The sequence below is a fragment of the Musca autumnalis genome, unplaced genomic scaffold, assembly GCF_047663935.1.
Source record: "Musca autumnalis isolate F117 unplaced genomic scaffold, ASM4766393v1 scaffold_5, whole genome shotgun sequence".
Lineage (NCBI taxonomy): Eukaryota > Metazoa > Arthropoda > Insecta > Diptera > Muscidae > Musca > Musca autumnalis.
Window position 1 is genome coordinate 58627316 of NW_027412088.1, and position 72089 is coordinate 58699404.

General features: G+C 34.7%; 3 protein-coding genes across 4 annotated transcripts in view; 2 read left to right on the plus strand and 1 right to left on the minus strand.

The window, feature by feature from the left end:
* The window catches only part of LOC141406388 (sterol O-acyltransferase 1-like), a 10019-nt gene extending 1379 nt beyond the window's left edge, over positions 1 to 8640 (plus strand). The window contains exons 2-4 of the mRNA XM_073991726.1: positions 4633 to 4900; positions 6538 to 6686; positions 6754 to 8640. Coding sequence (XP_073847827.1) covers positions 4633 to 4900; positions 6538 to 6686; positions 6754 to 7775 — 1439 coding nt within the window. The 3' untranslated portion in view covers positions 7776 to 8640. The remainder of the gene's footprint in view (positions 1 to 4632; positions 4901 to 6537; positions 6687 to 6753) is intronic.
* A 7158-nt stretch (positions 8641 to 15798) lies between these two features.
* Positions 15799 to 36756, minus strand: LOC141406389 (sterol O-acyltransferase 1-like). Of its 2 annotated transcripts, none has more exons than XM_073991729.1 (5): positions 36668 to 36756; positions 36453 to 36522; positions 17382 to 17631; positions 16933 to 17081; positions 15799 to 16865 (listed from the first exon to the last, which is right to left on the minus strand). In XM_073991729.1, exons 2-5 carry the CDS (start codon positions 36511 to 36513, stop codon positions 15883 to 15885), a joined length of 1443 nt encoding a protein of 480 aa, XP_073847830.1. In that variant the 5' UTR covers positions 36514 to 36522; positions 36668 to 36756; the 3' UTR covers positions 15799 to 15882. The 2 variants fall into 2 exon arrangements, with proteins under 2 accessions (XP_073847830.1, XP_073847828.1); XM_073991727.1 differs by having other exon boundaries at positions 36583 to 36751.
* An 11165-nt stretch (positions 36757 to 47921) lies between these two features.
* Positions 47922 to 55200, plus strand: SdhB (Succinate dehydrogenase, subunit B (iron-sulfur)). Its single transcript, XM_073988471.1, has 4 exons — positions 47922 to 48232; positions 48630 to 48931; positions 54035 to 54169; positions 54241 to 55200. The coding sequence occupies exons 1-4, from the start codon at positions 48170 to 48172 to the stop codon at positions 54632 to 54634; spliced, it is 894 nt and encodes a 297-aa protein (XP_073844572.1). The 5' UTR covers positions 47922 to 48169; the 3' UTR covers positions 54635 to 55200.
* Positions 55201 to 72089: the final 16889 nt, after the last annotated feature.

Sequence of the window (72089 nt, forward strand, 5' to 3'; positions counted from 1 at the left end):
ATGGTGGTGGTTTTTTATTAGAAATACCAAACACAAAAGCAACAACAGACACATAGGTACATAAAAAATTCCAAATACAAGAAATAGTTGCTCTGTTCCAGAACTGCAAGAATCTACTAATTTGTTCCATTTTCCTCGATATCATAAAAAAATTGTTATCGTAGTAGACACTTGTAGATTCTTGAAGGTTCTGGAACAAACATTGTGTTACACTTTTGGAAAGAAAAAGAAATAAAATCTTTTAATTATCAAATATGGAAACATCGTTGAACGCTTCTCGTTAGTTGTAAAATAAAACACATTCTCCTCAAAATTGAAATCATCAACGGGAAATCGGCATCTGGAATTAAATGATTATATAATGTAATAAATAGGTACATCCATATTTCAAATATGTATGTATATGCATGTATATGAAAATTGTATTAATGTTATTACCAATATAAAATGCCATTTCTTTTTTGTGCAATAAAATATTTCCATTTACCTTTTTGATTCAATTTAAAGCTGTGTTCCAGAACTAAAAAGTTTTTACAATTTTTACGACTTTTACACATTTTACTCCAAATACCGTTCCCGTACACAAAAAAGTTGTAAAATGTTCACTTCTCTTTAAACAAAAATGGCGCTGAATGACGCTCTCTTTAAAAACTTTTTACACGACAAATTTGGGCGAGTAAAAAAATAGTAACATGGTTGCCGGCGTCTGATTGGCTGATATACCGACTTTGACATTTGTTCCAGTTTTTTTGACGTATTTTCCATTTTTCCGTTCCCGAACTATTTCAAAAAACTTGTGTGTGACAACAAATTTTTTGCAGTTTTCTCTTTTACGAGTTTTACTATTAAAAAGTACGGGAACGAAGCTTAAATGGTTTGTAACTTTGCTATTGTCTTGCCAATACTGTCTGTGTAAACGCCTAGTCAACGATTGTATTTAGAAAACTAAAGAAAAAATAACAAGTAATTCATACCATTTTTTCTTTTCCTCTTCACTTGCTACGTTGGTTAACTATGAGATACAGAAAAAAATAACTGCTTGTGGAGAAAAAATCGCTACAACAGCAAAGCACCAAAAACACGCGTTTGGCCGCAACCGCATACACACCACCAAAGCAAAATTTGTTTGCAACCAGTCCCAAATATAAATTTGTTTGGATCCAAACATATTCCTAACATATATTTTTCTGCGTGTACGTAGGCCTATAGAGCTAGAAGAGAAAGCCAAGCCGTTCTCTGCCTTCACGGTACAAGGTAGAGGCTTGATGGACAAGGTGATACCAGGGAGACTTAAGTCCAATGTATTTATGTACCTTGATGACCTGTCGATAATTGCAGATGTTTTCGAACATTCAATTAATGCTTGTAAAAGGAGAACTTGATCTTAAAAATGTATTGTTTTGCTTCAGAGTGCTAAGCTATCTTGATTTTATCATTGGAGTTGGATGTCGAGAAACTGACCCAGAAAAGGTCAGTGCAATTCAAGGAATCCCTGTACCGAAAACGCCCAGAGAAGTCCAAAATTTCCTTGGAACCGCTGCACAGTGGTCCCACTAGTATGGGAAAGTGTGACAAACATTTTTATAATCGTCGGATCAATCTGATTTTTTCAGTATATGCTAAAAATAAGTAAAACATACTTTATCCAAAAAATCTTCAATATGGGTCCAATTTTTCCTATAGCCCCCATGTAGCGGTACCACCCGATTTCAGTTATTCTGAAGCTTTTATCTACATTTTCGGCCCTAATTGGCTGTAGTTTGTTATTTGGGGTTCCCAATAGTCCAAAACCTTCTCCGCCAAAAATTGTGGTCTTAGGTACAGGTTTCGGTGTAGCCCTCATATTACGGTACCTCCCGATTTCAGGTATTTTGAAGATTGTATCTACATTTTCGGTTCGAATTGGTTGTAATTTGCTATTTGGAGCTCTTAGTGGTCAAAAGACGTCTCAGACTGGTATCGTGGACAGGAATGGAAACAAATTATTCCATTTGAGGTCAGAATATTTCATATAAAGTTTGGTGCGACCGAACTTAATATTTTTACTTGTTTTTTCATATTATATGAAGCATCATACTTATATCAAAAATATACAAATGTAAAAAATACACTCATAAGTAGATCCCAAAACAAAAATATCTAAATCTTTAAAGAAAAACACCAAAACAATCAATTAAAACACAAAACAAAGAAGAAACTGAGAATACAGTAATACGGCATATTGACTGAAACGACCAGAGGCATCGTCAGTATTTTTAATGTCACACACGGAAATGCAAATATATGCAGCTGGAACCAAATTTTTTGTAAATTTGACACTACTTCGAACATTCTTCAAAAAATTTTGAGAGTGGCGAAGGATGGCGAAGTTAGTAAAACTCAACTTCAATTTTTAGGACTTGGAAAAAAACATCCACAAAAAAAGTATTCTAAAAAATTTGATTTCCAGCACATTTTATGCGAATAATGTGTACAAATTTTTGTGTAAAAGTAATTAAAAAACCTTGTACTAAAACTTCCATACCAAAAAAAATAATTTTATCCTTTCAATTTTGAGTTACTTGTAAGTAGTCACAACCTTACTGATGTTTTTTAAGTATTTAATGCTTGGTTTACATTTACGAAATCCACTCGATTTCAACTGTCAAATCCATAGGTTAAACGTCAAATGAAATCCAGATGAGATTTCATTTGACGTTTGAGCTATGAAATTGACAGTTGAAATCGAGTGGATTTCGTAAATGTAAACTTAGCATAAGAGATCATACTTAAATGTCAACTTCTTCTGTTTTGTTTTGTTAAATACCGTTATAAATTACAAAAACAGTGCTGGAATATTAAAATATGATATGTTTAGAGACAATTTGATGAATTGTCGCAGAGATTGCTGATATCGATTTTTCGATTTTTGTCGCAGGTTGGGACCAGTGTGCGCTGTGTGTTTTTGCCTTGATATCAGCCACTCTCACTGACAAATTGAAGAAGAGTCAAAAATTCTCTATCACAACGGAAGCATGGGATCATTCAACACCGTCAAACAAGCCCTGACATCTGCACCTGTTCTCCGGCACCCCGACTTCCATCGAGAGTTCTTTATACAATGTGAGGCCTCGGACAATGGAGACGGTACAGTATTGTTTCAAAAAAATGGCGATGGTGTGGAGAATGCCATCGCATTTTACTCACAAAAGTTAAATGCTTCCCAAACGAGAAGGAATGTTATCGACTGTGCTTGAAGTAAAGCGTTTCAATTTAAAATTATTACCCGAGCATGGAACCCTCATGTGGCTGAAGTCACTAAAATACTTCTGGGGTAGACTGGTCACGGCAACTTCAAACATATAACTTAAAAAACAACATATAACTTCCCTATCGATCACAGAAAAAGGTCATAGAACATGGTGGTAGACACATTCACTCTAGAATGCACATTGATTCTAATGTCACCGTAGTAAAGGGGTGTTTACACTAGCAATCAATGTCATATGACCTGAAATTTCCCATCGTTATACAGTCGCTAACGTGTGCAATATTGGGGATTTTCCTTACGTCATTTACTTTTTGAGTCCACACCAGCAAAAATACAGTGAAATTACTGGCCTGTTCTCGTACTTTATAAAGTGGTAAAAGTCGTAAAAGTTATAAAAGTCGTAAACGATTTTCATATAAATTTTGTGTACGGGAACGCAAAATGTGTAAAAGCTGGTTTACATTACGAAATCGAGTCGATTTCAAACATAGATGGACTTTCTTGCATGCCAGCGTTACTATGTTTTGTTTCTCTTTTTCGTTGTTACAACATAAAAAAACATTTACGAGTAAGTTTGCAAATTTGTTTTTAATATAATCGTTTTTTGGTCTTGTTAAAATACCGTCTGTGTTTAAAAAATATTAAAAAGGCAAAGAAATTTTAACAAAAACCCCGTTCTAATTTCCCATAAATTCTATTTAAGAGAAATTTTGCCCATCTATGATTTCAAACTGTCAATTCCTTTGCGTATACGTCAAATGAAAACTCAAATGAAATCAATTCGATTTCATTTGACGTTTGAGCAAAGGAATTGACAGTTTGAAATCGACTCGATTTCGTAATGTAAACCAGCTATAAAAGTGGTAAAAATTGCAAAAACTTTTTAGTTCTGGAACAGAGCTTACGTCTTCACATTGCCTTTGTGGGCAGATATGGAATGTTTTTATTTCGGGTCATATGGCAATGATGGCTAGTGTAAACACCCCTTAACTGATGAAAGTGATCTACTGAATTTTGGAACAATTTCCTTTGAAAGTGAAGAGTATGTCGAATTTGTTTTACGAATCCACCCTAGTGTAGCCCTCGACATAAAGATCACTGTTGATATAAGCTCTGTTCCTTTACGTGCAAGAATCTTCAAGTTTTGCCACTTTTTACTCGAAAAGCGTTCCTTTACTTCTGACACCATACAATTCATATGTGAGCAGTTTACAACTTTTGCTACTTTTGCCGGTTTTACCATTTTCAAAAGTAAAGGAACAGACCAATAAAGGGACTAACTTAGTAACGATTAATATAATCCATTGGAGTATAGTCTGGCAGTATCTTTGCAAATCTGTTTAGATCCTAACACTGTTTTTGCATTTTGTTTTTAATTCCAGATACAGTTATAAAAGTAAAGGTCTCCGATGGCGCAGTATTACCACAACATCACAGTGAATCTCCAACTACCAACAATGAAACAAACACATATGAAAGAAATAGCATAAGTAATAGCAAATTAAGTAAAAAAGAATTTCGAAGTCAAGATTCAACGTTTACCGTACTAATGAAAATTAGGCATGTCCAAACTGTATACAACCTATTTATTGCGGCGTTTCTATTATTTCTGAGCTATAATATTATGGATGATTACTTTGTGAAGGGAAGGTAAGTCACTGTTCATTTATCATCTTTTATTGGGCTGGCAACAGGGCACCATACTAGAAAAGAGCAAACTGTTTTACCAGACCACAAGCCGAGGTTGGAACTGGATGGTATTGGTCGGGACAACGTTGACTTTCAACAACGTATTTTCTTTCGCATTGCCAACCGAGATTTTGTGATTTTAACACCTTGCGGCTTCTTAAGCCCTAACCACATCCAACGTTTGTGTGAAGTTTTGTGCAATTTCAGGTACAAGAATAAAGAAAAATTTAAACTTGGCAGCACTTTCTCTTTTATTCATCCACCAGAAATGACCCAAAACTTTACTCAAACGTTTTATGTGTTTAAAGCATAAACAAATCCAACGTTTGAATAAAGCTTTGTGTCATTCCTAGTAAATGAATAAAGACAAATTGTAACATGGCAGCACTTTGTCTTTTATTCATCTACCAGAAATGACACGAAACTTTACTCGAACGTTGGATGTGTTTCGGGCATTACTTTGGGACCACGTGGAAGGTCTGTCAGCGTTAAAACGTGATTTTGTTGTACTGGCAATCCAACCTCGAACATTTAGTGTTAAAGTCGGGCGATTCAGTTATGTACAGGGTGGCCCAAAAAGGACTGAAGGATTAAAAATAACTGTAATTTTTTTGTTTTTATTTTTTATTGATTTTTTTTTATGTTTTTATGTTAAGTGGAAATGAGCTTCAGCGCTCATTATATGATTGTTTAAAAAGTTATAATTTTCTCTGGCTATTTGATTAAAACGAATAGCATATTGCAGGCGTGCCTGATGGTCTTGGGGGAGCAGTTGCTGTACCATTTGAATTTTATACGGAAACATTTTAAGATCCCGCTTCAAAATTCTTTGCAGGGATGTTCTGGAGATTCCCAATTGAGTACAACGACGAAGAGTAGAGACAGATGGATCTTCGTTTACACTCTGCCGTACAGCCTCCACAACTGCTTCATTGCGCACAGATCGACCTCTTCCTGGGAGATCTGACACTCTTCCATGTTCCTCAAAACGGGAGACTAAGTTCCTAATCATGTTGTGACTGGGTGCTGTTCGGACATTAAAATGACGACGATAATTTCGTTGAGTTGTAATAATTGACCTTCCAGAAGAATAAAAATATTCAATGATTTTGACGCGTTTCTGCACATCATATGTAGCCATGATTTATCTCCAAAAACCAGTAAATAATCTGCAAAAGACAAAATTATTAAAAACAAAAAAGATGTAACCATTTTTAATCCTTTTTTAGGCCACCCTGTAAAACTCCATGAAAACTAGATGGTGCTGTGTTTTCATTTAGCTGATATTAGCTCTGTTCCTTTACTCGAAAAGCGTTCCTTTACTTTAGACACAATACAATTCATATGGGAGCAGATTACAACTTTTACTACTTTTGCCGGTTCTACCATTTTTAAAAGTAAAGGAATAGCCCAATTATACTACATAGAATTTAACTCAAAGAATACAGTTATCTTTGACCATTAAAATAACACCTCTTATTGGAAAATCTTTTAGAAAAATCTACAGAACATAGATAAAAAATAATAATAAAATCAACTAAAATCAAAATCAACTAAACTTTTCTGCTATATGCTTTTTCTCTTCCCCCACTCTTTAGAATCACACTGGCTTCTGAAACTTTTCGCAAGGGATTTAAAAATATTCATTACGGTATCGTTATGTGGCTGATTTTACAATTGTATACCATCAGTATATATTATCCTCTCAAATTATGGGCAAATGTTAGAAATACACTTCAAAATCAAGGTTTGTATAACTGAATGAAAAACTGATAATCTTTCTCTATAAATGACAACTTTTTATTTCATTTCAGAATTTATACAGTTAGTGTGGTCTGTATTATGGCTGCTTGCCTACATAATTAGCATCGGATTATTTCTTTATGTTCCAGCAAAGGTGTGTCTGGTGCATGATATAGGTTATGCATCCAGTTTTGGTCTCCTCTTTGATGGCTCCAGATTGTTAATGAAACAATATGCCTTTGTCAGAGTAAGCTGTGGTCGAGTATTAAGCAAACCGAATGGAAACCCAACATTAGAAAATAATGTGAATTGCCTGTCCTTAGCGCCATTTAGAAAATATCTTTACTATTTATTTGTACCCACCCTATTGTATCGAGATAATTATCCACGCACCATGCAAATTCGTTGGAAATTTGTTGCACTCCGCTCTATGGAATGTTTTGCCTGCGTGTTTCTATTTGCCTTCCTTTATGAAAATCATCTTAGACCGATTTTACTCGATTTCGGTAAAGTGAAAATAACTGCCGAACTTATTGTGCGCACTTATTTCGCCATTCTACCACCAGTTGTATTAATGTTGTTAACATTCATGTTCTTACAACTGCATTCATGGAATAACCTCATTGCTGAATTATTAAAATTTGCAGATCGTAGATTTCATGGAGATTGGTGGACATCCACTAATTTTTTTCAATTTTTTCGCCGATGGAATACATGGGCCGGTGATTGGTTTTATGAATACATCTTTAGAGATTTTTATATGCACATATATGCATCAAAATCAGCATCTGCTTTTGCCCTTTATGTCGTATCGGCCATTGTTCATGAATATGTCGTTTCAATTTCTTTGAGACTGATCTTTCCACTTATGTCTTTTTTGTATATATTTGGTGGTATGATCGCGGGTCATTTCACCAGCCTCGTTCCGAAAAGTATTGGAAACCTTAATTTCTGTTTATGCATCCTAATTGGGTTTACCATAAGTTTTGGCAGTTATGCCATGGAATATTATGCAAAAGAAAATTGTCCAAAAGAATCGTATAGAAGTTGGTCAGATCTATTGATTCCACATATATGGACATGTAGAAATTAGAGTAATTTAATTTAAGCATAGTACACACGGTCCCACAAAACTGACAGTCAACGTACTTTTACGACAATTTTCTGGCAAATAAAAACTTTTTGTTAGCTAAAAATTATTGAAATACATCATTTAAGGTATAATTTAGTGATTAGGAAAGTAATTATTCAGCTAGACTTTGATATTTACGAAATAGACCTCGATGACTGTCAGTTTTGTTGGACCGTGTGTACTGTGCTTTAAGGAGTTTGGCTAAGGTAACATTTAAGACATTATGTTAACATAGTTTAAGGACATTTACAAAATATATGTTAATTTTAAGCGGCTAAAATAAAATATAGGAAAGTTTGTAAATAAACTGCTTTAAACGGCGTTTGCACTAGAGCTTTTTGCCAAAATTTGAGAATGTATGTGTGAGTTTTTGAAGACTGATGAAAATCAAAATAGTTTTGATTTCAAAATGAACCCCCATCAGTCTGGGTGAATGGTGTTTATTTTCAAAATGTCAATAAACAATTTTGAAAAACAGATAATAATGTTGGTGCCGGAACACAAAAACGCAGAATTCATTCATTTTTGGAGGAGAAACTCAAGACTTTTAGACTTGACTGATGGTTCGTGCTACACACTTGTAAGTCACACATACAGAAAGGGTTCGTCTGACTGACGGCACAGATTGATAAATGAGTGGGGGCCTTTATGATGTCTCAAAGATAAAATAATTTTTTTAGTTTTTTATTTGTTAGTAATTTTCAAAATGAAGCGGTAAAGTTCTATATTGTCGTATATATTTGATGACTAATCAATTCCCAACAACTTTTTTTGATAACACTGGTCAACACGACTTTTGTTTCAACCGAAGTTGTTGTTGTTTCTAAATGAAATCGTCGAGCTATTTTCAAATCTGGTCACGGTTTTTCTCCATCAGCTCTTGTTCTTGAGATATAGCTAAAAATCGGTTTTTACGAGTTTTACCCAGAATTTCGTTATTTTCGGATACAAACAAATATTTTTTGCGGGTTTTTTGACACTAATATATTAAGACGATGTTATACGCTCGATACAAAACATTTTTTGGAATAATTATGGCGAATATATATCAAAAAATATAGAAAACATACGATGAGTCTTGTAAAAATTGCATATTTTGAGTACTTTAAGCTGTAATTACGTCACAGGGGGAAGTCATTGGAGCTTCATATGGCATTCCGGATATGCTCAGGGGTCTACTATAAAGTCCTGTATTCAAATATACAATATAAAGTTCATAGCGCCCACGATTCGCCAATAACATAAAAATCATCATGAAGACTGCTAAAGGGAAATCATTTACCTGTGATATCATTACCAAATATGCCTTTTACTCTTCAATGGCAGTCTTCGTGACGAGTTTTAGGTTATGGGCGAATCGTGGGCGCTATGAACTTTATATTGTATATTTGAATACAGGACTTTATAGTAGACACCCTGAGCATATCCGGAATGCCATATGAAGCTCCTATGACTTCCCCCTATGACGTAATTACAGCTTAAAGTACTCAAAAAATGCAATTTTTACAAGACTCATCGTATGTTTTCTATATTTTTTGATATATATTCGACATAGAACATTGGTGGCGTTTATTTAATTGGGATAGCTGTTACAATTTTGATTTTTCAAAATAGTCTGGCTTAATCCCTTTTGTTGTTTTAATATTTAAAACAACAAGTTTATTAGTGTCAAAAATATATTCGACATAATTATTTCAAAAAACGTTTTGTATCGAGCGTATAACATCTTCTTAATATATTAGTGTCGAAAAACCCGCAAAAAAATATTTGTTTGTATCCGAAAATAACGAAATTCTGGGTAAAACTCGTAAAAATCGATTTTGAGCTATATCTCAAGAACAAGAGCTGATGGAGAAAAACCGTGACCAGATTTCAAAATAGCTCGCCGATTTCATTTAGAAACATCAACAACTTCGGTTGAAACATTCAACTTCTTCAATTTTGTTGAGCAGTGTAATTCATGTTCGATCAGCTGTGCATATGCATCTACTTTAATTATTGTGATATGTTTGAAATCAAGAAAAAAATAAGTGTAAACACCGGGGTGTATTTCAGGATTTCGTCATATCCAGTGGATTTTGGAGCGTAAGTGTAAACTTGGCACAACAGCGAATTTGATTGTCTTCTTCTAGGCGACTTCACTGAGGAGAGCAACTAAAGTGAATGTAACTTTTCGTTTTGTGTTTGGTATTTGACGTTTGGTATGATTTGATGTAACACCTTTTTATTCTACCATGGATTCACCATACAAATACTCTGTTCGTGTTCATGTCTGATCTAGTGCAGGAGGAGGCATTGTGACTCACAAGAGAGCCCATGTGCTCTAAGTGAGCGTAAATTTGTTATCGCTCACAGCCTGTGTAGATGCTAACACGTTGTGAACAACAACAAATTTGCGCTCATTGAGAGCACAAGAGAGACCCAAAATTTTTCTCTGCCTCACTCTGATCTAGTGCAATGGTGCACAGGAAGAGAATATTATTTTGGATGGTTGTATGGGAAAGAGAAACCTATTTTTCTAAGAGTAATTTAAAAAATTTATGTTATGATTTTTATTAGTTTTTTTCATTGTTAAATCAATAGGGAAAGCCCAGAAAGGTAATTTTAATAAATAACAATGTGTCAAAAGTTATAATTTTAATTAAAAACAACAATTTTTATAAATATCAAAGCAAATAATGTGTACACCCGTGCGCATGTTAATCCGTTGCCTTCTCAACAACGACTAAACAACTGAAGGCCTCTGAACATAGATGAGCTTTCTTGCACGCCAGCGTTGCTATGTTTTGTTTCTCTTTTTCGTTGTTACAACATAAATAAACATTTACGGGTAATTTTGCACATTTTTTTTAATATAACAGTTTTTTGGACTTGTTAAGATACCGTCTGTGTTTAAAAAATATTAAAAAAGCAAACAAATTTTAACAAAAACCCCGTTCTAATTTTCCCTAAAAGTCTATTTAAGAGACATTTTGCCCATCTATGCCTCTGAACATACAACCACATGAAAACATCAAGAACAAACTTGGCATCACTTACACATTTTTCATGTGGTTGTTGTTTACAACGCGCAATGCGTCGCACAACGGACCGTATCCCAGCAAAAAGTTTGCATCCGCGGATGCAGTTGAATCACTACAAGTGTACGGTACATTTGCCGTTGGAGTACATATTTTCCTATGAATTCAGTTATGAATTTTACAAGAGAGCGCGCAGCTAGGATGCACTCCATTTTGCTTCCACAGCACACAGCTGGGATGCACTTCATTTTCGATCCAAATCGCAGCTTTTGATTTAGTGTTTTAGATTGAATTTAAAGGCACTCTTCGGATTGCGTTTTTAATCAGTCTAAAGATGCAATAAAAATACAAGCCATTGCGAAATATCCCAAAATAAATAAAGCGTATTTATTATTTGTGTAAAACAAGAACACAAAGAACTTTATTATATAAACACAAATTAAAAAAAAGTTTCCATTAAATTCAATCACATTTGAGCTTACTTCCTCCGTTCTCGATCCAAGCGCATCCGATTTTCTTTCATCATCCTAAAGTTGTTATATGTTGCCTTCCCATCACTAGTTCAGCTTTTGACATGGACTCCAACTCCACTCCATTGAAAATTTCCGTCTAGTGAATTACCGCAAAAATGTTCGCAACTTAAGTTGTTATTTCTTTATTTTATAACAAATTCTTCGAAATGTATACACTCTTGTTTATCTTTTGAAGAAATGTGTAGGGATCAACCAACTGTTTTTTTCTGTAGGAATCTCTACAGCAACTGCTTATAAAATGTATCGAACGGACTACATCGAAGGATGTTGTGAAATCATAACTTCAATTGCACAACTTCCAAAATCTTTTGCTGGGATGTATTTGGCCCATGAGCGTAAAGTACAGTACACATTGTCAGTTTTGAATGACGATTTTTTGCAATTATCAATAACTGTCCAGCAACCACAAAATATTTTGTGGTTGCCTGATGACTGACAAAAATGAACGGCCACACTGGCAAGCAACCGATTATTTGAGCAAAACTGATCGTGTGTACCCCACTTAAGTGTTCGTGTGTGTTGTAGTTAACTTTTTCGTAAAGACGCGTGCATGACTGGACTGTTATCGAAAATTGCAAAAAATCGTCATTCAAAACTGACAATGTGTACTGTACTTTACATTGCATTTCAAAAGAGCCATTATCACATGGTCAGAATTGGTCCTCATGTTTGAAACGACCTTTTAAGGCTCCGGCACATAAGGTCCGTTGAGCGTCGCGTTACAAAAACCACATGAAAACATTAAGAAAAAACTTGGCACTTCTTACACATTTTTCATGTGGTTGTTGTTGTTTTCAACGCGCAACACGTCGCAAAACGGACCGTATGTATTTGGCCCTTTAAAGGCCGCGGCACAAAGGTCAGTTGTGAGTCGCGTCACGCGTTAAAGACAACAACCACATGACAAATGTGTAAGTGTTGCAAATTTTGTTCTTGAAGTTTTTATGTGGTTGTTGTAACGCGACACTCAACGGACTCTATGTTCCGTGGCCTTAAGCGTTCGGCACAAAATGTTATCGAAGTAAAAAGTAGTAACTTCTTGCAGGTTCTGGAACAGAGCAATGGTTTTCTTTTTGTGGGAAGTTCTTCGTTTTTAAACCACCTCATTTTGCTTAAGGCCGCAACACATACGGTCCGTTGAGCGGACCACACCAACTATCAACCTCACTCCCGACAAAATTTCCTTGTCAGTAATCAAGATAAGTGCTTCGCATGGCACAATCATACAGGTACTCGCGTCAGCCCAGCTGATGTACTGTGAGCTGTCAAAAAAGTTGTTGTAATTGAAAACACAAAATTAAACAAGTAAAAAAGCGTTAAGTTCGGCCGGGCCGAACTTTTCATACCCTCCACCATAAAATATTCTGAACTAAAATGGAATAATTAGTTTTCATTCCTGTCCCCAACTTTAAGTGGGTACGTTAAAATGTCAGATAATGTACATAAAATGCTTCATTCGGGAGACCCCTTTTTTATGGTGCCTATATCTAACTATGTATGTTGACAATTTTTGGTGGGCGAGAAATTGGGGGTACCGTATATAGGGGTTATAATAAAACATGGACCTATGTTGACAGTTTTTGATGGGAGCCTTTAATGTCTAATAACTCCTAATTCGGTTAAAAATTGTAGCTAGAATACTCAAAATACCGAAAATCGGTACATAACGTGGGAACTTCAAATGTCATTAACAGCTAGTTCGGAGGTATGTGGGCTATACGAAAATATGAAATTAAATGAACAATTTTTGTTGCAGAATTTTTGTGGGCTTTTAAATTTCAAATTAAAGAAAGTTCGTCCAAAAAATAAAGCTAAGGTACGGAATATCGAGAGGTTTGTTTTGGGGCTATACTAAAACATGGACCTACGTGGTTAAACATTTTAAGTAAAATCCTCAAAGTACCGAAAATCGGGAAGTTTCGTTATATTGGGGCTATGTTGAAAATTGTTGATACAGATGTGTGGTGACCACTACAACCTTCAAATTGTCAAATTACAGTTAGTTCGGTTAAAAATTGTTGCTAAAATTGCCAATTACTGAAAATTGGGAGGTACCGTTATATGGGAGCTATATCCGAACATGGACCTATGTTGACAATTTTTTATGGAGAGATGTTGTGACCACTAAGAACTTCAAATGTCAAATTACTGCTAGTTCGGTTTAATATTGTAGCTAAAATCATCAAATTACTGAAAATCGGGAGGTACTTTTATATGGGAGCTTTATCAATACATCGACCTTTCTTGACAATTTTTGGTGGAGAGGTGTGGTGACCACTAAGAATTTCAAATGTCAAATGTTCAAATTACAGATAATTCGGTTAGAACTTGTAGGTAAAATTCTCAAAATACCGAAAATCCGTTATATGGGGATACCGTAATCCGTTATACCGAGGTACCGTTATATGGGGCTATACCAAAACAAGGACCTACGTTCATAATTATATCGAATATAAGTTTTTTGGTCACTAAAAACACTAAATATCAAATTATAGCTAATTCGGTCTAGAAATGCGACTTAAATCGTCAAAATACCTGAAATCGGGCGGTAACGTTATATGGGGTCTATTCCAAAACATTGATCTACGTCCACTAGTTTTGTTATATAAGTTTATTGACACTTAAGAACCCTAAATGTCAAATTATAGCTAAATCGGTCTGAAAATGTAGCTAAAAACGTCAAAATACCGTAAATCGGGGGGTATCGTTATATGGGGGCTATACCAAAACGTGGACCTATGTCCACAACTTTTGTTATATAAGTTTATTGACACTTAAGAACCCTAAATGTCAAATTATAGCTAAATCGGTCTGAAAATGTAGCTAAAAACGGCAAAATACCGTAAATCGGGGGGTACCGTTATATGGGGGCTATACCAAAACGTGGACCTATGTCCACGACTTTTGTTATATAAGTTTATTGACACTTAAGAACCCTAAATGTCAAATTATAGCTAAATCGGTATGAAAATGTAGCTAAAAACGTCAAAATACCGTAAATCGGGGGGTATCGTTATATGGGGGCTATACCAAAACGTGGACATGTGTCCACAACTTTTGTTATATAAGTTTATTGACACTTAAGAACCCTAAATGTCAAATTATAGCTAAATCGGTCTGAAAATGTAGCTAAAAACGTCAAAATACCGTAAATCGGGGGGTACCGTTATATGGGGGCTATACCAAAACGTGGACCTATGTCCACGACTTTTGTTATATAAGTTTACTGACGCTTAAGAACCCTAAATGTCAAATTATAGCTAAATCGGTCTGAAAATGTAGCTAAAAACGGCAAAATACCGTAAATCGGGGGGTACCGTTATATGGGGGCTATACCAAAACGTGGACCTATGTCCACGACTTTTGTTATATAAGTTTATTGACGCTTAAGAACCCTAAATGTCAAATTATAGCTAAATCGGTCTGAAAATGTAGCTAAAAACGTCAAAATACCGTAAATCGGGGGGTACCGTTATATGGGGGCTATACCAAAACGTGGACCGATATAGCCCATCATCGAACTTGACCTGCCTGCAAACAAAAGACGCATTTTCCCAAAATTTCAGCGTTCTATCTCAATTTTTGTGGATGCTAGAGTGATTACCACAGACGGACGGACGGACGGACGGACGGACGTGCACAGATCGACTCAGAATTTTACCCTGATCAAGAATATATATACTTTATAGGGTCGCAAATGAGTATTTCAATGCGTTACAAACGGAAAAACAAACTTAATATACCCTCCATACTATGGTGGAGGGTATAAAAACAAAAATTTAAAAGAAAAACTATGAATTTTTGACGGATTTTTGTTATAATGAGTTTATTAATAACTGCCTAACAAAATTTTGTTGAAAAAATGTGCGAGTCGCTTTATTTTTGGAAAACATTTTTGACATTTCACAGTACTGAACTCGTTTTTGTTGTAGTTGTTTGCTGATGCATCTACCTGGTAATTGTGGCATGGTGCCTCGAAAGCAACTCTTCTGTTTTTATTTTTTTGTTGATTTATGTTTGTGAATTAAAAACAATTTTATTGTGGAAATAGCATGCCTAATTGTATTGCTTTTTGGAGAACAAAGTTGCAAAGTGGGGAAAATCCTTCTTTGGGTCATTTTCTTTTTTATTTTTAATAAAATACAACATTTTTGCTTCCTTCATTGCCGGACAAATTGTTCTGTTTTGGCAGATATTGCTGGGAAGGTGTCTGTTTACTTTTTACAATTTTCTTGCAAAAGAGAATAAAAACTGCTTACTCTCTGAGAAAGTTCTTGATGGACAATTCTTGCTGGGAAAGTAAATGTTGCTGAAACATTTTTTCAGCTACTTTTCCTTTATACACCTGTCAAAATCTGCAACATTAGTAATTATTATTAATAATTATCACATACAAAGACACAGCTATTATCGAGTACACGGACAGGCATATTTTTTGTTAATAAAAATCTCGTTTTATTATTTATTTAAAAAAATATAGCATTCCAATATCTTAATCTAATTAAAAGCTAATTCTTACGATTTGCTACATGTCCACAAATGAGGAATCCATAGATCTGACAATGTATTATAGGATACCTTCGGGCAATTCTTTTTCGTATAATACTCCGCAGTATATAGACCAAAATTCAGGGTATTACCTATAAAAAATGTTAACCAGAAGAAAATATTTCCAAACTTACGGGGAACCCAACGGCTGATATGAACCAATGCAATTCCACCGAAAAGATAGAGAAATGTTAAAAATGGAAAATACAAACGCAATGGAATTGAAACAAAGTATTCGTGAGCCACTGTGGATATTAAATAAACTGTTATGGCACAGCAGCGTATGGAATCCTTAAATACGTGTGTATGGAAATCTCTGAAAATATATTCATACAGCCAATCTCCGACCAATGTATTCCAATTACGAAAAAATTCAAAATAGTCATGTGATAGCCACCAATCTCTGTGAAACATGCGATCGGCAAAAAATAACAATTCCGCGGTAAGATTATGCCATGAATGTAGTAAAAAGTAAAAGAAACTCAATAACATCAGCATGGATGTTAGGTGTATATGGAAAAAGGTACGTATCCATAGGCCGGTAGTTAATTCGACTTTACCAAAATCAGACATAATTGGTTGTAAATGATTCTCAAATAGAAAGGCAAACAAACAAACATAGGCCACACATTCCATAAACCATGTGGCAACATAATTCCAACGTATACTCATAGTTCGTGGATAATCATCCCGGTACAATAGGGTGGGTGCAAATAAATAATAAAGATATTTTCTAAATGGTGGCATTACAGCATTTTCTCGACCACAAATGACTCTCACAAAGGCATGCTGTTTCATTGACAATCTCATTGTTTCGAATAGAAGAGCAAAACAAGAGGCATTTCTTATGTCATACAATAGACACACTTTGGCTGGCACATATATAAATAATCCCTGACTTGTAATATAGGCCAAAAGCCATGTTGTGGACCACAATAATCGAAGGACTTCTGTAACGAAGAAAATAAATAGTTATATTTGAATGGGATATATGATTTCTTATTTAGAAATACAAACCCCGTTGTTGGAGTTTTCCCCTGACAATTGACCAGCATTCGAGGGCAAAATATATTCCACAGGTATATAATTTCAAAAATAGCCACATCATAAGAGCATAATGAACATTTATAAATCCCGTGCGAAATGTATCAGACGCCAAAGTAATTCTTAAAGAGAAACGAGATATACATGTTGTTTATTAATGGAAAATATGCTGGATACAATACGCAACAGAATACTTTCGATAGCACAATTACCAAGGTAGATGACGAAACAAAAACGATCAAAACCTCTTGTTATACACTTAAAACGTCAAAATTTGTTATGTTTCTCTATGACAATTCAATTCGCAACAACATATTTTGACAGTTCAAGTTCGAACAACTGGGTTGATGAATCTACCTTGCTAATTGTGCCATGCAACGAACGAATCTTGATATGTTTATATGTATCTGTACAATACGTACCTTCCATTTATGAAATAATCAATGAATATATTATACGCCAAATAGAATATGAATAACACAATAAATATGTTGTAAATCGTATGGATATGACTGATTTTCATAAGTTCGCTGTAGTATGATTCTCGACTTTTAAAAACTTTCTCATGAAATTTTTTCTTAATCTTATTGTGCGATTTTGTTGAATTATTTTCTTCCAAAATTACATTAATTTCCAAATGAGACTGTACTACCTCGCTAGCTTTTACATTATCTGCAATAAAATTCAGAAATTAGTAAAAGTATTGTTAAATATTTTTCCACTGCATAAAATGTTGGATACCGGATATATGGGGTAACAACAAATCCAACCGCTGCCTTTAAGGCCTCGGCACATATTGTCCGTTGTGAGTCGCGTCACGCGTTGTAAACAACAACCAAATGAAAAATATATAAGTGATGCCAAATTTGTTCTTGAAGTTTTCATGTTGTTGTTGAAACGCGGCGCTCAACGGACCGTATGTGCCGCGGGCTATAGGGCCTCAGCGCGTTCAGCGTCATTTATCATGTGGTTGTTATTACTGACGCGTGACGCCACTCAAAACAAACCGATTGTGCCGAGGCCTTTAGACTTTTATAGTTAATTTCCTTGACTCACCACTCACAGTGGATATATTTGATGTTTCCATTGCACGTTAGTTTTTTCTCCGCTTTAAAGTAATCTTTTCAATTTACTATCCAATTCGTAACTGATTTTTTTTATTCTATTTTATTACTAGAATATACAATTTCAAACAACCGTTTGTTGACCTCATATTTTTTGAGCTTAACGTAGTTAGATCAACTAGAGCACATAAATGAAATAAATATGCAGATAAACAAACATTCATTAATAAAACGTATTCTTATAAAGTTGTATTTAACACGTTCGCGGGCGCAAAAGAATTCAGACAGGTGCATAAAATGACAACCAATTATTTTCGAAATTAGTTATGTTGTATTTATTTATAAATTATGTATTAATATTATTTATTATATCATGAATATTTTTGAAATTAGTCGTATTATGTCTGGTTAAATTAGAAAGGTTGGGTAATGTTTTGTGTCAATTTAATTTTTTTTCTTTCAAATGTTCCACGGTGGAATTAGAAGGTGTTACGTCAGTTGCTAAAAATTAGAGTAAACGTCAAAATTTGTTCACAATAACAAGTTATATGCCATTTAGATATGACTTCATTAGCCGGATTTAGCACATTATCAGGTTTTATTTGCTAAATCCAGCCCAAAATCTACCAGATTTGCCATACAAAAATAAATCCTCGTATTGAGTGGATTTGTTTTAAATCTGGCATAAATCCTCGTATACAACTCTGTTTTTTGGAACATGTTGCTAGAAAATACAAAAAGTTGCAAGCTGGCACAAGAAACAAGGTAGATGCATCGGCGTATTGCTACACTAAAAATAATTTATAATGTAAAAATTTGTTAACAAGGCGGAAAAATTAAATGTGTTTTGATGTACAAAGTTGATTTTAACAAAGACATAAATACAACAAGATAAGACATTTCTTTTGCTATCATTCTTCAGTGAATGGCTTTTGAATTTAACATAATGTTATGTTACGATATGGTGATATAACATTTTTTTCTTTTATACATTTTTACGTATTTAACCGAATTTACCGATCCAATTGACATGGAATTATTCTTGAATAGATCCTTGAATATATAAATTTCGTTTCTGATACCATTACATGAAATGTTCCTCCTTGGTTGCGATTTTGAATTAACTGCAACCTGTTAAGGGTAATGTTTCTATACATAGTTTCGTAAAAATTTTTTTGTTGCATGCATTTTGTCAGGTCTTTATTACTTTATGTCTTTGAAACAAGGTAGATGCATCCGTGAATTGCTACAACAAAAATAATTTATCAATCAAATATCAAATTTATAATATAATATCAAAATTTATAAACAAGGCGAAAAAATTAAATTTGTTTTGATATACAAAGTTTATTTTAATCAACCAAACAATAAATTTGTTATTTGCCGTATGTTTTTTGAGACGAATTCGATTTACAACAACTTCTTTTGACGTTTCAAATACGGTCAGATGGGCTGATGCATCTACCTTGGTAATTGTGCTATGAACAAAAATCAGCTGGCTGCCATTTAAATCCTCCAAAGGTATATCTAAATGCAATGAGATGTGTACTGGATTTATTAAATCCAGTTGAGGGTTTATGGCTAGTCAGCTATTATACCTCATTTAGACTAGCCATAAATCCTCGACTGGATTTAATAAATCCAGTACACATCTCATTGCATTTAGATATACCTTTGGAGGATTTAAATGGCAGCCAGCTGATTTTTGTTCATAGCACAATTACCAAGGTAGATGCTTCAGCCCATCTGATCGAATTTGAAACGTCAAAAGGATTTGTTGTAAATTGAATTCGTCTCAAAAAAACATACGTCAAATTACAAATTTATTGTTTAATACTGAAAATGTTAGCTACTAATGCTAACTAAAGAGCAAATAAATAATTATTTTATCGCAGTTTGACCATCTAAAATAAATAAACTAATTATTTTATAGTTTAGACATCGTAAATATTAGTCTTGGTTGATTAAAATCAACTTTGTACATCAAAACAAATTTAATTTTTCCGCCTTGTTTTCAAACTTTTACATTTTAAATTATTTTTAGTGCAGGTATTCACCGATACATCTACCTTGTTTCTTGTGGCAGCTTGCAAACTTTTTGTATTTTCTAGCAACATGTTGCAAAAAACAGAGTTGTATAAGAGGATTTATGCCAGATTTAAAACAAATCCCCCCAATACGAGGATTTATTTTTGTATGGGAAATCTGGTAGATTTTGGCTGGATTTAGCAAATAAAACCTGATAATGTGCTAAATCCGGCTAATGAAGTCATATCTAAATGGGCTATTAGTTTTGTATAATTAATTTCCTAAACTCACCCTTCAAAGTGGATGTTTTTGATGTTGCCATTGTATGTAGGTGTGGTTTTCCTCCCGTTTAGTGTTTTCAATTTACTATTCAATTCCGAACTGATTTCGAAATTGTTTTTAGTACTAAAATATGAATTTCCAAACGTTAACATGAAAGCAAAAACAAAACATGTTGAGCAATTAGTTTTTATTGAGCATAACATTTGCGTATGTATGAAGTCAAATCTAGTAGAGCACATAAAAACTGAACTGAACAGGAAAACATCCCAGCAAAATAAATTGGAAGTAGTGCAATGTAGACTAGTTCTTTCACGGCATGTTTTTATGCAGTTCAAACGGAGTCGTGAAAAAGGCACTCCATTCCTCACATTTTAACCGCATTTGGATGCAATCCAAAGAATCACATCCATTCGTCACATTTTAACAACATCCGGAGGCAGTTCAACGGAGTCGTGAAAAAGGCACTCCAATTCCTCACAATTTAACAGCATCCGGATGCAGTGCAAACGGAGTCGTGAAAAAGGCACTCCGTTCACTACATTTTATTAGCAGTTGTTAGAGATCCCTACATGTACATAAATCAGTTTATACATCTCTACAGGCAGCGGAATAAAAGAGATAATCGCGTTAACATTTCCAAACATTTGTTAATACAAACTAAATAATATTTAATTTGTGAACATTTTTCCGGTAACTCACGAGAAGAAAATTTCCCAATGTGGTGCTGTTGGAGTACATGTCGAAATCTTAACTAGTGATGGGAAGACTATATCAAACCCATTTAGCAGAAGAAGCAAAAGCACCTAAGCTTGGATTAAATAAAGAGCGAAGGAACACACATGTTTGTTATTGAATTCAATAGAGAATTTTCATAATGTTAATTTAATAAATTTATTAATATTTTTGTTTTACACAAATAATTAATGCATTTTATTTTGTTATTCAAAACACGTGCTCTGGACTGCCTCCTATTCTACCCCAAAGGGTCAGTTAAAATGCAGTGCCAAAGGTTCAGTTAAAATGCAATGCCAAAGGGTCAGTAAAAATGCGGTGCAATGGAGTGCCTCTTTCCGGGGTCACTCCCTTGTAAAAATCATGAGTGAAAATGCATAATTTGATGCACTTCCAAATCACTTGTACATATCATTTAACTGCCTCTTTGGAGGCAAACTTTTCGCTGGGATAGTAAACAATAAAACGCATTATAAAGTTGTATTTATTACGAGTATAATTGGAATTTTCCTCTAAGACAATTTAAAATAGAAATATTCCACAGTTCTTGACAGTTAGTAAAACTGTTATCATGCCGTTTGAATGCTAAAGTCCAAGGCATATTGAATAAGGTAGTGACATCGGATTATGTTAGGTCCAAATTTGTTAAGAGTGTGAATAAAAATGTATTCATTTTACTTATTTATTACAAGCAAAATCTATCAGTCAGACGGAGATGTATGCTCATAGGCTATTTAGATATGACCTCATTAGCCGAATTAAGCACATTATCAGGATTTATTTGCTAAATCCGGCGATAATCTACCAGATTTCCCATACAAAAATAAATCCTCGTGTTGAGTGGATTTGTTTTAAATCCGGCATAAATCCTCGTATACAACTCTGTTTTCTGCAACATGTTGCTAGAAAATACAAAAGGTTGCACGCTGGCACAAGAACCAAGGTAGATGCATCGGTGAACTGCAACAACAAATATAATTTAAAATGTCAAAAAAAAAAATATTTATTACTTTTATTTAATTCATAAAAAATTCATTACAGTTTATTATGTTGCCCCAGCGTCTTTAAGAATTTATAGGGGCTAATTGGTTTACAAAAGCTTATACGAACGGTATTATTTTAAAATTTCAAAAAATATTAAAAATCAAGAAAGAAAACATATTCAAATTACATCAGAAACACTTGATAAAAAAGATTTTAATTCTTTTTTAAATGTTGAAATCCTTGAAATAGCCATAATTCGATTGGGAACATGGTTAAATTCCAAACAACCATTGTGTTCTATCGTGGACGGAATCGAATTATTTTCATTTTGTTAGAGTTGATAACAAGTCGATTTAGACTGCAGTATTCCATAATAACATCAGCATTATGTTCCATTTGACATTTCAATGCCATTTCATGATTATATGGATAAAGTAGTGCTATATTGTCGGCTTACATAATAAGTTTCCCATATAGTTTCAAACTGGATATATCATCCAAGAAAATTATTAACAATAACGGGCCCAATACACTTCCCTGTGGTACACCGTGTTCAACAAATCCAACATTTCCTTTAACGCCATTAATTTCCAAAAATTGTTTGCTGTTTCTTAAATAGCTTTCCAGTAATTTCAATTCTCTTAAATTCCATAAAATTGTAATTTTTCTATGAGTATAAAATGATCAATCAGGTCAAACGTCTTTGATAGGTCGTAAAACGCTGCTCCCACTCCTCCAAAGTTTGAATCCAAACTTTTACAAATTTCATTAATGAAGTACATAATCGCTTCTTGTGTGCCACTTCGTTTTCTAAATCCGAATTGGTTAGGACACATTTACCTTGTCGTTTCTAAAAAAGTTGATAATTGGTGACATAACATCTTTTTGTACACTTTATCAATTAAAGGCAACAAGGCTATTGTTCGGAAATCGCTAACACTACGACTTGGGAATTGGTACAATTTTAGCAGTTTTTAATACTTCCGGGTAAATTGAGGTTTGTATCATTTTGTTGAATACAAACGCTAAATGACCACTTAAATAATCGTTCGAAGTTTTTGCTTCCACTTAAATAATCGTGCCGGTAATTCCGTCATAACCTGGACTTTTGTTAACATCAATATTTGCTATTAATTCCGCAACTTCATCTTTGTTTACATCAACGATAGTAAATCGAAACGATGTTGGCTTTAGACTATTAACCCCCAGTTTATGTATTTCGAAACGAAAATGTGTGCGCATGAAACACACCCAAACCTTAGTTTTTGAAATATTATTTCCTTTGCTTTTGCTTCAAAACAAAAAACAAATTTGAAAAGCACACTTAAATTTGGTAGTTTTTCTTGCGTATTCATTTTCTTATCGACATACATAAACAGGCCCTAAAATGATTGAAAGTGTCTGCATTTGTATGTGTCACTTTACTTTTTAAACCTCTAGGAACATTTAAAAAGTAATCATTGAAGGTATTGCATTTGACCGTATCATTGATAATTTCATCCCTGCCATTTCACAAATGTATTTGGTGTCCTTCATTTCTTCCCAGACATTTGTTTAAAAATTGCCAACATTTTCGAGGATTTTGGCTACATGTTTCAAGATTCAAGCTCATGTATAAATTCATACTCGTCTGACTAACAATCTTTATTATACGACTAAACAAGGCGACAAAATTAAATTTGCCTTGATATACAAAGTTAATTTTAATCAACCAAGACAAATATTTACGATGTCTAAACGACACAATAATTCATTATTTGCTCATTAGTTAGCATTAGTAGCATAATGTGCTAATATTTTCAATATTAAACAATAAATTTGTAATTTGTAGTATGTTTTTTTAAGACGAATTCAATTTACAACAACTTCTTTCGACGTTTCAAATTCGATCAGATAAGCTGATGCATCTACCTTTGTAATTGTGCTATGAAAAAAAATCATCTGACTGTCATTTAAATCCCCCAAAGGTATATCTAAATGCAATGCGATTTGTACTGGATTTATTAAATCCAGTTGAGGATTTATGGCTAGTCTAAATGAGCTATCACCCTGCAATAACATTAGTCACGTTCCACACTAGAGTGAATTTCATTAAAAAATTTCATGAAATTATATCGAATTCCCCACTACAGCACTTTCATGCTATAACTTTACTATGGAACTCGATCTAGAGGCTCATAATTTAATTTAATTCAAGTTTTGAACGAATATTCGACCAGATTTTCACAGCATAATATATACTGCAGGTACATATAAAGCTTTAAAATAAGCCATATTCCAAACGTATGATGAATATTTTGAAAACCAGTACCAAATATCTTATTTGGTTCTTCGCCTTCGTTGCGGGTATACATTTTTCCCGCAGAAATTTGTCGGTATAGGTTCACGCTTTCATACGAGTATAGACCCCATAGAACGGTATCCTTCGGTTTTCGGTATTTTGAAGGTTTTAAAATCATTATCACATCGAAATGGCGGAAATTTGGTTCCTAGCCTTCGCTGCAGGTATAAAACTTTCCCCCAGAAATTTTTCGGTATAGGTCCACGCCTTTATATAGCCCCCATAGAACGGTACCTCCCTATTTCCGGTATTTTGACGTTTGTGGCCTCAATAGTCCACCGAAATTGCTGAAATTTGGTATTTGGTCTTCATTTGGGGTATTAACCGTTCCATATGAAATACGTCGGTATGGGCGTAATTTCTGATAAAAGAATAAAAATAAATTCGATTTATGTTGCCCTTGCTCTTTTAATCTTTTATCAAAAATGACGCCAAACTTTACTGAAACGTTGCATGTGTTTTCGGCTTTACAGAGAGAAATAAATACGAATTGCGCAATGATTTTGTACGGAAACCGGTAACGCCGCCATCAGACCATCTGCTTTTTCACATGTATTACATCAGCTGTTCTGTATATTAGTATACCCAAAGGGACAACATACACGTGAGAAAGCAGATGGTCTGATGGCCGCCTAAATGATATGATAGTTGTAATAGCTAACGGCATTAGAAAGTCCTGTAGTGGGATTCTGTAACGCATTTTCACTGTTATCGATAATTGTCGGTAAAATTAAAATGCTTATAATTTCGATAATTAACGAAAATTTTCGGTATGTTAACGATGAATAAAAAGTAGTCGCTAGCCTCTACCGATACAAGCAGTGATGCCAACTATTCTTTATGTTTTAAGTCATAATTTTGCCATTTAATTTTATCGATTTTTGTCGGTAACAGCAAAAATGAGTTACAGAATCCCACTACTGGACTTCAAGGTCCTGATATCGGTGTTACATGAAGCAAGTTATTCTGTGGTAGCTATAGTCTGCAATATGGCTTCACACAGTGGTAAGTTGTGAAAAAAGCATGGCATAACACCAGGCAAAGATATCCAAAGCAGACACATGCCATATGTTATAAGGTTTTATATTAGGTCCGTACGATAAGTAAAAAGTACTTGCAAGTACTCAGCAAGTTCTCAGTAAATTCTATCCACTAATTTTATTCTCTCGAAGCTAAAAATTTGCAGAATGTTATCGAACAACAATTTGCAAGAAGTCAGCTGATTTGACGGAGAAGTTTGGCGGAAAATATTCAATTTAACAATTGAAGGTTGTTAAGGAAAATTATTTGATTATCTATAGGTCTGTACGATAACTTCGCAAGTGAAAAGTACTTGCAAGTACTCAGCAAGTTCTCAGTAACGTCTCTCCACCAATTTTACTCTCTCGAAACTACAAATTTGCAGATTGTTATCGAACAGCAATTTGCAAAAACTTGCAAGAAGTCAGGTGATTTGAAGAAGAAGAAGTTGGCGGAAAAGATTAAATAAATAAATAATAAAATAAAAACTACAAAATAAGTTATTTTATTTACATTATCGTTTCCCATAATGTATTCAATAATTTTTCCCTTTTTATTTCTATTTATTTTAATAACCAAACGTTTGTTTATGTGTTTGCCAAGAAGTCCGCCACAAAACATTCGAATTTAAATCAGCTGATCAAACTGGCAAGTTCTTACAAGAAAAATTTTCCTTGCAAAAACTTGTGAACAAAACTCTCCAAAGCTCTCCAAAATTCTCTCACTATTGTCTCCAAATTCGCTCTCTTTTACTTTACAAGTTTGTTATCGAACAGCATTTTGTAAAAGTTTGTGCAAATTTGTACAAACTTTTGGGTTATCGTACAGACCTTATACTACAAAAATAATTCTCTTTCCATATCATAAATTAACGGCTAGCCGTTCACATAGTGTTCCTCCTACTCCATGAATGCACCGATTTTTGCTGGGATTTTATACCATAGAAATAAAACAATCACCACAAACTACAAAATAAGTTATTTTATCGTTTTCCATAATTTATTTAGTTATCACTTCTCTTGTTTACCTTGCAATTATTTTAATGACCAAATGTTTGTTTATGTTTTTGCTAAGAATTTCAAAGTCTGCCACAAACATTCGAATTTAAATCAGCTGATCAAAATTGCAAATTTTTTCAAAGAAAATTTTTCTTGCAAAAACTTGTAAGTTCTTAGTCACAAAACACTCCAAAATTCTCTCGCAATTCTCTCCAAATTCGCTCTCTTTTACTTTACAAGTTTGTTATGTCGAAGGTCACACTAGAGTGGTTTCATTGGAACTTTTAGGTATTTATAGATCGAGTTCCCCACTACAGAACTTTATGATATCACTCTACTGTGAAACTCGACCTAGGAACCCTTGTTTTTCATGAAATGGTTTCAATGAAATACTCTACTGTGTGACCTTCGACTATCGAACAGCATTTTGTAAAAGTTTCTACAAACTTTTGGGTTATCGCACAGACCAATTCTGAATCATCTATTTGTCGTGGAAAATGGGCAACTCTATAACGTACATTCGGAAAATAAAACCGCCTCTATAAGCGTTGTTTCAGTGTGCGGCACGTCGCACGTTGGGGCAAGATTGAAAAAAACGGGTCTTAATTGAAAAATTGAAATACAAATTTTTGATAATCTGTCTTTACAGGGTTAACGAGTGCAAAATTCTACCTCACTAGCCAAAATAGCAAAGTCGTATGTTGTTTACTTTTCGTGTAGCACAGTGTTAAAGATGTACATATGTAATTGTACTGAAAAAGTCTTGTAGAAATGTGTTTAAAAAATTCCTCAAAATGTGTCCAGATTTTGCATAATTTTGAAATGTATTGGAGTATAACAAAAAAGAGTGTCGAGAAGGTCGTGAGAATTTTTTTTGTATTTTTCTCTTGATTGTTTTCTTTGATATTGCGCAAACAAAACTTGCTCTCTGCTTGCTCATTTTGAGTTATGTCAAAAATGTTGGAAATAGCTGTGGGTCAAATGTTTGCATTTTGGGGTTTTTGTCTTAATTTTCCCTGTTACTGTTGTACAGTATGTCGTGTTTTGGTTTAATGTCTGTGGTCACCCTACATAACACAACTTGTGCAGGTCTACCATTATGTTATAGTTACTATATATAATGATTTATATAAAATTATGGCGATGCACAAGGGGTGAATTAATTAAAATAAATTAAATTCAGTTTTTGGTATAACTGTCGTTACATGGTAATATGGTACAAAATTGTAAGTCTTTAACCAAAATGTCAAGATCATATATTGTTTACTTGTACAGTTACACTGTCATAAAGCTAAAGAATTTTTAATAATTTAAAGAGCACCATAAAAAATTAAATTAAATTTTAGTATATAAAGAGTAATATTTTTTACGCATCAAAAGTGCCCCTTTTAGAATGGAATCGTCAACTTCAGTTAGGAATCTATGTCTTAGAAAAACATATTTATGGCAAAAGAAGTTTAGAAGCATATTAAAAATTAATTTAAAATGTAGCCATTTTCCCTATTTTTGAAAAGTATTTAGAGTTAAAAAAGTAGCGGAATATTTTATATGGAGCTTATTCCAAAATGAGAATATATGTATAGAGATGATGTTTGATAGAAATATTTTCAATCCCTTCAAAATGTACAATTCACAATTTGAACCAGTTTAGTTGCAATATATGCATATAACATTCGAAAACTCCCATATTTGACTGCACCTCTATATGGGGCCTATACCAAAACATTGACCTATATTGACAAATTTTCACACTATGAATTCTTAGGCATTCAGAACTCCTAATTTACAGATAAATGTACTAAAAAATGTGGTCAAGGCCCTCGAAATACATAAAATCGGGAGATACCGTTGTATGGGAGCTACACTAAAATATTGACCTAACTTAATAATTTTTTGTCAAATATTAGCTTAACCAATAATTTATCATATTAGAAGATTTTGGATTCATCAAATAAGAAATGATGGCAAAACCGTAAAAACACTTCATAGTTTTTATGGTACCCATTTATGAATCCCTCAATTTGCACCAAAACTGTGTTCCGTTATATTGATTGAAGTGTAAACATTCGAAAAATATTAACATTAGTTCTCTCAAATGCTTCCCTGGATTAATCTCCGTTTTTTTGGATCTTGCCCCAATGTGCGTCGTTCGGATTTGGAGGAGGTTACATGTCATTAGGTCTGTACGATAACAAACAAATTTGTACAAACTTTTAGAAAATGCTGTTCGATAACAAATTTGTTCAGTAAAAGAGAACTGACAGAACTTGCAAGTAGTTGCAAGAACTTGCAAATACTTTTTACTTGCGAAGTTATCGAACAGGCCTATTGATATGAAGAAGTCTTTATGGGAAATATTTATTTTAATGAGTATATTTTTTCTTCAAAAAATATATATCCATATTATATGCATCGAACATAGAAATCATGGCACAATTACCAAGGTCGTAGCATCACACCAGCTCACTGTGGTTCCGCCCGTGGACAAAAATCGAAAAATGTATGGCGTCAAATTTGATTGCAATTGAAATAAATATTCTCTAAACACATTAAATTGTTAATATCCAGTATTATTTTTCCCAATTTACGGCGGTAATATGCCAAGTTAGGTCGAAGAAGTTGAGATTTGTATGTGGTGCCTTAAAAACGTAAAATATATCTGCAAAGCATCCGAAGCTTGCTTATAAGTGAAATTATAAAAAATTGGAGAGGTAAATGTGCAATTTTCAAAATCACACTTATATTTGATGGCATTGACAATATTCTTACGAAGAAACAAAATCATAGTTCGTTTTCTAACTACTTTAAAAATAAATTCTTTGTAAATCACTTTTTGTGCTATTTTTAATATCATTACTATATATTTATGTTGAGTTTTACTAATGAAGGCCCCGTAAGGGCAAGCCCTTATTTTTTTTTTTAAATACAGGGGAAAGTCTCTAGTTAACGATAAAAAGAAATCCAGCTGCCCCTACCTGCCACCCTGTAAGTTATTCCCATTATAACACGCACGCCCCGCCTGTAAAAGCACGCACCTCTATATGTAAAAATGGAATGTACGAGTACGAACATTCTTCTCAGCAAACAACAAAATTCGAAATTAACGGATTTAGTTTATTTCACATCATATGTTTATTTTTTATATATCTGAAAATAAAAGTTTGCCATCTCGGTAAGAGACATTTTTTGATATATATATTTTTCTTTAATCGACAAAACGACTAAAACTTGGATGTATACAAAGTGTGGATCTATATCGAAAATTTTTTGCAAGGAGGTATTTTGTTTACTAAGAAGTGAAATTACAGAATTACAGCCAAATCGGTTCGAAAATTTGGCTTAAATAGTTCCAAATACCGAAAATCGGACGGTATCTTTATATGGGGTCTATAGCTAAACGTGGATCTATATTGAACATTTTTTGCACGGAGGTAGTTGGTCCACTGGGAAGTCAACATGGAAAATTATTTTAGCTTAAATCGGTAAAACTAATCAGTGGTCTATGAAAATATCGCATACTAAATTTAAAGGCTGTTCAATAAAAATTTAGAGTTATAGCAAAATCGGGGAAAGATATATATGGCGGCTATATCCAAATCTGAACCGATTTTTGTTAGAATCGGTAAAACTAATTAGTGGTCTAAGAAAATATCGCATATTAAATTTGAAGGCCATTCAATAAAAATTGACCGAGTTAAAGCAAAATCGGAAAAAGGCCAGCTAATTAGGGACATTAGTAGTAAAATCAACTTTTATATTAACTGCTGCACATTTTATTACAACAATTGCTTGTATTAGTTAGTTTATAGAGTATTCAACTGATTTCATGCTTTACACCCACCACAAGTCCTTTAAGGGGCCGGTATTATTATAATCCCTAATAATTCGCTTTATTTTCCGTTAATTCAGGAAAAAAATCATATTTATTTGGCTCTTAATACAACATTCCCAGCCATACACTGCAATTACCGCTTCATACTGGGTGTAGATTTCTCCTTAAATTTTGTATGAACCAGTTTGGTTGAGGTACTATGGTGAACATCCTATTTTAAGGATGAGATATGAGGATTTTTCTAAATCAAAAAAATATGGTCTTCTCATTATTAGCATCCTGACATAACGTAAAAAAAAAACAAGTAAAAAAGTATAAGTCGGCTTTGCCGACAGAGATATACCCTCAGCCTGTGTATATTGAAACAATTTTTTCCCAAAATGTTGATTAGGATTAAAGATCAAAAGTTTTGCGGAGGAGATACTAAAAGGAATGGATCGACATTGACCATTATGGAAGTGGATCTCCAGCCACTACATATGGTGCCTATGGGGTTTTTCCACCCTTCGGGCTGTTTGCTCAAGAAGTATGGACTTGCCCCTGAAAAAAAAAAAACGTTAACCATCGTAATTGAAGCAGCGAATGCAAGTTGGGAACAAGACTGGAATACGAGCGCACACCCTATTTTTTAGAAATTTTTACCACAGGTAAGTCTCATCCTGAACACAAAAATATATATACCATCACTGGGAAGTCCATACTTCCCGAGATATAGGCCATTACAGTTCCAAATTTTCTTTTAAATTATAATTTTCTTTTGCAATAGCCGGCCTTCGCCCGGGCATTTAAAACTTTCCTATGGACAGGGGCAAATCTAGGGAACGGGAACAAAAATTTATTTTAAATTATAATTTTTTCTCTAATTAGCCGGCCTTCCGCCGGGGATTTAAGACTTTCTCCTATGGATAGGTAAAAGTCTCGGGAAAGGGCACAACATTTTCTTTTAAATTAAATTTTTTTCTAAATGGCAGGCCTTCGGCCGGGGACTTAAAACTTTTACCTATGGACAAGTGCAAAATTAGGGAATGGAAACAAAACTTTATTTTAGATTATTAATTTTTTCTCTAATTAGCCGGCCTTCGGCTACATATTTTTGGAACTTTAAAGGACTATATCTCGGGAAGTATGGACTTCCCAGAGATGGTATATATATTTTTGCGTTCAGGACGACGAGATCTACCTTTGGTAAAAATTTCAAGGGGTGTGCGCTCGTATTCCCGACTTATGCCGCATGTTGCTTCAACAAAAATCAGAGTGATTCGATATCAGTATGGCGATTCTCTAACTCATTTTTTGAGTTACCGACAATTGTCGGTAAAATTAAAATGCTTATATTTTCGGTAATTAACGATATTTTTCGGTAATTAAGGATATTTTTCGGTAAGTTAGCGACGAATAAGGAGTAGTCGTAAAGTTCTACCGATAGCAAAAGTGATCTCAACTTTTATTTGAACTTTTCTTATCCGAAATTTTGTGTGGGAGGCACCGGATGGAGTAGACAAATATAGTCCATATTTGAACCTGATCTATATCTGGTAGAAATATTAGGATGTTTAAAGTATGGACCAATTCGGCCACTCCCTTCAAGAGTTACCGTACGAACAATTTTTCCGAACATTTTTGAACCTTTTGGGGGGAGTTACCTGAAGGAGTGGACCGATATGGTTTATCTTTGAACTTAAACTATGTTTGGACAAATATTACTAAGGCCAAATGTTGGACCGACTCGGCAGATCCGTTCTAGAGTTATCTTGCACTCCAACCACCTCACACGGTGTCATAGGGGTTTTTTTGCAACTTTCATGCTATTTTCTCAGGAAGTATGGACTTGCCCCTAATGAAACTTGTACCTTCGTATCATGGTAGAACAAACCAGATAAAGTAAGTACTACAACAAATACAACTCAACAACAACCACATAGGAATTTGTTTTTGTTTGAAACGTTAGTGTCAAATATAAATGTAAACAAAATAAAGGGGTGAGTACATAAGCTGCCTTGCCTGCTTACCTTGCTTGCTTCTGATACAATAATAAAAAAGAAAAGGGCAACCCAGTTCGAAATTTGCTCGGCCTTCTTTATTCTTTTATTTTTATTATGTCAAAAATGAAGCAGGAAAGCAAGGCAATCAGGCAAGGCAGCTTATGTATGCAGGCCTTAAGGAAATGTCTATAAATTATTGGAATTTAAAAAACAAATATTTCGTATCGTCGTCGGCTTCCTTTTTCACTTGCATTATTAATTGATCATCAAGCTCGATTCCAATGAGAAATTCATTAAAAATTAATACTAAAAATGATCTTCGCCCAAAAAAGGCAAAATTTTCAAATAAAAAATAAAATCAGCTGAGCCAGGCTGGGGTTTGAACCCACGTCCTTGAAAAACACTAGAAAAAAGTGTTGTCACGGCGTGTTAGCGTTCAGAGCCAAACTCATTACTTTCAAAGGCAGCGCTAAGCGTTTGTCATGAAAGCACAACTAAAATGGGAAAATCCCCATTGTTGTTGTAAAAAACAAAACAAAATGCATTTGAAAGAAGAAAAGTTCGAGGACATCGAAGCCGCTCCAAGTCCGATATGTCTGAGGAGACTTTACCAAAGTCGAAACATGCATGTCACATAGTGGTGGGTGTGTGGGTTCGAATCGTCGTCGGCTTCCTTTTTCACTTGCATTATTCATTGATCATCAAGCTCGATTCCAATGAGAAATTCATTAAAAATTAATACTAAAAATGATCTTCGCCCAAAAAAATTTTCAAATAAAAAATATTTTTCACATTTGATTGAACATTTTGGAAAACATGAATGAAAACTCGTTAGATTTTCAATTTGAATGTTTCCATATCATTCCACTAAATGCATTATTTCTCGCAGAAAGTATAATTTTTGCAAATATGTTTGAGGTCGCTGGAAATTCATTGAAAACGGAGAAGCTGCCTCAAACTTTTGTTTTTGAAATCAAAATACACACGTTTATTAGGGTTTATTCTTTTCAAGGTTAACAAAATACCACGCATATTAATAAATATTATACCGCCTCTATAAGCGGCGTTTTAGTGTGCGGTATGTCGTTCGGACTTGGAGGAGGTTACATGTCAATGATATGAAGAAGTCTTTATGGGAAATAGTTTTTTTTTTTGATGAATAAATTTGTTCTTAAAAAAATATATATCAACAACTAACCAATTTACAAAAACAACATTGTTGTTATTGAAAATTAATTGTCAAAGACAAATATTGAATAATAGTTTCGTTCCAAAAATTTGTTCTGGAAAAACATAAATACATTTTGAAAATCTTCTAAAATAGAACAAATTTTAATCAAAATGTAAATATAAAGCTTTCAGAACTGTCGTAGGTCATTGTTATTACACGTTTACTGTGAAAAGAAGAATTTTATGGTAGCAAATTTCGAAGTTTCAAATTTCATGAGCAGACATTTTGAAAACTAAATTTAAAAAAAAGTAAGAATACAGCTGATTGTCACTTCTACCTTGTATAAATAAATATGCCTTGTATATCCCTAATAAACATCGAATATAGAAATAAATATATAAAATGACGTATTGAATTTGACACTAACATTACAGCCCTGTTCAGTCAGCTGGGTATTGCTGTTACCTTTACTTGTTCTACCATGCTTCGTATGGGGTGCAGTTAATACAAGTTGCTAAAACAAAAATCAAAGCGATTCGAGAGATGGACCTAAACTGAACTTTTCCGAAATTTTGTGTGGGAGGTACCCGAAGGAATGGACCGATATAGCCCTTCTCCGAACTTAAACTAAGCTTGGGCAAAATATTACGAAAGCCAAAATTTTAACCGAATCGGTTCATCCGTTCGAGAGTTATCGTGCGCTCCAGCCAGCCAAACAGACGGACGGAAATTGCTAATCGACTCCAAATTGTCTGAAACACATTTCGTCCAAACATATTTGGGGTCTAAATCCATTATTTCGATGAGGCACATTTTGCTCGTATGAAAGTGTATATACCCTCGTTAGCATAAATGCTGAGGGTATAAATATTTTGTCTCTACCTATAACATTGAGCAAAATTTGGATGAGGGATCATTTACATGCACAATTTTTACAAAGGCTAAAAAACACCCAACAACGATGGAAGCCCCAGGGATAATTGTGTTAGCTTTTGTATGGAACAAAGTACATTTTCACTTCACCAATAGGTTATACTCATTTTTGAGGGAAAAGAAGTTTATATTGCTGGAAAAATTATCCGGTGGATATAAACAAAAAGTTAGTTTAGTTGTGTAGTTTTAAAATGGCACACACAAATTTTCCTCTATGCCGAAAGACTTCAGTTGTGGAAATAAGTGCAAAATATTTTTAACACATTATGTCAGCATGCTAATGATCAGATTACCATATTTTTTTGATTTAAATGATTTAAATCATCCTTAAAATAGGATTTTCACCCTAGTAACTCAACCAAACTGGTTAATAAGTACTTGTCCCAATTTACATTGGGCGAGTTTACTTGCGGCAATTGTCATTTTGTAGGAGAGAGAGGTGAGGCATATGGTAACCCTTTGCCTCTCAGCACCCTCGCTCACCTACAAACTGACAATTGCCGCAAGTAAACTCGCCTAATGTAAATTGGGACATTTAAGGAGAAATCTACACCCAGTATGGAGCGGTAATTGCAGTGTATGGCTGGGAATGTTGTATTAAGAGCCAAATAAATAAGATTTTTTTGGCTGATTTAACGGAAAATATGGCCTAAAGCGAATTATTAGGGATTATAGTAATACTTCGACCCCTTGAAGGACTTGCGGTGGGTGTAAAGCATAAAATCAGTTGAATACTTAGTCCCGGTCCACACTAGCGTGAATTTCATTAAAAAATTTCATGAAATTAGGCGTTCTTAAATCGAATTCCCCACTACAGCAATTTTATGATTTTACTCTACTATGGAAGTCGATCTACAGACGCATAATTTCATGCAATTTGTTCAATGGAATTACTCTAGTGTGGACCAAGACTAACTAATACAAACAATTGTTGTAATAAAATGTGCATCAGTTAACATTAAAGTTGATTTTACTACTAATGCCCTTAATTAGCTGGCCAAACTAATATGGACCGTTTTTAGAAAAGTGGGTTTTACTTCCCCCACATATGGGGAATCTCAGTATGTTTTGACATCACTCGATTCCTCAATACCTTATATAGAAAATTTATTTCACCAAAATCTTCACGTTTTTAAATGAAATCGAGTAATCTTTTAAACTGAATTTATTGTCCCTAATTAGATGTCCGACACGGATTTGGTGTTTTAAATGTGATTTTGTACTCAACGTATTTGGGTAATACGGACGCTCAGAGAGCGTTGTTGTGGTAGAAAGGTGAAATATTTCTGTACGTCCCGTCCTTATTTTAGGTTTAGCAGTTAGGAACACTCGAAAGACAAAATTAAACTGACACAAAGCTTTAGCCAACCTTTCTAATTAAAACATGTTTATTATAAAAAACCCGGAATTAGCATTGATCGGTCTATAATAGTTCGTTCTTATATTTTTTTGCTCCTTTAACGGAAAATATGGCCTATAGCGAATTATTAGGGATTATAGTAATACTGCGGCCCCTTAAAGGACTTGCGGTGGGTGTAAAACATGAAATCAGTTGAATACAATAAAAATTAACTAATACAAACAATTGTTGTAATAAAATGTGCATCAGTCAACATTAAAGTTGATTTTACTACTAATGTCCTTAATTTGCTGGCCAGGCTAATATGGACCGTTTTTAGAAAAGTGGGTTGAACTTCCCCCACATATGGGGAATCTCAGTATGTTTTGACATCACTCGATTCCTCAATACCTTATATAGAAAATTTATTTCACCAAAATCTTCACGTTTTTAAATGAAATCGAGTAATCTTTTAAACTGAATTTATTGTCCCTAATTAGCTGTCCGACACGGATTTGGTGTTTTAAATGTGATTTTGTACTCAACGTATTTGGGTAATACGAACGCTCAGAGAGCGTTGTTGTGGTAGAAAGGTGAAATATTTGTGTACGTCCCGTCTTTATTTAGGTTTAGCAGTTAGGAACACTCGAAATACAAAATTAAACTGACACAAAGCTTTAGCCAACCTTTCTAATTAAACCATGGTTATTATAAAAAACCCGGAATTAGCATTGATCTATCTATAATAGCTCGTTCTTATATTTCCATTATTTTCCAACGTACATACCTCTGCGGTTACACTCCTCAATTTGTTCGGAATTTGCCACCATTGTTTGCAACTTTTCCATGAAACTTAACTAGAAATCACAAATTATTATTGGTCTGTTCCAGAACTGCAAAAATCTATTAATTTTTACTATTTTCTTCGATAACATAAAGGAACAGACATTATGTTTTAATAAAATTACTTTTATTTTTAATACGTATTTCACCTTTACATACTTTCAACTCAGAATTGATACAACCGTTATAAAGTAAAATTTGTTTTGTTTATAAAGCTTGACCCATATCACAACATTTTTTTAATTGCTAATAAGTAATGGCAAAAGTGTATGTGACAAAAGTGTTTATATATAAAATAAGACCATACGTAAACCTGTTATAAGTTAAAAGTTCAAAGCAATTGCAATATTTTGTTGCCAATGATGTATAAACGCTGCAATTAGTATTTACATAAAATATATTGTTTTGCGGAACTTTTCGAATATTGACCTCATTTGATTGATATATTTATTACTAGTTCATTATAAACATTTATTTTTTTAATATAATTTAATTTTTATTGCTGATAATGGGTAGTTTACACGATATGTTTTTATATCCTACACCACCTTTGTGGTAAGGGGTATTATGTCTTTGTGCATTAGTTTGTAACATGCAAAAGGAAACGAGATAGACCCATAGTTCCTTTTAGGGATATACATAGAATCACTTTCTGAGTCGATTTACGCATGTCTGTCAGTCTGTCCATGTATTTTTGTAAACAAAGTACAGGTCGCTTTTATTGTCCGATTCGCATGAAAATTGGGTAAGATATTTTTTTGGCCAAAGGACGAACTCTATTTATTTTGGTAAAAATCGGTTCAGATTTGGATATAGCTCCCATATATATCTTCGCCCCATTTAAGGCATTTGGTGCACGAAAAACTCTATATATGTCCGATTTCAATGAAATTTGGAATGTGCGACGGAATTTAGTCTAGAAATAAGTGTGCCAAGTTATATAGAAATCGGTTCAAATTTGGCTATAGCTCCTATATATATTCTCGGCCGATTTTAGGTATTTGATGCATGAAACACGGTATATATGTATATCCAATTTTGATGAAATGTTGACTATGTGACGACATTTGGTTTGGGTGCCACAGTGGTGCAATGGTATGCACACCCGTCTTGCACGCAGAAGGTCGTGGGTTCGATTCCCCAGCCAGGCAACATCAAAAATTTCAACGGTGGCAAAATACCCCTCAGTAATGTTGGCGACATTTCCTGAGTATTTCAGCCATGTAAAACTTCTCTATAAAGTGGTGTCGTAAGGCACGCCGTTCGGACTCGGCGATAAACAGTAGGTCCCATATCATTGAGCTAATATGAATCGGGGTGCACTCATTGATATGAGAGAAGTCTCCCCTGTCCCGTCTGGGATGTTTGTGGAACAATTATTATTATTATGACGACATTTGGTCTACAAATAAATGTGAAAAATTATATGAAAATCTGTTCTGATTTGGATTTAGCTCCCATATATATTTTACATATTCACAGTGGTGTAGGGTATTATATAATCGGCCCCGCCCGACTTTACTGGTTAAGATATGGGTTGTCACTTTTTATATACAAAATGTATATGCAAAGTGACAACACATATGTATATAAAATAAAAGCTGTGTTCCTTTACTTACCTGAGGTTACCATTTTTACCATTTTTAACCTACAAAGCGTTCCTTAACCCCGAAAAGTGGCAAAACTTGAAGCAATTTTTAAGAGAGTGAGAGTGAAGAGGGAGCGAAAATGGCTTTCTCTTCTACCACAGGCTACCAGCAAAATTTCTGCAGGTAAAAACTGGCAGAACTGATTTTGTTTGACGATTATTTCACAATGAAAAAGAAAATGGACGAAAAACAGAAGAAAAAGTCGAACGCTGACAAAACTAAATTAAAAACTGTGAAATAAAAGACGAAAATTTATTTTTTATGTTTCTTTTTGACATTGCTGCCAGATCTACCATTTTTCCGTTCCTTTACTTTTCTGGTAAAAATGTTCATGAGAGAGCAATTTTGAGCAATTTTGACACTTTTCTCTTTTACCACCCTTACCATTAAAAAAGTAAAGGAACAAAGTCAAAATATCGTGTAAAGTACCCATAACCACCAAACAAAACAAAAATTCGGAAGTGGTACAATGTGGAATTGTGAACTCACTGTCTGTTTTGATACAGTACAAACGAAAGTTGAAAACACATTAAACGTTTCAGTAAAGTTTTGAGTCATGGTAGAACAATGTTAGTATAAAATTCCATACGACATTTTTGGTCTGATCCAGTACTGCAAGCATCTACTAATTTTTACTATTTTTTCCGATAACATAAAGGAAAAAATTTTATCGTAGTAAAAAATAGTAGCTTCTTGCAGGTTCTTTAACATAGCAGCTACGTTCCAGAACTAGAAAGTTTTTACACATTTTGCACGTTTTCCCCGAAATGCGTTCCCGTACACCAAAAAAGTTGCAAAATGTTCACTTCTCTTTGAACAAAAATGGCGCTGAATAGCTTTCTCTTTAGAAACATTTTACACGACAAATTAGAGCGAGCAAAAATGTGTAAGATGTTTGCCGGCTTTTGATTGGCTGATACGCCGACTTTGACATTTGTTCCAGATTTTTTGACGTTTCTGTCATTTTCCCATTCCCGTACATTTTGGAGAAATGTGTGTGTTGGACCCATTTTCGACAGTTTGCTCTTTTGACTTCTTCTTTATTTGCGGATATATGCGATCATATAACAATTACAGATTATTTGTTGATTTACAATTTTTCTTATGTTTAACAAAAATGGATTTTTATAAATATAGATATCTGTTTTTGGCGGCATTCAATAAACTTCTTTCATTTTGATGTCCGGTCCATGTCAGAATATTTTTCAGCCACGAAACTTCGTTTCTTCCTCTGCATGGTCTTGCATCAACTGATCCTTTGATAATTTTTTGCAGAAGAATATATTTATCATTTCTCGTGATATGCCCCAGGTATGGCTAGGTTTACATTTACGAAATCCACTCGATTTCAACTGTCAATTCCATTGCTCAAACGTCAAATGAAATCTCATCTGAAATCCATTGAATTTCATTTGACGTTTAACCAATGGAATTGACAGTTGAAATCGAGTGGATTTCGTAAATGTAAACCAAGCATATAACACTTTTCTGGTTTTAACTTTTTTAAGGAGTTGGCGCTCTTGACTCATTCTTCTTAGTTCCTCGTCATTTCTTATGCGATCTGTCCACGGTATTTTAAGTATTTTTCGGTATATCCAAATTTCAAATGATTCCAGTTTTTTTTCATCTATCGCCTTTATTGTCCATGTTTCTGATGCATATAATAAAACAGACCAGATGTAGCATTTGATGAATCTGGTTTTAGTATGTATACCGATGTCATGACTTATCAGTATCTTGTTGTATCTGTAAAATGCATCCCTTGCCATTTCTATACGACAAGTTATTTCTTTCGAAACATCCCATTGTTCATTTATGGTAGTTATAGTTTTTTACTTTTTCTATTGCGGTGTTTTGTATGTTCAACGTACTGTTGTTATACGTATTTTTTTGGCTGATGGTCATGTATTTTGTTTTCTTTTTGTAGATTTTCAATCCATACGATTCACTTACATCTGTGAGTTTGTCAATAAGTTTTTGTAGACCTGATATGGTGCTAGCGAATATTGTTGTATCGTCCGCGTATCTGATATTGTTGATAATCATCCCATGTATTTGTACTTCTATTCTTTGGTGCTCTATAGCCTCCATTAATATTCGTTGGGAGTATATTTTAAATAACAACGGAGAAAGGATACATCCTTGTCGTACCCCCTTTGAAATCATTACTTCTTCCGTCATTTCTCCGTTTATATCGATGTATGCCGCCTGCTTCCAATATAAATTTCGTATACATCGTATTTCCTTGTCGCTTATGTTAATCGTTTTCAAAATTTCTATCAGTTTCTCTTTTGACACTTTTATCAATTAAAAAGTACTGGAACGAAGCTAGCATTTATATATTTATTTTGAAGTTCGATGTATATTAGGGATATATATTTTTTGAGAAACAATATATCATTCAGAAAAAACTATTTTCCATAATGTCCTCTTAATATCAATTTCATGTAACCTCCTCCAAATCCGAACTATGTGCCGCACACTAAAACACCGCTTATAGAAGCAGTACAACATTTGTTAATATGTGTGGTATTTTGTTAAATTTTAGAAAATAAAGCCCTAATAAACAATTTCAAAAACCGCTTCTCCTTTTTCAATGAATTTTCAGCGACACCAAACAGTTTCGCAAGAATTCTACTTTGTGCGAGAAATTATGCATTATGTGGAATTAGTATATGAAAAGATTCAAATTAAAAATATACCGAATTGTTATTCAAGTTTTTTTTTTTAAATATTTAATCAAGGCATATTTATATGTATAAGCATGGCATAATTACCTTGATAGTGGCATCGTAAAATTTTGAATATATTATGTCAAAACTTTGTTTATGTTGTTGGGGAAATTACAACAAAAATAATTTTTTTTTATAAAGGGATTTGACTTTTCATATTCGATCAGCTGGTGTGATACCACTACCTGGTAGTTCTGCAATGTGTATAAGGTAGAAGTGACAATCAGCTGTATTCTTACTTTTTTGTAAATTAAGTTTTCAAAATGTAATAGGCTCTACTCATGAAATTTGAAACTTCGAAATTTGCTACCATAAAATACTGCTTTTCATCCTAAACGTGTAATAAAAATGACCTAAGACAGTTCTGAATGATTTTTATTTACATTTTGATTCAAATTTGTTCTATTTTAGAGGATTTTTACAAATGTATTTATGTTTTTCTTGAGAAAATTTTTGGGACGACCCTATTATTCAATATTTTCTTTGACATTAAATTTTCAATAACAACAATGTTGTTTTTGTAAATTTGTTAGTTGTTGTAATTCACGCATATACCTTATATAAATTTGCCTTGATACCATGCATTTGATTGAATACAAGGCAAATTTATATAAGGTATATGCATGAATTACAACAACTAACAAATTTACAAAAACAACATTGTTGTTATTGAAAATTTAATGTCAAAGAAAATATTCAATAATAGAGTCGTTCCAAAAATTTTCTCTAGAAAAACATAAATACATTTTAAAAAACCTCTAAAATAGAACAAATTTGAATCAAAATGTATATAAAAAGCATTCAGAACTTTAGTGGGCTCTTTTTATTAAACCTTTGAAATGAAACGAAGTATTTTATGGCAGAAAATTTCGAAGTTTCAAATTCCTTGAGTAGACCCTATTACATATTGAAAACCAAATTTACCAAAAAAAGTAAAAATACAGCTGATTGTCACTTCTACCTTATATAAATGAGCTTTGACTTTAATGTCATGTTCACACGAGCGTTTCAATAACGTTGTTCGCCTGTCGAACGACGTACACGAATTAACCCGTTTCCACGACACCATTCGTAATTAACAGAAACATAAACAAAATTTCCCTCATTTTTGTTTCCTTGTTTTCACAAAAATTTAAACCGAAAACACATAAAATATACATTAAATGGATAGGAAAAGCAATAGACTTTCCTTCAAATGTATCTTCTATATTTAACTACACACATTTCATTCATTTTTCTCCACAAATTCTGAATAATTTTGTATTTTCAATATAGTTTTATATGTTTCTATTTTCAAAATTAAAGAGAGAGACATGCCAAAACAATATTTGTGTATAAAGACTTTCAGTTATTTGTTTACTTTTTGTTTCTGATTTTTTACGCGATTTTGAACTAATGGACAAGAAATGTGTTTGGAATTAAGAAGAAAACACAACCATCTTCCTTCTGCATCTACATACATATAAAATGTTAAGTTCATTAATTTTCATTCATCTTTTTCCTTTTTTCTAAAAATGTTTGTGTTTTCAACAAATTTTTCAATTTTGAATTTAAACATGTCATAAATAATTTTTTCGATAAATTCTCTCATTTGTTAGGGATGGGACATTGTTATTCGTCGTTCAGAGAGTATTTCTAATCGGACAACCTAGAAAAATCGTCGTTCGTTCATAGAAATTTGTGTGGGGAAATAAGTAATTTATTCGTAGTTATGGGTCGAACAACGAATAGAGAACGAACGACGTACCGTGGAAACGGGCTATAAGTATACAGATTTGTTTGCTTTATAGCTTTGTTACCGTACTTTTTAATAGTAAAACTCGTAAAAGAGAGAAAGAGAGAAAAATTGTTGTCACACAAAAGTTTTTTAAAAAGTTCGGGAACGCAAAAATGGAAAAAACGTCAAAAAAACTGGAACAAATGTCAATGTCGGAGTACCAGCCAATCAGACGCCGGCATCCATGTTACTATTTATTACAAGCTCAAATTTGTCGAGTAAAAAGTTTTTAAAGAGAGCGTCATTCAGCGCCATTTTGGCTTAAAGAGAAGTGAACATTTTACAACATTTTTGTGTACGGGAACGGGGTTTCGGGTAAAAGTCGAAAAAATTGTAAAAACTTTTTAGTTCTGGAACAGAGCTTATATTAGTCGTGCTTTTGTAATAATGTGTTTATTAATAACTGCCTAACAAAATTTTGATGACAAAAATGGTGTGAATCGCTTTATTTTTGGAAAACATTTTTGACATTTCACAGTGCTGAACTCGTTTTTGTTGTAGTTGTTGGCTGATGCCACTTTTGCCATTGCTAGTGCTTGGTTTACATTTACGAAATCCACTCGATTTCAACTGTCAATTCCTTTGCGTATACGTCAAATGAAAACTCATCTAAAATCGTTTGGATTTCATTTGACGTTTGAGTAATGGAATTGACAGTTGAAATCGAGTGGATTTCGTAAATGTAAACATAGTTTGAGGTTATCAGTTTTTACCACTTTTTTGGCCTGTTCCTTTACTTTTGAAAGTGGTAAAACCGGCAAAAGTAGCAAAAGTTGTAAACTGCTCCCATATGAATTGTATGGTGTCTGAAGTAAAGGAACGCTTTTCGAGTAAAAAGTGGTAAAACTTGAAGATTCTTGCACGTAAAGGAACAGAGCTTTTATCAGTAAAGCATAGCACAATTACCAGGTAGGTGCATCAGCCAACAACTACAATAAAAAACAGTTCAGTACTGTGAAATGTCAAAAATGTTTTCCAAAAATAAAGCGATTCACATAACTTTTTTAACTAAATTTTGTTAGGCAGATATTAATAAACGCATTATTACAGAAATCCACGAATAATTCACAATTTTTCGTTTAAATGTTTGTTTTTTAATGTTGTGTGTTCAATTGCAACAACTTTCTTGACAGCTTGCCCTCACTTTTAAAAGCATACAAATTATAGTTTTGTTCCTTTACGTTAAAGTTTCTTCAAGTTTTACCGTTTTTAACTCGGAAGGCGTTCCTTAACCCCAAAAAGTAGTAAAACTGGATGCAATTTTTAAGTGGTTGAGAGAGGAGAGAGAGCAAAATGGTTTTCTCTTTTACTACTTTCTGCTCTACAAATTTCAGCTCTGTTCCAGAACTAAAAAGTTTTTACAATTTTTACCACTTTTACACATTTTGCGTTCCCGTACACAAAATTTATATGAAAATCGTTTACGATTTTTACAACTTTTACGACTTTTACCACTTTATAAAGTACGGGAACAGGCCATTCGTTGTGTAAAAAGTGGAAAATCTGTCAATCTGTTTATTTGACATTTAAGCTGTGTTCCAGAGCTAAAAAGTTTTTACAACTTTTACGACTTTTACACATTTTACCCGAAAAACCGTTCCCGTACACAAAAAAGTTGTAAAATGTCCACTTCTCTTTAAAAAAATGGCGCTGAATGGCGCTCTCTTTAAAAACTTTTTACTCGACAAATTTGAGCGTGTAAAAAATAGTAACATGGTTGCCGGCGTCTGATTGGCTGATACGCCGACTTTGACATTTGTTCCATTTTTTTGACGTATTTTCCATTTTTCCGTTCCCGAACTATTTCAAAAAACTTTTGTGTGAAAAAACCTTTTTTACAGTTCTCTCTTTTACGAGTTTTACTATTAAAAAGTACGGGAACGAAGCTTTATTTTACAGTTGACAAAAGGAAAAAAGAAAACTACGCGCTTTGTCAAAGCAAAATAAAAAGAAATAAAATAATTAAAATTTAAACCAGTGAAATAAAAAACAGTGAAATTTATTTTGTTTGTTATTTTTTTAAGCATCCATGTTTGTTTTTTGACATTTCTGCCAGATCTACTATTTTTCCGTTTCTTTACTTTTGTGCAAAACTTGTTACGTGAGAGCAATTTTCACAGTTTTCTGAGAGAGGAGAGAACTTCTCTCTTTTGCTAATTTTACTATTAAAAAAGTAAAGAAAATCAGTTCACCATTTTTTTGCCACTGTTACCATTTTAAAAGCAAACCCAGCAAAAATAAATGGAAGTGATTCCATGTGAAATCATGATTTCACTGGTTCTTTTGCATGAGTGCGAAAGGAGTCGTGAAAAATCCCATCTTTTTCATCGAATTTTCATGAGTGCAATTGAAGTCGTGAAAGGTCCGATCTTTTTCATCGAATTTTCATGAGTGCAATCGAAGTCATGAAAGATCCGATCTTTTTCATCGAATTTTCAAGAGTGCAATTGAAGTCGTGAAAGTTCCGATCTTTGTCACAATATTATCATGAGTTCAAATAAATTGATAAGTAACCGCACAATAAATTATCAAATACTCATATACCCGAATAATTGTGTACTTGCAAAAGTAATTGTTAAAATGAGAATAAAAGTCAGATGAAAGTGGTCGATAGTGGCAAAATTTATATATTTTAATTAAAAATACAATGTAAATTTATATAAAACAAAAGAAAAATATATTTTGTGTTTGGAAACCTGTTTCGTTTTGTGGATATTAAAAAAAAGTATGAAAAAGACCCGGTCTATAAACCACGAGCTTCCCCAGCCGACCAACACCGATATAGTAAACATATCGAGCTGCAATTATTGGGTTGGTTGGGCCATGTTAACAGGATGGATAAAGATGCCACCGGCATATGAATACGAGCCATTTGACGTTATGCGACCCGAGGGAACAAAACTCCAATGGAAAGATCACGATATCACAAGCATGGCATGCAAAGTGAGAGAAGCAAAGTAGGAGATCGGTAAAATAAGTATAAAAGAGACCATAACGTGGTAACTATTACAGGATAAGCTTTTTCTTTTGAAATAAAATAACAGAATTCAAATTTATACTAGATTTCCCAAACGATGAGCTTGGTTCAGAGATTGGCACATAATTTATCGAATATTGGAAAAACGGAACCCCCAAGTTGAAAGAAGTATCTTGCAGCCATCGGAAGAGATAAATATGATATTGCAGATTAATATAATATATAATTTTGAAAATTACATACAAAATAAAGAAAAATAACATCTGGCGATACAAATCATCTGCGCACTGTATTCTTATTACCCAGCAAAATGTTCGATGACAGATCATGAGTTGAATCATAGGTGCAAGTGACTTGTCATAGGTGCAAATTTAGGTGAATCACCGATGAAATTTGCAAGGGAGTGACACCTGATTTCACCTGTTCATTGTCATGGCATTTTGCACCAGTTCATTGTCATGACATTTTGCACCAGTTCATTGTCACGGCATTTTGCACCAGTTCATTGTCACGGCATTTTGCACCAGTTCATTGTCATGACATTTTGCACCAGTTCATTGTCATGGCATTTTGCACCAGTTCATTGTCACGGCATCATGCACCAGTTCATTGTCATAGCATCTTGCACCGGTTCATTGTCATGGCTTCTTGCACCAGTTCATTGTCATGGCTTCTTGCACCAGTTCATCGTCATGGCTTCTTGCACCAATGCTTTGGATCCGGATTTTTGCCAATCAGAAATAAAATTCGCAATACAATTATGTAATTTGTTGAATTAATAAGAATACAATGCGCAGATGATTTGTATCGCCAGATGTTATTTTTCTTTATTTTGTATGTAATTTTCAAAATTATATATTATATTAATCTGCAATATCATATTTATCTCTTCCGATGGCTGCAAGATACTTCTTTCAACTTGGGGGTTCCGTTTTTCCAATATTCGATAAATTATGTGTCAATCTCTGAACCAAGCTCATCGTTTGGGAATCTAGTATAAATTTGAATCCTGTTATTTTATTTCAAAAGAAAAAGCTTATCCTGTAATAGTTACCACGTTATGGTCTCTTTTATACTTATTTTACCGATCTCCTACTTTGCTTCTCTCACTTTGCATGCCATGCTTGTGATATCGTGATCTTTCCATTGGAGTTTTGTTCCCTCGGGTCGCATAACGTCAAATGGCTCGTATTCATATGCCGGTGGCATCTTTATCCATCCTGTTAACATGGCCCAACCAACCCAATAATTGCAGCTCGATATGTTTTACTATATCGGTGTTGGTCGGCTGGGGAAGCTCGTGGTTTATAGACCGGGTCTTTTTCATACTTCTTTTTAATATCCACAAAACGAAACAGGTTTCCAAACACAAAATATATTTTTCTTTTGTTTTATATCAATTTACATTGTATTTTTAATTAAAATATATAAATTTTGCCACTATCGACCACTTTCATCTGACTTTTATTTTCATTTTAACAATTACTTTTGCAAGTACACAATTATTCGGGTATATGAGTATTTGATAATTTATTGTGCGGTTACTTATCAATTTATTTGAACTCATGATAATATTGTGACAAAGATCGGATCTTTCACGACTTCAATTGCACTCATGAAAATTCGATGAAAAAGATCGGATCTTTCATGACTTCGATTGCACTCATGAAAATTCGATGAAAAAGATCGGACCTTTCACGACTTCAATTGCACTCATGAAAATTCGATGAAAAAGATGGGATCTTTCACGACTCCTTTCGCACTCATGCAAAAGAACCAGTGAAATCATGATTTCACATGGAATCACTTCCATTTAATTTTGCTGGGTTAATTCAACAAATTACATAATTGTATTGCGAATTTTATTTCTGATTGGCAAAAATCCGGATCCAAAGCATTGGTGCAAGAAGCCATGACGATGAACTGGTGCAAGAAGCCATGACAATGAACTGGTGCAAAATGCCGTGACAATGAACTGGTGCAAAATGCCGTGACAATGAACTGGTGCAAAATGTCATGACAATGAACTGGTGCAAAATGCCATGACAATGAACAGGTGAAATCAGGTGTCACTCCCTTGTAAATTTCATCGGTGATTCACCTAAATTTGCACCTATGACAAGTCACTTGCACCTATGATTCAACTCATGATCTGTCATCGAACATTTTGCTGGGAAGGAACAGACCACTTGTAACGGCATTTGACACACAAAATAATAACCACTTTTCTATTAGGTCGTACTTTTTTCACATCTGGCAACACTATGAACACAATTTTGACAGCAGCTATCACGGTGACAAATTGACAGCTGAGAACATTGAGAGCGCATAACTACCAGCAGTCACTGCGCGAGAGTTTCTCAATAAACAAGTCAAAAAGTTTCAACGGAGGAAACGACACTTCAAATAAAAAATTTTTATTTTTTGCCGATTTGTAAATTGCAAACGCAGTGACGTTTCAATTTGTTTGTATTGATTACAAAAATTAAGTGTTACAGGTGCCATCAACAACATCCTTAAGACAAAATGTTGGTAAACGAAGCCCGTTTAATGTTGAGTCGCGCTGGTTCTTTGGCCGCACGTCAGCAGGTATGGCAAAAACATTGCTAATTCGATTCGCATAGGCCCCAAATCTGAGTGGTGGGGGTATTATGATAGTCGTTGTGCTCATACCACCCAACCACAGAAATAAATGTGAAATGTGTCTTACATAAGTTTCTTTTTTTGAAAATGATAGAGTTGTGAAAAAGTTTCATAATATTTTTTGTAAATAGAACCTTGGCAATGATTATTGAAGCTGGAAATGAATGTAAAATTCCTTGTGTACTTTGCTAATAAATGTGTTATGTAAACCAAAGCAATTATCGAATATTCTCGCGTGCTTTAATGGGGGATGAAGTTTTCCTAGCATATATTAACGAGCGTAATTGTTTTGTTTATTTGGTGGATGGTTCACTTATGTGTTCTTTTGTATTTTTTTTTGCAGTTGCGTTCCCTCACCTCCGGTACCCAACAAAACAATCAGCAGGCTGAGGCTAAATCTGCACCTGAACCTCAAATCAAAACTTTCCAAATCTATCGCTGGAATCCCGATAATGCTGGCGAGAAACCCTACATGCAAACCTATCAGGTTAATTTGCGTGAATGTGGACCCATGGTTTTGGATGCCTTGATCAAAATCAAAAACGAAATGGATCCTACATTGACTTTCCGTCGTTCATGCCGTGAAGGTATTTGCGGTTCATGTGCCATGAATATTGGTGGAATCAATACTTTGGCCTGCATCAGGTAATATTAATGAAAACAACAACAACAAATGCCGACAGACTAGACATTTGGTGTAAATTAAGACTCTTTGTCTTGCATTAGGGTATTATTATAGTGTAGCTAATTATAGAGGAGTTTGGGTTCAAAACGATCTCATGCTGTGAGATGACACTAATTTATGGGCTTGAATATCTAGTTTGTCTATGTGTGTAAAGAGTTTGGTTTTTTTAAAAACTGGTTTAGTTCCTTGTAATATTAATGAAACAACAGGTAGAAATGCATTTTGATTGGTGATGACCTTTTTGGATTAAAAAATGCATTTGAAGGTGCTTTAAAAAAGAAATTGGTGATGACCTTTTTGTATTAAAAAATGCATTCGAAGATGTTTTAAAAATGAAAATTGTCTCTGCTTTTCATTCGAGATTCACAATACAAAGAAATTGTTTTTGTTTTCCATTTATTTAGAGATATGAACACCTATCAGTTGGCCATAAGTGTATGGCGCAACAATTTGACCATGAAAGGGCAAGGCATTTTAAAAATAAAGATTAGGAACATAGATAAAAAGAAACATATACTTAAATTTGGTTGTAGTTTGTTTTTTTTTTCGTTAAAGATATATGTGTGTATAAAATTTAAAAAGAAAACTAGGGAAAATAAATTTCAGGGGGAATATGGAGATGAAAAAATACATGGTCTGTTCCAGAACTGCAAGAATGATAAATGAAAAAATGTTATCGTAGTAAAAAATAGTAGCTTCTTTCAGGATCTGGAGCAAAGCAACATTTTTTTTTTTAAATTTGTATAATATAACATATATATAATATAACATATGATAATTAATGCTTTTTGAAATAAGTGAAATAAGTAAGTCGATGGGTTGTTGTTGTTCTTAAAACCTTGTATGGATAGCTGTTGGCCTTAAAACAAAATCAATCGGTTTCGCCTGCCTCTTTAGCGGAACTATAACTCATTTTTTGGATATCTACAAAAATTGGTCAAATTAAAACAGAAAATTATGAATAAAAAGTACCAATAACAGTTGGCAACACTCTTGCTATCGGTTGCACTTAGCGATGACTTTATTTTGGTCGCTACATTATTGATAAATTTCGTTAATTACCGAAATTATAAGCGTTTTAATTTTATTGATTTTTGTCGGCAACCAAGAAAAGAGTTGAGAATTCCACTGGTCATTACGCCATAAACGGATGATCATTAGAACGGAATACAGAACAGTAAACATTACTGCACGCGCAGTAATCCCTTATTATCAAGGCATATTTATATAAGGTAGAAGTGAAAATCAGCTATATTCTTACTTTTTTTTGTAAATTTAGTTTTCAAAATGAAATAGGGTCTACTCATGAAATTTGATACCATAAAATACTGCTTTTCATCCTAAACGGGTAATGAAAATTACCTACTAGAGTTCCGAATGCGTTATATGTACATTTTGATTCAAATTTGTTCTATTTTAGAGGATTTTCAAAATGTATTTATGTTTTTCCTGAAAAAAATTGGAACTATCCTATTATTCAATATTTTCTTTGGCAATTAATTTTCAATTACAACAATGTTGTTTTTGTAAATTTGTTAGTTGTTGTAATTCATGCATATAACTTATATAAATTTGCCTTGCCTATTATCTGGGTCTGTAGGCCTATTCTGTAACATTTAACAACTATCGACATTGTTTAAATTTCCTTTGTTATTGTAACAAAAATAAAACAAACAAATGAAATTGTTGTAAAATAAACAATGAGTAAAGTTGTTAAAAAGTTACGGAATAGGGGGGCTGTAGGCCTATTCTGTAAGTTTTATCGATTAAAAAGTTGTTAAAATTTCTTTTGTTTTGTAACAACTACAAAACAAGCCAATGAACCAACTAGAAAAGTTTAGTTTATAAGGGGTAGAATATATGTTAATAATAAACGTCAGGCAGAAACCTTACTGTTATTTGCTTTCGCAGCCATTATGAAGACGAATGTTCGAGACTTGAGAAGAAAATGGCTTGAATTGACTGGAATGGGTGTCCCCATGATTAAGGATTGTGCGGAGCTCTAAGTTTGTGGATCTTCATCCTAGTATATTATTTACACTACCTGTACTGAAATTTAAGGAAAAGACAATTTTCATAAAATTGGTAGAATTTTATGGATCCGTTGCAATCACTTTACCCAAGGCATATTTATATAAGGTAGAAGTGACAGTCAGCTGTATTCTTACTTTTTTTGTAAACTTACCCCCTGTTTTTGTAAAAAAAACTATTGTTCTCACACGAATTGTCAAATTTTGTAGATCGATTTACTCGCCTTAGCGCAAATGTGAAACGCTGATTTTTGAACGAGGAGTTCTTAACTATATATAGAACGTGTCTACGAAGAATTAGGCCTGTATGTCATCTAGGGGTTATGGATGCGTAAAATAATATCGAATATAGACGAACGAACAAAAAATATTTGCAAGAACAGGGGGTTAGTTTTCAAAATGTAATAGGGTGTACTCATGAAATTTGAAACTTAGAAATTTGCTACCATAAAATACTGCTTTTCATACTAAATGTGTAATAACAAGTAAAAAAGTATCAGTCGGCTTTGCCGACAGAGATATACCCTCAGCCAAAATACGTATGTATTTAGGGGGTTTTAAAAACGTTGGGCTTTGAACCGACAAAAATGTTGAACAGGATTAAAGATCAAAAGTTTTGCGGAGGCGATACTAAAAGGAATGGATCGACATTGACCGTTATGGAAGTGGATCTCTAGCCACAACATATGGTGCCATAGGGTGTTTTTACACTCTTCGGGCTGTTTGCTCAAGAAGTATGGACTTGCCCGTAAAAAAGCTTTTACCATCGTAATTGAGGCAGCGAATGCAAGTTGCTTCAACAAAAATCAAAGTGATTCGAAATCAGGTCTTAAAGTGAACTTATCCGAAATTTTGTGTGGGAGGTACCGGATGGAGTGGACAAATATAGTCCATATTTCACCCTGATCTATATCTGGTACATATATTAGGATGTGTAAAGTATAGACCAATTCGGCCACTCCTTTCAAGAGTTACCGTATGAACAATTTTTCCGAACATTTTTGAACTTTTGTGGGGGATGTAACTGAAGGAGTAGACCGATATGGCTTATCTTCAAACATAAACTATGTTTGGACAAAATATTACTAAGGCGTTCTAGAGTTATCTTGCGCTCCAACCACCTCACACGGTGTCATAGGGGTTTTTTGCAACTTTCAGGCTATTTTCTCAAGAAGTATGGACTTGCCCCTGATGAAACTTGTACCGTCGTATGGAGGGCAGTGAATACAAGTTACTAAAACAAAAATCAAAGCGATTCGAGAGATGGCCCTAAACTGAACTTTTCCGAAAATTTGTGTGGGAAGTACCCGAAGGAGTGGACCGATTGAGTCCGTATTGAAACCTTAAGTCTGGTACACATTTCACGATGGGCAAAGTATAGACCAAATCGGTTACTCCCTTCAAGAGTTATGGTGCGCACAAATTTTCCGAACATTTTCGAAATTTTGTGGAGGAGGTACCGGAAGGAGTGGACCGATATAGCCCATCTTCGAACTTAAACCAAGTTTGGGTAAAATATTACGAAAGCCAAAATCGGTTTATACGTTCGAGTGTTATCGTGCGCTCCAGCCAGACAGACAGACGGACGGACATGGCTAAATCAACTCCAAATTGTCTGAAACGGATTTTGTCCAAACATACTTGGGGTCTTAAACCATTATTTCGATGAGGCACATTTTGCCCGTATGAAAGTGTATATACCCTCGTTAGCATAAATGCTGAGGGTATAAAAATGCCCTACGACAGTTCTGAATGCTTTATATTCAGGGTTTAAAATGCTAACGCCATATTAGCAAAAGCACCGAATTTTTGCAGCTTTGCCTGCTAAAATTTCTTCGAAATATGTTTAGCAACAATGAACAACGGCAACATGTAGCAACAAATTTCACAAAAATAATGCTAGCGATGCTGATGATATTTGACATCGTCGCTATAATAAAATAGCATCGGTCACGCATACTCATATTTTGCCACACACATGATCAACACATATCAGAAAAGACAATAAGCAACAAAGTTTCAACGGCTTAGCCAGATTTTCAGCAAATAATTGTTTTTGTGATCAGGGTTACCAGTGTAATGCATTAAAAATCACGATATAATTAATTCCACTTTTTCGTTCAAAGGACATGTGAATTTTTGGTAAAGCCGTTCAATATATATTTTTTATTTTTAAACAATAATAATTAGCATTCTTTAGGTTCTACCATATGATGGAGGCATTTTGACATTAAATGACAACTTTTTTATTACTGCGTAGGCAACTCTAATCACAAAACCACCCTCGGTTGCTAATTCACAGCGACGAATGGTCAGCCGACTGCTAAATATGTAGCGTTGTACCTTATATAAATTTGCCTTGACTTTACCATTATTGAAGAAATAAGATGTTATGAAATCGGAAGGTCTGCAGCCAATAAGTATTAATTTGTTCCATTTGTAAGATCGGTAGGAATAGATGATGTCTCGAAATTTATTTTCAGGAATTGTGATTGGAAAAATTCACTAACACAAAATTTAAATTTCCAAGACAAGTTCTAACCGACATAACATATCGATGCCTTACTTTCTCAACCTTGTATTTAAAAAAAAAATAAAATTTTTAGGAGAGATAAAAAATGATAATTTTTTTGATAGATCGAGTATTGGGTAAAAGTCTAAATGCAATTATTAGCGAATTATTGTACCCAATTTTCTAATAATTGCATTTAAACTTCTACCCAACCACCTCTGTATCAAAAAATTAATCGTTTTTTATCTCTCCTGAAAAAATATTTCTTGTAAGATACACAGATTTGTGCACAGGTTGTCAACATAGACACAAAGCAAAATTCAGATCTACTCCTTACTTTGAAAATAAAGACATAGTTGTATATACATAGACTCACTTTTGTTATCTCCCACGCGTCATCTTTATGACCCTCATTATTTGTTTCATTTATATAATAATGAAAGAAAGGCATAGCTTATCAGAAACACTTTTTTATGATTATAAAAGTTTTAACAAACTTTCTTTCGTCTTTTCATTTTTAGCAAAATCGATACCAATACATCGAAACCCTTGAAGGTGTATCCTTTACCTCACATGTATGTTGTACGTGATTTGGTTCCCGATATGAACCATTTCTATGAACAATACAGTTCCATTCAACCCTGGTTGCAACGCAAGTAAGTTTTTCTCTGTTATCACCATATACCTTAATTATCTAATTTATCGCTTTCTCTCTGTTCTATTCTAGGAACGAAGCCACCGAGAAGAAAGGCAAAGCTCAATACTTGCAATCTGTTGAAGATCGTTCCAAATTGGACGGTTTGTACGAGTGCATTTTGTGCGCCTGTTGTTCTACATCTTGCCCATCATACTGGTGGAATGCTGAGAAATATTTGGGCCCTGCTGTCCTTATGCAGGCCTATCGTTGGATCATTGATTCTCGTGATGAGAACACACACGAACGTTTGGACAAACTTAAGGATCCCTTCAGTGTGTACCGTTGCCACACCATCATGAACTGCACACGCACCTGTCCCAAGGGCTTGAATCCTGGTCGTGCTATTGCCGAAATTAAGAAACTCTTATCCGGCATGGCCAAGAAACCAGAACCCAAATTGGATACAGCTGCTTTGCACAAGTAAATGATATTTTGTGTACAGTGACGAAAAAAACAAAAAAACGCTATAGTGATTAGTCGCTTTTCAAGTTTCCTGATATTCTCTTTGTACTTATAAAGTCGATCTATATATTATTTTCCAACTATAATTTATTAGGCAACTCTATGAGGAAGTTCTACTGCGAGCGGCACTGAAAATTCTTTGATTTTAATTTTTTGTAGTTTGGATACATTTCCATTTTGCTTCGTGTTTTTCTTTAACAAATACTTGTAGAGGTTGCTGTGTTGCTCAACTTCCAACCAATCCACCACACCACCTCTTAATTTAAGAATTGTAAAGTTTTGAATCTTTTCTCAAGTTTTTTTTTTCGCTTTTCTTTTTGTGTTTGTTTTATTTATTATTTTTTGTTATTAGTTTACGATTTTACAACTTTGACTACATGAATACCACAAAATATAATGCAGTATGTATTCGAATACATATTTAGAAATCAAGAGTTTTAGTGCAAGGGTTTGTAATAAAATAGTAGAGAGTATAAAACATTACTACAGTATATAAATATCTAAAGAAATAAATGCATAAAAAATAAATAATAATGGTTTTTAATTAAATGTAAGTAATCTTTTGAATTGAGTACATGAGAGTTGTTGGAATGAATGTGGTAAGATAATTGTTTGAGTTGGAAATACATATATGCATATTTTTATAGGCTATTAATACCACAATACGTTGTTTGGGAGGCGTGGAAAGTTGGTCACTTCTACAGGCCTATTTTCAAATCATTCATGATAACCCCCAATATGTCGGGCTTGACACGTATTCAATGTGGTTGATAATCCTGAAAGCAATTTCGTACGGAACTCGATTTAAGAACCCCTGTTGCGTTTGACCATGAAATGTTCCTGGACCAAAGCAGATGGCTTCGAATTGCATGTTCCCGATGATGAAGAAGACAAAGCTGACAGTGGTCAAGGTGAAGAAGTAGACGATGATGATGACGGCGAGGCAATGGAACAGGATGATAATGAAGACTCCGATGAAGATGAGGATGATTAGATTTTACATATCGCTCATTTACTCAAAGAGTGGCATAACTCAAAAAATGCGTTTTCTGAGTTAGCAATTTCTATTTTTTTGTACGACTTATACTTTATATTGTGTCAAATTTTCATGCTAATATCCCTAAAACTCGAAGGAATTTGCAAAATTCAACAATTTTTTTTAGTTTATGAACCACTAAAACACTTCAAATCATGCTTGATCTTGCACATAAATTTAGGACTAATATCTGGCTAGATCTTTACAAAATATGGTCCAAGTAGTTATTTTATTTTTTGTGTAATAATAATTTGAAGTTGGGAAGTCGAATTTCAATCGCCAAATTAAAACGCGTTTTTCTCGAAACTCGATTTTTTGCGATGTGTCACTCTTTGAGTAAATGAGTGATATGTATTTATGTACTGCACAAGCAAATACCCTTAAGTTAGTTGAAAATATAGCATAAGATTTATTTTTTCATTAAAATTAAATTTATATAAAATTGGTTGATTAGTGTTCATTTTATGCCGAGGAGGTAACACTGCCGCTACCACCCCACCACTGCTACCACTCTTTTTAGTGGATTTAGGTTAGGTTAAAGGACGCGCAGCTGTCGTGTTGGACAGCCACTCCACTCGGAGACCTTATGGTCCATTGTGTTCATCCTAACCTAAGGCTAGGAGAAAAGAAATAATAGCATAGGAGGTATCGAGTTTAGAAGTAAGAAAAAGGAATAATTAAGTAAATTAGAAGATTGTTGAGAATGATTAAGTAAGTGCTACGGATTGAGAAATTATTTGTAAAGAGAGAGCGAGTTAAGTAAGTAAGCAGTAGTCCGTGGGGTCATCTCTATCCCATTTGCAGGTCATTGATCTTATCCTGCAGTGTCCCGTGATAACTCCAATCATTAGTTTTAGGTCGGGTTTTCTCAGTGGATTTATAAACAATGACATACAGCCCTATTCTGAACATTCCCATGGGAACTGTTTCCCATGGGAGCGAAATTTCCCATTCCCACGTTTTCCATATTCTCAACGACGTGGGAACATCAAATCATGGGAATTGAATTTTCGAAATTCGAAATTAGTTACACCAAATTATGATAGCATACTTTTAGGGGGCTGGAAATTTTGTTTTGTAATACAAAATGCCTATTTGCATTGAATTCGCGGTTTTTGAATTAGATTAGCAAAAGCACAACTTACTTAATTCAACAACCGTGCATTGATTTATGGATTTTTTAAGTGAATGGAGTCAACGATGTGTGATGTTGTTCTAATAAGCACATTTTCTTCAGATTGTGCGAATTGGTGTAAGCATTTTTTAATTAGTAGGCAAACATAATTTTTATGTAAAAAGTAATAGGAACTTTTTAAGTTTGTAACGAATTTAAAAATTGTATGTTGATACCGAGTAATTTTAGTTAGGGGTTTAACGAGTATATCGCTAGTTTTACTTATTCCTAATGATCGCTAGAACTCGTATTTAGCATATTTTTAAAAAAATTCAAAAAGATAAGTTCGGATATTTTTCTCGATTATTACATATTTTTGCTTGTTATTACATATCGTCACCATAAAAATCCGAAGACGTATCTCAAAAAAAAAAAAAAATAATAATAATAATAATAATAAAATACGTTTGTGATTGAATCTAAAACTAAAACACATGCCCTTGCAACATTTCAAGCTTCTACGTTCAAAAATAACTATCCTATTCAAGAAAAGGCATTTCGGAAAATGGAATAGCATTGCAATAATTTGGCATATATGTATGTACGCCTGTGATCTTTGTCGTGTCGTTGAGGAGACTAACACGTTTTCAATAGAACGTTGGTCGTCTGATTTAAAAAACCCGAAAGTTATATTACGAAAATGAATAAAAGTTGTAAAGATTGTATATATTATGGTTATTTTCTAATATATTTTAATAATTATTGCCAAAAATTCTTTTGAAATTGATTTGTTTTTACTTGTTATTCTGCGTTAATAGAATCAACCATGACTCTTTTTCTCGTATTTCAATACATATGGTCTGTTCCAGAACTGCAAAAATCTACTAATTTTTACTACTTTTTTTGTTTTGTTCGATAACATAAAGGAAAATTTTTTATCGGTGTAAAACATGTTAGATTCTTGCAGGTTTTTGTATCATATAAGAATATGCAAAATCCGAAGTCTACTAATGACATATTTTACAGTACATTTTGTATGCTTTTATTAAGCAAACACTTGGCGATTATAAATATTTGCAATAATTTTGTCGTGTAGATGTCTTAAAATATGAAATTTCATAAAAATATGAAATTTCTTGAATTTTTTTTTCAAACTCCCACACTGTTTGCTGGGGAGATTTTTCCCACAAAAAGACACAAAATTCTCCCACAATTCAAGATAGAGAATGTATACTTTTTTCCCATGGGAACAAATTCCCAATTCGAACTTCATTCAGAATGAGGGGAGATGGGAAATGGGAAAAAAACTCCCACAAAATTTTGTTCAGAATACGAAAATGTGGGAATGGGAAAAAATTCCCAACTCCCATGCGTTCAGAATAGGGCTGATAACGTTGAGCCACTGGCAAAGGTTCTGCATGACCATTCGAATAAGAGGAATCCTCAAAGAGTACTTCATAATCCTCGGTCGCAGTTTGAGGTAGTCTGTGTATAATGGCCTTGTAGAAACATGTCGTTTGGGGATATATGTAGAGCCATAACTAAAAAGAACGAAACTACATTAATTGCTTGATAGCAAACAAGTTTAAAAGTCTGATGTTCAGTTGAGGGTCCGACCTTACAACCAATAGAGTTTAAAATAATTTATCGACACATAGGAAGGTATATTATGCAAAATGACAACTTAAAAGCTTTCTAGGATGTCAAGATTGCAATCTGACACTAATATTGTAGCTTTTATAACGTAAAATACCTAAAAAATGAATGAAATCAGCAAGTGTCCGTTTTAACGAGCTATACAAGAAGTTTGGCATTAAATAACGGTATTTAACACCCAAAAATTATTTTTTTTTTCTAAAATACAGTGACACAGAAAAGTATACATACACCCTACAAAAATGCAGTTTAGGCTAAATCGTTGGGTTTTTTACAGCAACAACTGCACTGTGCGGCTCCTTGGTGACAAAATAACCATAAGTACACAAATTTATTTTAATCTAATACGTATATTATACTTATATATACTAAAGAAATTCAATTTTCACAACACAGAAAAGTATACATACACCCCAAGGAAATACGAGTATTTTCGTAAAATTTATGGAATTAGTAGCAAAATTTATACATTTTGTAGTTTTAGCGAATGTCTCTGGCTGTCTGAGATATATTTTAGAGAAAACAAATAATTTTAGGGGGTTTAATGCCGTTATTAAAGGTCGGACTTCTTGTATAGCTCACTAAACCGGGACCTTGCTTAATTCTTTGCGTTTTTAAGTATTGTACTTTATAAAAAGCACAAAATTAATTTCAGATTGCAAATCTTGAGACCCTAGAAAGCTTTGGAGTTGTTATTGAGCAAAATATTCCTTCCTGGACGTCGATTAATATACGTTTTTCCTCAAATTTCTCAGGAAGTTAATATATTCCGCGGAATTCCTGGCGCAAATTAAATACAAAAGGCATTGAATTGCCTTGCAATATGGTCCGATACAATCCTTGGGCAATAAAATGTAAAATTTGTAATGCTTATTCCATAAATTTTACGGTAATCTTAATATTTCATTGGGTGTATGTACACTTTTTCCCTATTAATTTTTTAATTTTTATAGAATTTACCGTTATTCGTATTATGGAATATATTTTTGTTGTATGTAATATTGTTTATTAGGAATATGAAATATAGCTATGTACTTGGATTTTCATAAAAATGCTCCCTTACCCTTAAAACTCGAGATTTATAGGGTGTATGTAGACTTTTTTGGTTGACTGTACATTTTTGGGTTATCAGTACTTACAGTCAGGGACAAAAGTTTACATCCACCCCCTAAATCTCGGGTATTAGGGTTAGTAGTGATTTTTATGAAATTCCAAGTATGTACTTTTATTACTTCTCACTAATAAACAATATTTAATAGAATAAAAGTATGTATATTCCATAATACAAATAACGGTAAATTTTACAAGAACCTAAAAATGATGGGGACAAAAGTTTACATACAACCCAAGGAAATATGGGTATTACCGTGCAATTTATGGAATTAACAGCAAAATTTATACATTTTATTGCTTTGGCAAATGCCTCTGGGTGTCTGAGATATATTTTAGAGAAAAGGAAATAATTTTTGGGGGCCAAATGCCGTTATTTAAGGTCAAACTTCTTGTATAGCTCGTTAAAGCTGACAATTGCTTAATTCTTTGCGTGGAAGGATGTTGTGGAGCAATTAAATAGTTGTGTGCGCGCACCAGATGAATGGAACAGAGTATGAACTCATTTTAAATCCAAACAAAAGAAAAAAATTTCTTAAAATAAGAACATTACAGCTACAGGAGGTGGACCATCACAAGAAATATCTTTGTCGTCGATGGAGCAAGCGGTAGCAGACTTACTGCAAATTAACCCAGATATGCCCATTGCTTGATCGTAATCATTTTAAAAGTATTTTTATATTATTTTAGAAGCAAATGTGAAATAATAACAGTATGTTTATATGTTTTTTACAAATTTTTTGAAAAAAGTGGTTTTTGAGGCCACTTTTGGACACAGGGAGTTATGGGACACAAAACATTTGACATATAGTCCAAAGACACCTTTTCGGCATCTAGTTAACGTTTTTTCGTAGTAGGCTCCACATCGTGTATGTTTTCGTTATAAAACTACCCAATAATTAATCGGTCATAACGCAAATCATTGTAAAAACTAAGCGATAGGTGGCAACTTCGATGAACTAGACCTCAAAACTCAAAAATAGTAGCTCAAAATAATGAAATCACATAATATCCCAAGAGCTACAGATGTGTACTGAGTATATCACCAAAATAAACGGTACTTTGATAAACATAACATATCAAATTAGCAAGAATTTTGTGTGTCCTATATATAGGACGCTGGGCATATCTGGGTTAATATGGTTTCAAATCCTGCAGGTGCGATCTACGGAATTGAAAAGACATGGGATGATAATAACAGTGAAATTGGACAATCTGCTGAGGTAGAAAATGAAAAACCTCAAAATGAAGTAGAAATTGACAACGTACTTGCCAACAAAATGGTTAAACTAAAATATCCTTTTCTATTCAGATATAAATGGCGAATATCTTCCTTTGGTCGCATTATATGTACATACACATGTACATACATACGTGTGTTCCGTCAATGCTCTCGACAACGCCCGGGAAATTTGTTTTTGAATAAAAATAAATTTTATTTTGACGCTTTTCCTCTTCTGTTAATTTGGAAACAATCCAGTTATTCCTCTATTAACTCCAGAACTTCGCTTAATACCTTTGACAATGTGGGTTGAGCCATCCCGAGGTTAAAGTCATTGCCATGAGATTTTTGAAAGCTTCCTTCTGTAAAAAACCTTAAAGCAGCACACACTTTAAGTAGTGGCTGTATTGCTGTTGATCTGTGGGTTTTTTTGAAGTCATTTTTAATGCCTCCACTATATAAATAACAGTGTCTTTTGTATCCAAAAATAGGCTTTAAACCTAAAAAATAAAATTATTTTTATGAATGTTGGAAACCAAATTCGCAATACTGATGACAATTCTAAAGAATTAGATTTATCTCTTAAGTGTCGTCTGATAGATGCTACGTTAACTATGTATACCTTCTTCACTACCATCAAAAAATAGTTCCACTGAGTACAACTTGTTCTGATATTTTTTCTAATTTATTGAAATCAAAACAAAAACGCTCCGCTACATCACCGATAACTTGTTATCGACGATTATTTGCTATCGCTTTACGTAGTGCATTTTTTAAATTTTGTCACAGAGACGATAGACGACGCGACATGACTCGCCTCGCAATACGGAATCGACTCATAACATCCTCAACATTAATATAAATCTCTTCAGGGGATTCCTCCTGAATATTCTCAATATGAATATTTTCTTCAGGGGATTCATTATGATTTATTGGAGTAGTGTGTTGAAAAACTACTACAGATTGGCTGAAACTATATAATGTGTTTGCAGCTTCTATATGTGCAGGATTATTTTCTTCACGATATTCAGGATTTACCTCATGATCAATACCCTGAACATTATGAATAAATTCTAAATCAATGTTGGGGAGAATTTGTATATTTTGAATTATGGGAATATTATCGCATAAATCTACATTATTATGCCCAACCTGAATATCAGGCAAAATATCGGGCAATGCGTCAACATGCAATTTGTAGCCTTTTGTGGTTTTATACCGGGCGCCTTTGCTAAAATGCTTTGAGCATATGAATAAATATTTTGTTTTTGTTATTATATATGTATATTTTTTTTAATTGCGCCATAATAAGTGGTGTGTCTGTGTGAAAACTGACACCTTCTTTGGGCGCTTTGTTTCCACATTGTGATACGATGCAAATTTTGGTCGGCATCTTTCAAAAGTAAAAATGCTCTTTTGCCCGGTTTAAATGAGGTTATAAAATCAAAACCCGATCTAAGAACAGAAAAGCAAAGTATGGTTTTTGTAGTCTCAATATGTACTTTCAGAAAATGACACCATAAGTTTGGATTTCCTGTTCAAAGTTAATGTGAATCGGAAAGTATTTCCTTGCTAAACCCGACATGAGCATGAGAAAAAAAACAGACAATCGCCAGAGCCTCATTAGCTATAACAGGGGCACCAAGTGTGGGATGAGGTTGACTTGGAAAGGAAGAGGCTGTATCTTGCGCATTCACATTCCCATATAACCCCCGCCTAAACATCTGTTGTAAAATAAATTTCTAAAATCATAATTTAAAAATAAAAACACTGTTAACAAATAAAAGCAAAAAATATAAATGTTGCTGGATTGACAAAAATTAAGAGTATCTTACTGCGACAACAGTGGATATTCGTGTACACGTCTATCCTACAAGTAAAGTAAATCTGTTTTGAGGTCCAATTAGAAAATTTTTAATCAATATTGTCACAAGTGGTCATTTTGTAAGGTCGTTTGCACACTTAACTTAAAAAAGTAAAATATTTCAAGAATGGAAAACAAGGACAAAGAAATTGGCATCGATAAAAGGAAAATTCTAGGTAAATTATGGAAAAAGCTATCGATATATTGGCGAAACTGTAGGCAGAACATATTAGTCCATACATAGAGTGATAATTAACTATAAACAAACCAGAATTTTTACGTCAAAACCCAGATCTGGGCATTATATACAATCTCAGCAGTATGCTTTGAAACGTTATGTTGTTGCAACCAAAATTTCGTAGTTCTTCTGCATTTTGGTTCAAATTGCGCATCATGATGTTTAGGTAACCATACTTGTCCATTGTCGATTCAATAAATACAAGTTGGCCCACTCCAGAAGCTGCTACACACCCCAAACCAAAACAGCACCCTCGCCATTTTTTACAGTGTAAAACAAGATTTTGTTTTTCAAGCGCTGTTCGAGCTTTCTCTAAACAGTTTGAAATCCTTTCATTGCAAACATATAGAACATGCATTGGGCCGAAAATATGACTTGATTCCGGAATACTTGGAGGCTTGTTTATGTATTCATTAGCAAATTCAATAAGCTTCTGCCTGTTCACTAGTGATATGTACTGCTTTCGCCGTGCGACTATACCATGATATCCAGCTTTATGCAGTATTTTTCTGGCGGTTTGTGCACAAATACTTTTGTTGGATACCATTTTCACATTTTCAACAATTTTTGAAGTAATTATCGGACTGTTTGTTTTAACTATATTAGTTATGTTACGCTCCTCCCGTTCTGATAATATTTTTGACCCTCCAAAACTGAGCTTTGACCGTCCAGATCTGGGCATTGACTTCAAAATTCCGATTTTTTTATAGTTAATTATCACTCTATGTATAGACTAATATGTTCTACCTACAGTTTCGCCAATATTTCGATAGCTTTTTCCATAATTTACTTAGAATTTTCCTTTTATCGATGCCATTTTCTTTGTCCTAGTTTTCCATTCTTGAAATATTTTACTTTTTTAAGTTAAGTATGCAAATGACCTCACAGAATGATCAGTTGTGACAATATTGATTAAAAATGGGAGAAAACTGCAAAAAAATTAAAAAAAAAAACTAAAACTATTATTGCAACATATAAAGAGTACGCAGACTTTTTGGGGCTCTAATTTAGCAGTTGTAACACTTTTTTACCGTTATCTTCGTAATAATAATATATTTTAAGGAATTTTTCTTTTTATTCTGGTAGTAAAGAGTGCCAATAACATATTTATGAAAGAAAAACTGATCTCATTCATCTATTTATTAAAGTTTTAACATCGTTTTTGAAAAGTAGTAAGGTGAACGCAGACTTTCTGGGCTATGTGTACGTGTGTTCCGTCAATGCTTTCGACAACGCCAGGGAAATTTGTTTTTGAATAAAAATAAATTTTATTTTGACGCTTTTCCTCTTCTGTTAATTTGGAAACAATCCAAATTGTACACAGTTTTTCCTCTATTAACTCCAGAACTTCGCTTAATACCTTTGACAATGTGGGTTGAGCCATACCGAGGTTAAAGTCATTGCCATGAGATTTTTGAAAGCTTCCTTCTGTAAAAAACCTTAAAGCAGCACACACTTTAAGTAGTAACTGTATTGCTGTTGATCTGTGGGTTTTTTGAAGTCATTTTTAATGCCTCCACTATATAAATAACAGCGTCTTTTGGTAGCCGAAAATAGGCTTTAAACCTAAAAAAATAAATTTTGATGAATGTTGGAAACCAAATTCGCAATACTGATGACAATTCTAAAGAATTAGATTTATCTCTTAAGTGTCGTCTGATAGATGCTACGTTAACTATGTATATCTTCTTCACTATCATCAAAAAATAGTTCCACTGAGCTTATCATTTTAGAAAACTATAAGTTTTGTGTACAACTTGTTCTGATATTTTTTCTAATTTATTGAAATCAAAACAAAAACGCTCCGCTACATCACCGATAACTTGTTATCGACGATTGGTTTGTTCCAGTACTACTCATTTCTACACATTTTTACTCCGATAACCGATTTTTCCTTTATGTTATCGGAAAAAATAGTAAAAATGTGTAGAAATGTGCAGTACTGGAAAAGACCAGATTATTTGCTATCGCTTTACGTAGTGCATTTTTTAAATTTTGTCACAGAGACGATAGACGACGCGACATGACTCGCCTCGCAATACGGAATCGACCCATAACATCCTCAACATTAATATAAATCTCTTCAGGGGATTCCTCCTGAATATTCTCAATATGAATATTTTCTTCAGGGGATTCATTATGATTTATTGGAGTAGTGTGTTGAAAAACTACTACAGATTGGCTGAAACTATATAATGTGTTTGCAGCTTCTATATGTGCAGGATTATTTTCTTCACGATATTCAGGATTTACCTCATGATCAATACCCTGAACATTATGAATAAATTCTAAATCAATATTGGGGAGAATTTGTATATTTTGAATTATGGGAATATTATCGCATAAATCTACATTATTATGCCCAACCTGAATATCAGGCAAAATATCGGGCAATGCGTCAACATGCAATTTGTAGCCTTTTGTGGTTTATACCGGGCGCCTTTGCTAAAATGCTTTGAGCATATGAATAAATATTTTGTTTTTGTTATTATATATGTATATTTTTTTTAAATGCGCCATAATAATTGGTGTGGCTGTGTGAAAACTGACACCTTCTTTGGGCGCTTTGTTTCCACATTGTGATACGATGCAAATTTTGGTCGGCATCTTTCAAAAGTAAAAATGCTCTTTTGCCCGGTTTAAATGAGGTTATAAAATCAAAACCCGATCTAAGACACAGAAAAGCAAAGTAAGGTTTTTGTAGTCTCAATATGTACTTTCAGAAAATGACACCATAAGTTTGGATTTCCTGTTCAAAGTTAATGTGAATCAGAAAGTATTTCCTTGCTAAACCCGACATGAGCATGAGAAAAAAACAGAGAATCGCCAGAGCCTCATTGGCTATAACAGGAGCACCAAGTGTGGGATGAGGTTGACTTGGAAAGGAAGAGGCTGTATCTTGCGAATTCACATTCCCATATAACCCCCGCCTAAACATCTGTTGTAAAATAAATTTCTAAAATCATAATTTAAAAATAAAAACACTGTTTACAAATAAAAGCAAAAAATATAAATGTTGCTGGATTGACAAAAATTAAGAGTATCTTACTGCGACAACAGTGGATATTCGTGTACACGTCTATCCTACAAGTAAAGTAAATCTGTTTTGAGGTCCAATTAGAAAATTTAAGTATGAATACAATCAGAAAGAATGTAAATGTAAAACCCAAGAAGAGTAATTATATGTAATTTTGTTTATTGTTTTTGTTTCATTTCATAATTTCAGGACAAACAATTGTTGTTTGCAGTGGACTTTACGAATGGAAAAATGGCAGTAGAGACCAAACCATGGCCGAACAACCAGCAACAACGATTTGTATATCAAGGGCCGAACAACCAGCAACAACAATTTGTATATCAAGGGCCGAACAATCAGCAATATTGGCCCCAAGGCCCGAATAATGAACCACAACAATTTGTACAACAACAACAAATGACATACTTGCAACGACATTTTTACAACAGACATGACATTAGTGCGTACAAAATGAATAATTTCATATGGCGCCGACCAAATTATAAAAACAAAAATCAACAACAACAAATAGAGGAAGAGGAGCCAACTACTTCCAAAGCTGCTAAGCAAGGAGCCGAACAGCAACAACAGGACACAGCCCCACAACAACAACAACAAGCCGAACAGCAACAACATGACACAGCCCCACAACAACAACAAAACAAAAAGCAACAAATAGAGGAAGAGAAGCTAACTACTTCCAAAGCTGCCAAGCAAGGAGGCGAAACAGCCGAACAGCAACAACAGGGCACAGCCCCACAACAACAACAAGCCGAACAGCAACAACAGGACACAGCCCCACAACAACAACAAAAAACAACAAATAGAGGAAGAGAAGCCAACTACTTCCAAAGCTGCAAAGCAAGGAGGCGAAACAGCCGAACAGCAACAACAGCCCCACAACAACAACAAGCCGAACAAAAACAAACAACCTCCAATGTCGAAGTATAATTAATCTTGTAGTATAAGACAATAAAAAAGTTGAAACACTTCACTTTTTTAGAATTTCATATTTTGTTGGACTTGATCCACTTTGTTGATACCAGTACGATGATTATTTTAACAAAACTATAAAACTTCATGAAAAAATTATAAAAAATTGGAGCTATGATGTAATGAAGAGTTTTTTCTAACTTTAGTTCTTATCACTGCGCGAAAACTTATTATCATTTGCATACCACATCATACATCTCTTAATGATAATGTTACGGAATTAGATTTAACTAATGTCCGTGTAGACGTTGTTTTATTCCCCGATACGATTTGTACCAAATAAAACAGGGTTCGTTTTAGATTACGTTTCTACAATGCTTTATTTACTTTATTACACTTATTCGGAGCTGACTGTTATAGCTAAGTACACAGCTTTACTTTACTTCTTTACTAGTCGATGTTTACACTTCGGTATAAAATTCACAACTGCTCACTGTTTGGCCGGCATCTCATATTTATACCCAAAATCTCCTTGGTCTAGAATTATCTACACAATCTGGCCACATCTCGAATCTGTGCAGCGAACACACAGACACACATTCGCACTAAGCGAACAACCATACTCACATACATACATGGGGGAATACAATTGGACGACAAGCACAGTAATGACGTAACAACAACAAACAAGTGCAAAGAAGTAACAAACTAAACAATAATTACATGATTATGGCAAAACAAAATAAAAGCACATTAATGAAAGGTAAAGTGACATCTAGAATAATGAAGAGAGTTCTACATGGTAGTTGTTGTTGCTTAAATAAAGTAACTGCGTAATAAAAACTTTACGTTACAATTCAAATTTTTAAATTAACGGAAATTAAACTAAACTAACTTAAACCTATCAGTTACATTCGTAATATTGCCTCCCGCTTAAGCCTGTTCGTCCCGAATAGGCACAGTTCCCTCTCTGTGGTATGGGCATTGGTAACACACTGCCTCCCGCTTAAGCCTGTTCCTCATGACCTGGCACAGTTCTCGTTCCATAGCGGGCCAACCGTTCTAGATGTACCACCTTCATCTTTGATCTAGGGCTGTCGCTCTTCTGTATGCGATACACGACGTCATTTATTTTCTTGACTACCTTGTAGGGACCTTCCCAGTGCGTTTGTAATTTGGGGCATAGTCCTTTTTTCCGTTGTGGGTTGAACAATAGTACCAGTTGCCCTTCTTGGAACCCATCGGTATTTCCGCTCGATCGTACCTCGCCTTCATGCGGTTGCTGACCATTTTTATCCGACGGCGTACTGCATCGTGGACTTCACTGAAAGAGTTTTGACTGTTTTCATCGTTATCAATTTCGGGGTTTGGTGTGGCACCGAAGATCAGGTCACCAGGCAGCTTCAATTCATTGCCGAACAAAATTCTGGCTGGGGTTCGAGATGTGGAGTCATGAATGGCCGATCTATAGGCTAGTAGGAATTTTGGAATATGCTCATCCCAGTCTCTTTGGCCGCTATCTACCACCTTTCGTAGATGCTCTTCCAGGGTGCGATTAAATCTTTCCACCATGCCATCTGATTGTGGATGCAGGGGCGTTGTCCTCGTTTTCTTGATTCCGTGGGTGTCACACATTTCTTTGAAGATCGCTGACTCAAAATTTCTTCCTTGATCGGAATGAACCTCGGATGGGACACCATAGCGACAAATCCAATTCTTGCTGAACACATCCACTATTGTCTTGGCTTCCTGGTTGGGAATGGCATAAACCTCTGGCCATTTGCTGAAGTAATCCATGACCACTAAGACATACCGGTTCCCGGAGTCGCTTATTGGAAACGGTCCAGCCACATCCATTGCGATTCTTTCAAATGGAGCTCCTGAATTATACTGTTGCATGTGGCCTCGACTCTTCCGGGTTGGACCTTTAGCTCTTATACACCTCTCACAATTGGCAATCCAGTCTGCAATGGATTTCTGACAGCCGACCCAGTAGAACCTCTGCTTTATCTTTTCAGCAGTCTTTGTCACACCAAGGTGTCCTCCACTTGGCCCATCGTGAAACTCTGACAAGACATCTTTTATTTTGGAGTCTGGTACGACAATCAAGTTGCGGTGAGTTTTTCCATCGTCGCTCTCCCACTTACGATGTAGGCACCCATCTATTAGAAGTAGACTGTTCCACTGGGCCCAATAAGATTTCAAGAGGGGGCTTTCGGGCGCTATTTCTTTGCGACTAGGGCGTTCGCCCATTTCCATGGCAGAAATTAGTTTGCCTAGGGTGCGATCTTTTCTTTGTTCCGCCGACCAATCCTCGCCGGACTCAACCTGCAGTAGCCGGTCGTCGTCGATACTTGCTTTGCCTTCAGCCTTCGAGCAATGTCTGCATTCAATTTTGCATGGCCGACGAGACAGGGCATCAGCATTACCGTGTTTTCCACCTTTTCTGTGCTCGATACTTAGGTCATAACTCTGAAGCCTTTCGATCCAACGGGCCAATTGACCTTCCGGGTTCTTAAGCTGGAGCAGCCATCGCAGAGCGGAATGATCGGTTCTTAGCAGGAAGTGCTGTCCATACAGGTATTTGTGATAGTGTTTGATGCTCTCCACAACTGCCAGCAGCTCTCTCCTCGTCACACAGTAATTCCTCTCAGGCTTTGACAATGTTCGGCTGTAGTACCCGATGACTTTTTCTTGGCCGTCTATTTCCTGGGAAAGGACACCACCGATCCCGTATGCACTGGCGTCAGTGTCCAACACAAACTTACCGCCGGGTACAGGGTACGCCAAAAGAGGAGCTTTGCAGAGCATGTCTTTGAGTTTTCGGAATGCCTCATCCTGGTCGTTGCTCCATAGAAATTTCTGCCCTTTTTGAGTCAGTCGGTGTAAGCTTGCGGCAATGTTGGCAAAATTGGGGACAAACCGACGGTAATAGGTGCAGAGACCCAGAAAGCTTCGCAGCTCATGGAGGTTTCGAGGCTGCGGCCAGTCTCTGACGGCTTTAATCTTCTCGCTATCCGTCGATATGCCCTCCGTCGTCACATGGTGCCCCAGGAACTTCACCTCTCGCTGGAAGAGGTTACACTTCTTCGGGTTAAGTTTTAGACCCGAAGACGATAGCTGCTGGAGTACATTCCTTAAATTCGTGAGGTGTTCGTCGAAGGTTTGTCCCATGACTATGATGTCATCCAAGTATATAAGGCACGACTTCCACTGCAACCCTTTCAGCACCCGCTCCATCAGCCTTTCAAAGGTGGCCGGGGCGTTGCAGAGCCCGAATGGCATGACATTAAATTGCCAGAGACCGCCGTTAACGCCAAACGCTGTCTTTTCCTTATCTTTTTCGGCTATCTCTACCTGCCAGTAACCACTCTGCAGATCGAGGGTAGAGAACCATGACGTCCCGGCTAAGGTGTCTAGTGTGTCATCGATTCTTGGGAGCGGGTAGCTATCTTTCTTGGTGACATCATTTAGTTTTCTGTAATCCACACAAAATCTGGTACTTCCATCTTTCTTCTTGACCAGTACTACTGGGGAACACCAGGGACTCGACGACGGTTCGATCACACCACTCTCCTCCATTTCGCTTATCAACATCTGGACTTCGTCCCTTTTTGCCAGTGGAACGCTTCTTGGGGCCTGTTTTATTGGTCTTGCGTCTGCTGTGTTTATTTCATGTTTCACCACCGATGTTCTTCCTTGATGCCCTTTTGCAGACGCAAAGGTAGAGGCATGTTTCCATAATAACTGCTTGGCCTTGTTCTTCTCGGAAGGTGATAAGTTCTGTGTCCACTCTTTGATGTAACCATCGAGGTGCTTCTTTTCCGTGGCTGCTGATTTTTCGGTGGTATTTTCCAAATTGATTACAGCTTCGGCTGGTGTACATTGTCCAACGTCGGAAAATTGGCAAATTTGTTCTTGCTTATCTGACATGTTCAAAACTCTAACTGGAATCAGTCCATCGTCGTTGCTTTTCACCAGGGCATTCGCTATTAAGATGTTACTATTTTTGTTCTCTGCTGGTTCCACCACCCACAATTTCCCGACTCCACAATCTCCATCCATTGGTACCCATATCAATGTTTCGGCACAAGGCGGTATAATCTCTGGATGTTCCGTAGTCAGACGTCTAATAGGTGTGTTTTCATCGTAGCCCATATTTAATGGAATTTCCACATTGGACCATGTCATCACACGTTCTTTCATATCCAGATTAAGACCAAAGGCAATCATAAAATCTGCGCCTATGATAACTTCGTCAACGATATCAGCCACTATAAACTCGTAATCGACCGATTTATTGGCAATAGTAAGTCTCACGGTTATCTTTCCATGTACTGCCGCAGGCTCCCCCGTTGCTGTGCGCAGTCTGACTCCATTTAGTGGCGTTATCTTTCCTTTTGCCAGATCAGATCTGATGATTGACTTTGATGCGCCTGTATCCAAGGTCAGAATTCGCTTGTCGCCATTGATATAACCAGTTGTTGTAAGGTTGTGGTTTTTCTGTTGTACTATCGCTATGGAGATTGTGGGGCCGTCGTCGATGGGAGCCAGTTCACGCCCCGCTGGACTGGCTCGATTTAGTTTAACGGTGACTCGTTTGCAGAACGTTGAGCCACTCTTTTACTTTCCCTTGACGGGGGTGGTGACGATGACCTCGATCGCTTGCGCTTCGCTCTACAATCACGCGCAAAATGACCCATTTTGCCGCAATTGTGACACCTACCCCTGGCCTTAGTTGGTGCTGCCGTATAACGTTCTTCCCTTAATGCCTGCTTCAATGCTGCCACCATCTCGTTAGTAAGAGATTTGGGTTCATCGAACTCGGTATCCAGTTTGCGGACCTTGTGAGTCTGGGGATTGGTGATTATTCTTGCCGTCTCTTGTGTAAGGGCGTACGACACGGTTTCAGCAAATGACGATTTTGGTGACGCATACGTTGCACGTTTGATCTCGGCGTCACGTATACCATTCACAAATGTTTCGATTTTCATACGGTCCAACAATGGATGGTTTTCTCCTGGATACGTCATTAGCACCAAACGTTCTACTTCCGTTGCGAAGTCCTGTAAGGTCTCATTTGGCTTCTGTACTCTTCCCCTTAATTCCATTAGGTAGATGTTTTGCTTATGTTCGCCACCGTACTTACGTTCGAGAGCAGCCATTATATCCCCATAACTGTTTCTAGAAGCGGCGGGAATAGTCTGTATTACCTCAGCAGCACCGCC

Bases quoted from the DNA above. Each gene is read 5' to 3' on its own strand.
- LOC141406389 (XM_073991727.1), bottom strand. The intron at 17,632-36,452 runs GTATGTACGTTG...ATTTTATTGCAG, and splicing joins TGAGGAGTGTAACCGCAGAG to ATAATGTAAAAGCTAGCGAG. The intron at 16,866-16,932 runs GTTTGTATTTCT...TCTTCGTTACAG, and splicing joins GGGAAAACTCCAACAACGGG to AAGTCCTTCGATTATTGTGG.
- SdhB (XM_073988471.1), top strand. From the start codon at position 48,170: ATGTTGGTAAACGAAGCCCGTTTAATGTTGAGTCGCGCTGGTTCTTTG. The intron at 48,233-48,629 runs GTATGGCAAAAA...TTTTTTTTGCAG, and splicing joins CTTTGGCCGCACGTCAGCAG to TTGCGTTCCCTCACCTCCGG. The intron at 54,170-54,240 runs GTAAGTTTTTCT...GTTCTATTCTAG, and splicing joins CAACCCTGGTTGCAACGCAA to GAACGAAGCCACCGAGAAGA.